The 72089-nt window shown below is 38.7% G+C and overlaps 1 pseudogene across 1 annotated transcript; it reads right to left on the reverse strand.

The window, feature by feature from the left end:
• Positions 1-12652: 12652 nt before the first annotated feature.
• Positions 12653-49581, reverse strand: LOC149163565 (protein PIN-LIKES 6 pseudogene; annotated as a pseudogene). Its single transcript, XR_016260042.1, has 3 exons — positions 48468-49581; positions 47510-47589; positions 12653-12839 (listed from the first exon to the last, which is right to left on the reverse strand). The product of XR_016260042.1 is annotated as a protein PIN-LIKES 6 pseudogene (transcript).
• Between the last annotated feature and the right edge of the window lie 22508 nt (positions 49582-72089).

Raw genomic sequence — 72089 nt, forward strand, 5'->3', positions numbered from 1 at the left:
GAAAATTACTCCATAATTTAGTCCTTCCCCAAGGAAATTTCCTGTAAATTCCCAAAGGGAAATTCTTAGCGAATCTCCTCCTCCAAGCACCACAAATTAGCTTTTGCGTCCTTGCCAAGAGGTAAGAAATTTGACCCAAGTGATAGCCTCCAATCCAACCTGAAAATCCCTGTCTACACTCTAGTCTAACTATAAGAGAATTTCCTGCAAAAACCCAGAGCCTCTAATCCATGCTTGCTCCGAAATGTGCTCCACGGAGATACCTCTACACCCAAGAAATGTGTACTACTAAGTAACGCCTGCCACGATGCCCAAGAGGAAATCTGAATTGAGCTCCTCACATTTCCTCACTAGGGAAACAATCGAAGTTCTCTGAAATGAGGGTGGAATTCCGGCTTGGAAAGTCCTTTTGCGAAACAGCACGGTTGTCTTGGCTAAGCAGCTCAAGAGAACAATCACTAGATTGTTAAATGATCAAAGATGCCCAAAAGTGAGACCCCCAAGCTCTATTTATAATTTGTTGGTTCCTTCTTTCCCTGTGGTCCCCACTCTCTCTCTCTCTCTCTCTCTCTCTCTCTCTCTCTCCCCTAATTCGCACTTCCTTCTCTTTCCTCTCTCCTCCAAGAGTGTGAGTTCCCTCCTTGCGTCGAATTCTCTTTCTTGTGACCCCCACATTCCACTAGAGCAACAATTTTCCCTTTTCCTCCTAAGTCCCAATGTCAGAATCGTGTCCTCTCCCAAAACTCATCTCTAATGATGAAAATCAAAATTGGGGATATTACATTCTGCGACATATTTTTCGATTTCCTTATACCCTTCCAATAGAATGATTGTCGAATGTTGTAGTAAGTTTTGAAGAATCCGACATGCCCAGTGGCAGGAGAACTGTGAGATTCCTTTAGAATTTTCATTCTAAATTTGGATGATGGGATTAGGTAAATTCTACCTTTGTACCATAATATGTCGTTTTTCCATTCAAAATTGGCATATTGACTGATATTTTCAATCATAGAGCCACAATCCAAATCTTTGGCATACTCAGCTCGTATTTCGTCTAACCAGTCAGGAACAACCACCAAGGCGGCGCATGTTGTGTTGTCATCATCCTTCCATGAGAGTGCATCAGCTACGACATTTTCCTTTCCTTTTTTGTGTAGTATTTCTAGGTCGAATGCTGAAAGTTTCTCCATCCACTTTTGTTGTTTTGTTGACAATGTTTTTTGTTGAAGTAGGAATTGAAGACTATTGTGATCAGTTCGGATTGAGAACTTACTTCCAAGCAAGTACTATCGCCATTTAGTTAAAGCATGTATGATGGCAAGCATCTCCTTTTGGTAAGTTGATTTCAAGCTTTCCTGTTTGTTAAGTTTCCTGCTCTCGAAGGCTATAAGGTGGTTGTCTTGCATTAATATTGCTCCAATTCCGAACCCTGAAGCATCACATTCGACTATGGATGGTTTGGAGAAGTCTAGAGTTGCCAGTACCGGTGTGGTTGACATCACTTCTTTTAGATTCTCGAAGCATTCGTCTGCCTGGTTATTCCATTGAAAAGTGTTCTTTTTTAACAAGTTGGTCAGGGGCGCCGTCAAATGTGCATAGTTTTTTATGAACCTTCTGTAATACCCAATTAAACCTAGAAATCCTCTTAGTTTTGATAATTTCTTAGGTTGCGGTCCACTTTGACTCCTTCCCTAGATATAACATGTCCCAGGTATTCAACTTCCTTTTGCCCAAAGGTACATTTTGATAACTTGGCGTAAAATTGATTCTTCTCTAATACGAATAGTACTTCCTCTAGATGCTTGAGGTGCTCCTTCCATGTCTTACTGTAAACGAGAATATCGTCGAAAAAGACTAACACAAATTTTCGCAAGTATGGGTGGAAGAGTTCGTTCATGGTTGCCTAGAAGGTGGCTGGCACATTTGTTAAACCAAATGGCATTACCTTAAACTCATAGTGCCCTTCATGAGTTCTAAATGCAGTCTTTTCGACATCTTCTAATCTCACTCGAATTTGATAGTAACTTGATCTCAAATCTAATTTTGAGAAATATTTTGAGAAATCAATGAATGGAATCAGAAATTTGTGTTTAATAGTAATTTTGTTTAATCCTTTGTAATCTATACACAACCAGAAAGATCCATCTTTCTTCCTCACCAATACTACTGGTGCAGCATATGGACTTCTACTTTTCGTAATGACTCCATGCTTTAACAGATCTTGTATTAATCGTTCTATTTCTGTTTTATGATGATGGGGGTAGCGATTTGGCTTTAAATTTACTAGTGTTGAGTCTTGTTTCACTTCGATGATGTGTTCAATTTTCCTTTCAAGGGGCAATTTCATCGGTAAATCTTGAAAAACCTTCTCATATTTCTGGATGAAACTTCATAGTGTTGGTGAACCCCTTCCATCGATAATAACTCTACTGTTGACATTGTGCAACGAATACTGGGGTTCCCTTGCGAACAAGATTTTTCATTTGCTGAGCAGAAACAACTTGGGTAGGTGGGGCTTGGAACTCAAACAACTTATACTTCCTTCCATCCATTTTGAACTTAATGAACTGTTTTTGGTGATTTGTCAAATACGTCCCTAGTGTTTGCAACCATTGTACTCCTAAGACGATGTCTACTCCTCCTAAAGGGACCGTATAAAAATTGGACTCCATTTCATATTCATTCAGTTTCATTTTAACTTTATGGCACTTTCCTACTCCATCTATTTGTTTTCCATCTACCACCATAACTTTTAAATCTGCTACGAGGTAGGCAAAAATGTTCAGTCTTTTTGCGACATTGACATCTATAAAGTTGTGTGTACTTCCTGAATCTATTAAAACGATAACGTTTTGTTTCTTGATATGTCCTTTAAGCTTCAGTGTTTGTGGTTGAGCTATCCCCGTGATGGTTGCCAGAGAAATTTGTGGCATATTGAGTTATGAATATTTAATTTATAACAACTTCTCCTATTAATCATATATTTTGATGTTGCATAATCAAAAATCAATCAACCAAACACTTATCTCCCACCGAAGGAGCAATAAACGCATATACATCATCCTTTTCATACTTCAGCATATTTGTTTGCTTTTTACTAGCTTGGTCTTTTTGTTGTTCAATATACCACAAAGTCTTTCTTTGTTCTCCCTTAAATGTCCCACCTCACAACAACAATAACATATCAAATTTGTCAAACCATTCTCACCTACACTAATTTTTCCTCCCTCATGATGTTGCTTGCTTTGCCTTTGAACTTGATAGCAAAAGCGCTTTTAGACACTCCTCAATCCCTTCTAAACTATTTGTTCCACCTATCCTTTTGCAACAACTAGTTTCACATTCTATCAAATGTGGACTCAATATACAAAGTAATATTAAATCTCAACAAAATGGTCAAAAGAACGTGGCACATTTTTTAGTGTAATAACTACCATATCTTCTTCATCCACGTCTATGCCAACAACATGCAACTCATCACGAACATCATTCATCTTCAGTAAATGATATGAAATCAAATCCCCCTTCATCCAACTTCATGGAATAAATCTATTTTAGGTACCCCTACCTTTATCTACGGTTTCAGTGTAATAACTACCATATCTTCTTCATCCACGTCTATGCCAACAACATGCAACTCATCACGAACATCATTCATCTTCAATAAATGATTTGGAATCAAATCCCCCTTCATTCAACTTCATGGAATAAATCTATTTTAGGTAGCCCTACCTTTATCTACAGTTTCATGGTATACCATCAACATTCTCTACAAAATATACGCATTTATTACATCTTATATCTATGGAATCATTTATCAATAATGGAAAGTTTTAACTTTCTATTTTTGGAGTCTTATACCTCTTGTTGCTACACATCACCTGTACCTCACATTGTTTTGCCTACTACAGCTTCTGAACATTGTTTGAAATCAAAGATATGACTATCATACACTACTTCCTCACATTATAGTTGTCCATTAAATTTTGAGTCACAAAAATAGTAAAATCATTTGTTTATGTAAACTCACCATTTTGATCTCATCAACCAAGCACCAATATGATTTTCTTAACCATGAAAAGATTTTATTTAAGGCTTGTTACACACTGAAAAGTGGGTGACCCCTAAGAGAAATTTTTCTCCTATTCATTTCTTCCAGCCGAATCCAGTAGCCCCTAAGAGCCACCTTGTAGCCAGTGTGATGTGCCATTCATATCTCTACCATCCGCATTAGTCATATGTTTCCTTGCCCATTTTCCAAGAGCACGTGTTGGAAGGTGGGCTACTGATCAAAAGGTACTTTATTCATTGTGCAATCGAGTGCTTATGCTTGTTTGTACTTGGGCATTTTAACATGGATTATGGGGTGACTTGAAAGAAAGGGTCTTGGTCGTAGTCATGTTCCCTCACCTTAAATGGGGGGTTAATTTTCTATCCTAGTCCAACAGGACCATCCTTGATGGCCCATGGATTTAGGAAGGGGTACTACTTGGGAATCCTTGATTGAGATAGTGTGTACCATCTATCCCTTTCCATGCTTATTACTCTCCTCCGTACATTACGAGCCCCTATTCCACCTCCATTATTCGGGTCAACTGACCATTGGTTCATTGGGATTTGGCACCCATACATCCTCATACATTGGGTAGGGCCTAGAAATGCACCCTGGGAGGTTGATGCAACTAAAAGAAAGGAAAGAGCATATGATGGCCACAAGAAAAACAAAAGAAAAATCAAAATGCAAAAGATGGTCGGGACTTATAAATTAGCACATGGGAAAAAGCCAAGCATGAGCTCTACCTCTATCATATGGCCATCACCCGGTTCCTAGGCCAATGTTGCCCTATCTCATAGAATACAAGGAACCCTTGCATGTCCCAACCCCTGATGGGCAATGAACTGCCCCATCCTAAAGGGGGTAATAATTGTTATACATCATACAAAGAAAGCTCACATTCATTGAGCTACGAGTAGTAATACAAGGAAAAATCAAGAAAAAGCAAAAGGCAATATAAAGGGGTGAAAAACAAAAGACAAGGTAACTCATGCATCCACGACTGCTCCCTCCTCACATCCATACACCCAAGATGAGTTATCACATCATTGCTAGTTCCTTTGACCACGGCACTTGGCCTTGGAGTTCCCTTTTTCCCCACTCTTCGTTCCATCATTATTCACTTGACACATATTGATTGAAGGGGAACTGAGGACATGTCACTACCTTTGGAGGTTAAAAACACCTAATAGAGTTGTTTACTGACCACTCCTACCTAGGGAGGTAACACCATTACATGACTAAGGCCCCAATTTTGGAAGAGAAGCCACATATGAAGTATCATTATGCCCATTTCTTTCAAGCTTGGTCCACTTGGATGCACTAATGATTAACGTAACTGATCATGAAAGCGACAGCACTAGATATTGTGTGTGATTTCCAGTTGGTTCAATTTATAGGTTTGGGCACCTTAATTGGGGTCTAAGTCCTCTAGAGGGACATATTGATACCAACAGGTGATGCGTTGAGGACCATGGGACTCTGGAGCATTTTAGAGCATCATTCATAGCCATGGACATCCTCAGCACCCACAGCTTTTGCACATTACCCTATATTATTCATGCGATAATGCACCTAGACCAACATGCTCGCAACTAGCTTAGCACTTCATGAGGGTCAGGTAATCGATCCAAGGCCCAGATGAGGTTTGTTTCATACCTTGAGACATGGGAGGGCTAGTGTCATCTTCAATGCCATCAACGTTAGAGCAAACACAGAGATTTTGCCACTTGGAGACCCATGAGACCAATTTTGTGCCCCAAACCCAAAATTAGGATCCACGAGATGATTTACATGGAAGTCTAGGGGCCAACCCCTAAGGCTTTATTTTAGGAGCCCTCTGCACTCTAGCACATGAGGAGCTCAACGCATGCCTTAAAAAGGCCTGCGCATGCATGGCATCAGCGTTTCGGCACTCTTGTAGGTTAATTATTATGTTTGAACATTTGTTACTAGGTCAGCCTATGACCTAGAGTGTTTCTCTCACATTACTTTAGGGGATTTGGAGGGGCTTTTAGGCCATATTTGATTTAGTATGACTTGCATATTTTAGAGATCACTTCATTGAGGTCAATCATCATCAAATTTGTGAATTTTGGACCTCTTGAGAATTTGCACTTGCTTCTTGTGGGTGATTTTGGAGATACTTGGATACATTTTGATGTATGGAAGTTGATTTTGACGTTTTTTGGAGTTATTTCTTCGTCTAATGGAAGGATATATTGCATGTTATCTTGTAAGTGGAATCTATTGTTGAATATCTTTTTCTTGAATGTCTAATGCATGGAACTACTGATTCTAGGTTAAAATTTATGGCCTAATTTATTGAAGAATATCTAGATGAATGGTGCATGCATTACCCATTGTAACACGAAATGAGTGTTCCTAGTGGAGTACTTGTTATTCTCCATCAAAATCCATTATTCCATTAAGTAGGTAATTGTTGAAATTTTGATGGCTAGGGCATCAAATTTTGACCTCCTTGACTCCATATCCCATTGGACAAGGCACTAGTCCAATCACTTCGTGATCATCCCAAAATTTTGTCCATAAATCTCTCCTAAATTCGGTCCTTTCTAAAGCTAGAAAGAAGACCTAGGGCTTAGAGCGAAATTTTAGGGAGGAGGCTTCTTGGGGTTTTGAGAGCGTAAACATCGAGATATAGGTCTTGGCTGCATGACCTATCATTTTGGTGGGCATCTGCTAAAAATTCATCCATAAAATCTCTTGCCCTAAGTGTTTCCCTAAAAGGCAAACCCTAGTTTCTTCTTTCTCAACTTGCGGACTTTCTTGAAGGTTTCATGAGCCTTGGCCTTGTTGAAATCAATCATAAGAAACCTTTTCCCCTTTCCTTCACCTTTGGGAACTCCAACACTTGTTTAACCTATCAAACCTAGGTCTCGTGCATTTTTCTCAAGGCCTTCTTGAAGAAAGCGAATTGCTTCCTAGTGAAGCCTTGAGCCTAATATTGAGTCTTTCTTGAAAAGATCCTAGTTGATCACCTTGTTCTCCATCCTTTGATATCTTTCATAGGTGATTGTAGCCTACCTAGACTCCTCCCATTAGTGAAATTCCATAAAGAGTAGGGGGTTTTAGCTGTGGTGACAATGCGCTGCTACCCCGTTGTTAGCACTTGGTTTAGCTTTAGCTTTGTAGGGTTCCGTCTCCAAAGCCTGCTGAATTTCATGGTAACAAGGATTACTTCCAAACTCTTTTAATTTTTCTTACTTAGTCATGCCCTACTAGCCTAATGTTTTTCCACTGTAATTTGCTAATTGCTAACAACATAAAAACTTAGACATGAATGCATGGTGCATCTTTTTCACTAACTCTGGTGAGTAATCTTTGACGATTACTCCTAATAATTGTCAAGTTCTACCCAACCCTGCACATTAAAAAGGGTATTTTTGAGAAACATGTGTCCTCCTACACAATTATGTTTAAACCATACTACAAAAACACCCTATGCTTATATGCCACTAAAATGATACTCATTACTAATTCATCATTTCTACCTCCCATATGGCAATTATACCCATCTTTGCCCAAAAAAATTGTTGTCAATTCTACCTATCTCTGCTTGAACAATTTGTTGTCAATACACCATGTCATAAAGATTTGTTATGTTGTCAAAGCTATTCCCTCTTCGAAGCCTACATGTTGGATTCATGTTGTCGTGGTTTGTGATTGATTTAATTCTATTTGTTGACTCTAGACATTAAATTTAATATTGTGAAAGTCTCACTATGGTTGGTCCCACTATCTATGACACTAACTAGTGGTTGTTTCAAAACCAAGACGTTGTTGTGTTCCTTTTGGACATCTCATTAATTTCCTACTGCCAATCATTGAATTGCATCTATCAAAATTGTTATGCATTCCTTCCAAACCATTGACTTGTTGGAAATAGTGAAAGGGGGGGTGAATCAGTATTTCTTTTACAATTGTTATTTTACCAGTTTTTAGATCACTTATAACCAGAACACAAAATGAATAATATAGAATAATTTATTTTAATAATCAGAAATAACGAGGACTTCAATCCTCTTCTTTACAATGAATCCGGTACAATAATGCTTAGGGCTCCAACCCTAGATAAAGACACCAACCTCCAATCCACCAGGCTCCAACCTGTACTTTCCAAGCACCGACTTGGACTTCACGAGGCTTCAACCTAGAGGGCTCCAACCCTATCTTTCACAAGGCTCCAACCCTGTCTGTATGAGGCACCAACCTCTAAGGCTCCAACCCTCTCACTGGTACAGGCTCCAACCTGATCTTCTTGAGGACTCCTATCCTCTAGGGCTCCAACCCACTGCTTCAGATCTTCAATATGGATTCAACAGTTCTTCAAGGCTCTCAATATATTCTGCAACAAGCCCTGACAATATCTTCACCTTCAACAATGCCCTCACTCAAGCTCCAAAGCACTTGCCTCACTAATGAAAACTTTATCTTCTCATAACGTGTCCCCACAACTCTTCATGATAGCCAAACAAAATTCTCCAAGGTCACATTATGAGGGCTTCATCGTGATCTCCAAGAATCTTCAATAAGTTACTCAAGGTCTGCACCAAACAATTGCAGACCAAACAATTCTTCAAGTGCTTCACAATGTTTTCAACCAAGGAGGTCTACAATGGTTCTCCAAAGAATGTCTCCAATAGGCTTCTAGATGATTCTCCAAGGTATGCTCAAGAATATCCCCAAGACAACTCCAAAACCACTTCAAGATGTATATCAAATATGCTCCAAGATACTTCAAAGAGCTGCTCCAACATCCTGTCCAAGTTTAGTCTTCAAACAAGCCTCAAATTATACTTCTAGTCTTTAAGAACTGATCTTCAAAATGCCTTCTAATAAGCTGCTCAAGGAGTCTTCAACAAGTCTCTTAATGACTTATGTCTTTCAATTCCTTTAGAATCCCAAACAGTGCACATACCTGCCTTCAAAAGGAATTAAACTCCTTTTCACAATGTCTGCAACAATTAGCCCAAAACCAGTAATAAGTTGAGGTCTTGAGGTCTGCAACAAATCCAATTACCAGCCCAAGGTCTGCAACTCCGGTCTGAGCTAAGTCTGAACCTCCACTTTTTGACTGTCCACAGGTTTATGAATGGAAGGTCTAATCCGAATTGTAATGGTAACTGTAAATCCAGATCACAGGTTCGATGTCTTGCAAATCTCCACAAGACTGTAGGTTCAAGCCCTCTCAAGATACTAGCCTCAGATCTGAAGATCCATGCCTGAAATCATAGGTCAGTGCTACCAGTGTTGAGACCAAGCCACTTAGATCACTGTTCTCACTGGTCCGAGCATCTTATGTGAATGTTTCTACTTTCACAAGTGTGTCCAGACTCCAAGCCTTTAAACTTGTGACTGTTCTCTGTCCTGAAGTCTGCTCCAAGTCCAAGCCTTCTAGATCATAGATCCGAGCTTCCCACAGGATGCTTAGCCGAGCTTGTTCAGGTGACTGTCCTGAGCTTATAACCCAACACAGAATTTTCCAGAATTCAATCTTCTACGTCCTCCTCAGGTCCGAAGTTGTAAGTTATAACAGGTCTGAGGTATAGATATGAGCCTTCACAAGGCTGAAATCACTGGTCCGAAGTCTGCACCAAGCCTCACAGGTCTGCAATCTGTAACAGGTCCGAGTTCTGTGACAGGATATGTTCAGGTTCTGACAAGGAGGTCTAATCCGAGCTTGATTAGAACTGCATGAAGTTGATACAAATCTGGGCTGTAATGAAGGTGTATGTCTTCCACAGGTGGCTTTAGTTTAGACAGAAATATACCCAAAAACAATTGGAAGACTCCACCAAATTTCGTCCTATTTATCCCTTTTAGTTCACAAGTGTCATCTTCAGGTGCGAGGATAATGTGTTATCACATGTTTGAAAATGTATAGTCTTCTCGGGTCTGAAGTAGAAGCTTTCCACACGTGATCACAGAACAGAAGGACAAAGATATCGAATGACCTTTTTTTCCTCCAGTTTATACTCCTCGCTTATATTTCTGCTGCATGGTGATACCTCAAACGAATCCATGAAACAATATATATATATATAACAATATGTGACAGTTGGTTGTATGGGAAGCCGACTTGTAGTTGAATAGCTGCGTCTTTTGATGGGGAGCCGACATGAGGGAAAGGAACGTATATATTTTTAGTTTATATTTATTGATGGACAGCTGATAGGAGAGGTTATATTTAATTAATTATTTTTGTCAATAGGTAAGGTGCAATGGGTTTTTTTTATGAGTTTTATATCTAGGAATTAGGACTTTATGCTAGGGATTTCATGAGCAAAGGGCTTCTTCAACAATTCAACTATGATGTCATAATGACAACATTGCTAGGGGTTTGTTGTTATATTTCAATCTTCATGCTTAGGGTATCATGGAAATATGCACATAGGAATTTATCCTAGGGTTTGCATGAGGTTAGGGCAACATCACAAAAGGTTAGGACATTTTCCATTTACTGCAATGCCATATTAACATCAATGACAACTTTGACCAACACGACTTGTAGTCGTTGTCATCAAATACTATTACCGAGATACTATAACTGATAACATAATTACTTATCTGTAAATTTGATTATTTCAATTCTTCAGTACACTTATATTGATGTTCCTACAATGGTTAAATCATTCACCGTGACTCCCAAAAACTATGGTACCAATATCTAACTCTCCCACATACCAATGAACTTGGCTCTACTACCATATAATATTTGCACACAAAAAAGAGAGATACCTGATTACTATTCAATGTGTCAAAGAGATACAAAAATGATATACCACATGCGAGAGATGGACTTCAATGACAACCAACATTATGTAACTAAAAACACATGATTTAATTACTAAACCACTTTATTTGACCATTAATGAAAAAAATATTGTTATATAAAGTACATGATAATATCAACATGATCCTATGTATGTTCTCAAGGCTATGTTTGCGTAATTCATATTTTATGTTTTCAATATCTTAGGAGTATGCACTCAACAGTGAAATAAGTGTAAGACTTGGTATCCGATTAACTTCGGTCATTGGTAAGGGTATTATTGAGTATGGTAGCTTGCTTAAACCATGTTCAAAGGTCAATAATAGAAAAAAAATGTACATTGATGAATAAAATGTTCTCAAAAAAACCTTCTAAATGAGTCAATGCCGATGAATTTTCCATTTACCTATATAGGAGAAACTGATGTTTCCTTTTTTCAAAGTATGCCACAATAGATTTTTTGGGCTATCTTATAGCTTTCGAGGGTCTATATGCAAGAATATATTTGGCAGTTCTATGAAGATTTTGGCAATCAAAATCACACCAAAAGTTTTTAACGCTTGTAAACATACAAAGTGCAAAAGACTAGAAGAGTATAAAGAATGGGGGAGAGTCACACATTGCTGAGCAAATGGCTTGTAAGAAACAATGGGCTCTTTTTACAAGGTTTTGGTTATGTTGAATAAATCTTGCCATTCAAGGGAAAGACTGTCATCCATTTAGAGTTTTAAGCGCAATTATCCTGAGAGGAAAGGTTTTTAAACTGCATGTCACAATCTTTTATGTCACTATACCAATATCCTTGTAACTATTCATCAATTTACCTAAGAGTGTTAGCTTGAAGTTTGATTTCCTCATCTCAACATGTCAATAAAAGCCAAAATAATTCATCCCATTTCCTTTTGAGACATCAAAATGCCAAATTTATCAAAAAGGGAGCGAATGTTAATAAAGACCCATACATACTTCCTTCAAAAGCATGTTTGTTACATAGTTTTCAAGGGAAAGAATGTAAGCATTCAAGAGAAAGAATGTAACCTTCTTAGTGTTATTCAAGAGAAAGAATGTAACCTTCTTAGTGTTTTAAGGGAAATCATCCTATGAGGAAAGTTTTTTTTAACTACATTTCACAATCATGCATGTCACCATACGAACATCCTTTGAGCTATTCATCAATTTACCTCGTAAGTGTTGGCTTGGAGGCTTGATTGCCTCATCTCAAGCTACCACTAAATCCCAGAAGTATTCATACCATTTCCTTTTTAGATATCTACATGCCAAATTTATCAAAAATCAAAGAACTAATGATAAAAAAGACCCATACATACTCCTTCAAAAGCATGCTCTTTATATCCTCCCACCATTAATTATTGATTTAATATATCATATGAAACACTTGGTAGTCTAAAGAAAAGAAAAGAATGAAGATGGAAATCTTATTACAATTTGAAAAGCCCACTTGTAATAACCAATGATAAATGAATGGTAAAAGTAAATTTTAAAAATGAATTTTGAAATTAACCCTAACCACTTTTATTTCAGGAAAAAATACATAGACGTTATCAATCATTGAGAATTAAAAGCATGAATTGAAAATAGAAAACTATCCAAGTCTTCTAAAGAGTTCAAAAATTTTAGAACTGAGAGATTAATGACTAACAAAGGTAACATATAAATAGTGAATAACTCAAACTGGATCCAAAGTACAAAAATGCATACTCAATATTTATGGACCATTAGGAGTAAGGTAAAAGATATAATGGATGAACATGTTCATCTTTGACCTTAAAATTCTAAAGCCATCAAATAAAACAAACAAAAGTGGCGATGATAGAGATTTCAACATGAATATTAGCATACTTACCAATTCCAATTTGCACGATTGTGAATTTGAAGTAATCTTTTGGTGGTTGAACTAATAGTGCCACAATAAAGCCAATAAGTGAGCCTGCTACTGAGCTTAACACAATGTTCATAGGAATGAACCACCTACACATAAAATTAAAAAGTTAACATTTTATAATCAAATTCACCTTCAAAAATATATAAAAATGATGTACAACAAAAAGTGACTAAAGGAAATTATTTTGTGCTTAATTTTTCCCCATCCTGCCCAAGAAGGGCCCTTTTACGAGGCTATAAGTTGCATTTCCCACATAAGCTTGTGGTGTCACAATTTAAAAAGAAAGGTCAAAGGTATACTGGAACATGACAAGCAAAAAACAAGGTTGGATAAAGGAACATGACAAAATTGGCAATATTCAATACACCTCACTTTATTTTATATAAATGTGAAATATTATGCTTTTATAAGGGTCCTTTCAAGAGGTTATAAGTTGCATTTCCCACATAAGCTTGTGGTGTCACAAGATATCAATTTAAAAATAAAGGTCAATGGTAGAATAAAACATGACAAAATTGGCAATATTCAATACAGCCCACATTATTTTATATAGGTGTGAAATATTATGCTCTCCTATGACTGACTTGCCTAATTGGCCCCATTATATATTTATTTGGCCTTATTCCACAATTATTTAGTAGGAAAAATTGTTATGCCAATGCATAATATTACAAATAATAAATACAAAAAGATAGAAAGGGTATTCACAAACTTCAACTAGTTAAAAAAGTTATTATGCTAATACACAACAATGCCAATAAATAAGTCAGCAAATTTAATATTCCCACATTGTTATAATGATATTTTGTACTTTCTAGGCCCATTGACCTATTTTGGTTATTTGTGGAAATTAACATTATTACTTTCCTTCTTTCCTTTTGAATATTTAAATGTAGATCTTGTGGTTGCAGTATGTGAAGCTTAGTTGATCCCTAGTGGAATTAATGCAACCACAATAACAAGCTCAACTTACATACATGATCATTTCTCTTTGGCACAATGGCAAATGAAGCCAACTCCAACAAAAGGCTTAAATAAATTTATAAACCATTCATACACATCGACACAACCATATGGGAATAACTCAACTCTCTTTTTCATTAAATGAATACAATTTTACACCATGAAGCTTACAATACAGTTATTAATCCAACACTATCAACCAACTATTTATTTGCACAAACCCCTTCACAATATAAAATCAACATATAATAATATGACCAAGAAACACAAAGTGATATGTCTATTCGCATAATTACATGTGTACAAGCTTATAGAAGAGGATGAGTTGAAGAGTATAACACAATCCATAATGACTATCAAGATTCTATGTGTAACCATTTGCTAAGCTATCCATCCATGTTAGCACGCACACACCAAGCTTGCATATATTTGTGTTCAAAAGCATCCAACAAGGTAACATGGCTGAATTTTGAGATAGCACAATGAAGTGTTAATATTGCACTATTTTATTGGAATTCAATCATATTCATATTACAATGCCAAATTGCCATTTTGATGGATGACTACATTTGACCACTACAAAAGTACATCATACTCTAATGGTTCTACACAACTTACATCTCTGATACAATACTTAGATCTGCACAACCATAGTAGGACAAATCCTTGGGTGAAGCTCTCATGGAACAAGTCCTCCAATCATGAAATTAGTCAATTGTTAATTCCTTTTGGGATCAAACCTCCTTGCTTAAGAGTTGTTCGTTTGTTAGTCCCCAATAGTTACCTTACTAGTTAGGGGAACTCTAGTTGAATCTACTCCAAGGTGTGGCACTTTCAAGCTTGGAGCAATTATCCTTTCAACCTAACTCGATAAATCTTCAAGGTTCCCTACCTAGTTGCGCACTTCTTGTATTGTAGAATGGTGTTTTCTTCTAGCTTTGCACTAACATCAACAACTAACTCTTCAAGAATGAACACGACAACTTGTTCATCATCGCCCAACATCAATGGCTTATAGAGCTTCAAGTAATTTCCATTATAGACTACATGAAAACATATACAAGCTAGCAATTCTAGCATGATGTCCTTTCCAATCTACTTGATAATGATGTAAGGGCTAAATCTATTATTTGGGCAAATTTTATCTTCTTGTTTTTCTCATTAAATGCCCTTTCTAAAGATATTTGCAAATTTTGTCCCGTGCATGAAACAAATGATCTACACAATATTAAGCATGGCTCACCTTGTGCTTCTACTAACACTTGCGCAAAGATTCTCAAACTAGATCATGAACCATCCATTGTGGTAAATTAACCTTTTATAGCTTACCCATGTGCAATGACTTCCTTTGTTGTTATTTTTTCAAGAATAGGCAACAAAATAGCCAATGGATCCTTCAGCGAAAATCCAAGAAATGCTTCAAAAGGTGAAGTGCCCGTTGCATTGTGGACTACACTATTGTCATTTCGTTGCACATATGGTATGTTGGCAACCTGTGTGTTTGGATGTCTATGATTAATGACCTGCAGGAATTGAATTATTATGTGATTTACAACCACTATCTAACCATCTATCTGAGAATGGAAGGCAATACTCCTCTTCAATTTGGTGTCCATCAATCCCTACAACACTTACCAAAGTAGATAACAAACTTATCATTACAATTAGAGGTGATCAAAGATGACAAACCAAATTGCACAGAGAAATGTAAAGAACTATACAACCTGCAACATCAAAAAAAAAAAAAAATCATTGCAAGGTATCATTACTACCATTTTGTCGAAGTGGTCCATGAGAACCATTAGATATAGTCATTGTTCCTAGTAGTTGTCAATAAACCTCCAAGGAAATCCAATGGGACCAAATCCCATGGTATACCCGGCACTGAAAATGGAGTTTACGTTCCCAAATTTCAATTTGTTAATTTTGAAATGCCACATAAGGAACTTCTCATGAATTTTGCGACCATTTGCACCATTTTTGAGCAATAGAAATGTTGATTTTTGTGTAGCATCAAGAGGTATTCCTGCATGCCTAGAGGCCTCCTAATTTGGCCTAGAAAGATTATGGAAATTTAAAATACAACAACAAAGAAAATGACAAACAAACAAACAAAAAATTGGGGCATCATGTAGGCTCAAAATGGAGTCAACACCACCATGAATGGGTGTGACCCTTGGTCAAATTCACCCATTTGACTAGTACATATACACAATGAGAGTCATCCATTTGACCAACAACACAACAACAAACATATATTCTTAAGAAACCGCAGAAAGGAGTAGAAAGAGGACGAATTAACCAAGTTTCTTTGGAAGTTAGACTGACTTTCCTGAGGCTTGACCGCTTAAGTTGGACTTGACTACAATTCGGACTTTTACCGCACATATTTCACCACAGGTCGATGACCACAAGTCCTGTAATGTTCCAAGATAATTTTCCGAACCTTGTGTTCGGATTTCAGAGAAGTATTTCTTTAAATTGTTGGTTTACAATCTGTTGTGAGTAAAATTTCTTTGAGTATGTTCGGTGGTCACTATTTTTAATATTTCCATAGACACAATACTTCCCAAAATGCTCTTATAAACTTAATAATAAGCTACAAAATCACAATTCCATTGATAATAGACAGAGGTAATTATAGGAAAGGCATTTCTCATTTAAAAACCTAGAAATATACAGTGACAGATCTGATAGATGGCACCTGGTAACGGAGACAGTCAATAGTAACAATTACTAGTATGAACAGCAGTCCTTAGTATACGACTCCAGAATTGGCTTTGAAGTATGCTTCCCTAGGAACACATACAGGCTCTATTCTGCAACCACTCTTCTTTCACCAGCAGTCCCACGCTTTGTTCGTGTAGAAATTTCTCATTTCCCACCCCGGTTTTCAGTTTCTCCTTATTTCTCTCATATAGTTAAATGCCCTTTCCCATAACCATACATTTAACAAGCTGGAAAAAAATAAATTTGCTGAAAACACAAATTCTGGAAATTTTACCGAATGCTGGAAATTGCAAAAATAAAAATCAGCAGTAATAAACAGCGATTAAAACACATTTAAACACTGAGATTTTTGGTCAATGTGACCCTGGAAAAACCCCCTACAACTCTTGGGGAAAACCAGTTTGAGAGCTCTTCTTTATTTTTGGAAAATTCCTTTTTACAGTAAGAGAAATATTCAGCAAAAATCAGCAAGCAAACTTTTACAACTTATCTCAGCCTTGCTGAAACTCAGCCTTGCTGAAACTCCGCCTTGCTGAAACTCCGCCCTGCTGAAACTCCGTTGTACAGACTTGCTGAAACTCCGCCCTGCTGAAACTCCGCTGCTGAAACTCCGCTCTGCTGAAACTCCGCTCTGCTGAAACTCCGCTGCTGAAACTCCGCAGCTCACTGTCCAGAAATCTCCCTTGCTCTCTTGCTCTCCTTCTCTCAATCTGCTCATGAAAGAATTAATGACCTTTTCCTCATTTTCCTCCTTTAATCTAACCCCAAGTGACTTTTGGGTGATCCAAGTGACTTTTGGGTGATCCCTAAATCCAATGGCTGAAATAGATTGAGATCTAAGGCTGAGATTAAATGCTCATTTAAATCTCACTTTTTATTTTTTAATTCACCCCACTTTAATAAAGACCCACTTAGTCATTTATTTCCAAAGTCACTTTTCCTTTCTAATTTTTCATTGACTTTATAAAAGTCACTTTAAAATTAGACTTAGTAACTTTATCACTTAAAGTCACTTTTAAATTAGATTTAACTTTATAAAATTATAAAGTCACTTTAAGAGAAAAATTAAATTCTTTTGGACACTTTTCCCTAGGCCAAAGATCAAAGCCTAAGGGAACCACCTGTCCTCCGGTACCAAATTTCAACACTCCCTCTTACCGAGGAAGGTGTTCCTCACCACACGCATCTTGTCTCTGAAGTAAACATGCTTGCCCCGTGGTAAGGCTTTGGTAAGATTATCTACAACCTGCTCATCAGTGGAAATATACTCAAGCTTCACAGCTCCCTTCTGAACATAGTCTCTGATGAAATGATATCTGATCCCAATATGCTTTGACCTGTCATGAAATACTGGATTCTTCGTGAGTTTAATGCAACTCTGATTATCACAGTAAATCACTGAAGGTCTCAACGACTGACCAAATAAGCCAAACAACATCTTGCGAAGCCAGATAGCCTCACAACTAGCTAGACTGGCTACCATATACTCTGCTTCCGCTGAACTCAGTGCTACTGACTGCTGCTTCCGCTGAACCATGACACTATTGTTGAACCCAACCCAAAACAGCACCCTGAAGTGCTCTTCCTATCAGAAGCACAACCTGCCCAATCAGAATCAGTGTATCCTGCCAATCTCACTCCATCTCCCTGCCTGTAGTCCAGACCATAATCCACTGTCCCCTGCAAGTACCGCAAAATGTGTTTTGCAGCCACCCAGTGAACCTTCCTAGGCTCACACATAAACTGACTCATCGTGTTGACTGCAAAACAGATATTTGGTCTAGTGTTGACCAAATACATCAAGGAACCAATCAGCGGCCTGTACAATGTGGGATCCACCAACTCGGAATCCGAAGCATGAAGCTTCTTCCAGTTGGTGATCATCGGTGTCGACATGGGTCTACAATCCTCCATGTGGAATCTGCTAAGGATGTTCACAATATACTTCCCCTGCCCCAAGAAGAAATGCCCCTTCTCCTGCCACACCTCCAAGCCCAAAAAGTAATGCATCAAGCCGATGTCCTTCATCTCAAACTCAGTCGCAAGATCTCTCTTGCAGTGCTCTATGAGTCTCTCTGCACCTGTAATGACCAAGTCATCCACATACAGCACCAGAATGAGAGGCTCCTCACCAATTACAATAAAGTAAAGGTTCGGATCTGCCTCACTCTTTGTGAAACCCATCCCCTGCAAATATGTATCTATCCTGGAGTACCAAGCTCTGGGAGCTTGCTTCAGGCCATAAAGGGCCTTCTTCAGTCTGCACACATGGGACTCCTTCCCATGCACCTCAAAGCCCTGTGGCTGCTCAATGTACACCTCCCCCTGTATGAAGCCATTGAGAAATGCAGTCTTCACATCCATCTGGTGGATCTTCCAACCCATCTCTGCTGCTATCAATATAATGGAGCGGATCGAAGTATATCGAGCCACGGGAGCGAAGGTCTCCTCATAATCAACTCCCTCTACCTGGGAGAACCCTCTAGCCACAAACCTTGCTTTGAATTTCTCAATGCTGCCATCTGCAGCATGCTTTACCTTGTAAAGCCATCTGGAAGTAACCACGGATTTTCCCTCAGGCCTCGGCACCACCTCCCAAACATCATTCTTCATGATAGAAGAATACTCCTCCTGCATGGCCTCTCTTCAGACCGCTGGCTAGCTGCCTCCTCATAGCTAGAAGGCTCAGAGTCAAGGATGCTAGTAACCATCGCCATATAGCTACAAAACCTCTCAGGTGGTCTACTCTCTCTAACCGGCCTCTTCGGCTCAGCAACAGATGAGGCATCTCTCAAGGTGTCCTGAAGCCACTTGGGCTTCCTCTTCCTTGAGCGCACTTCTCCCACCGGAGAATGAAACTCCTTCTCCTCATCATCATCAGGAGCCTGAACTCCTGACTGTCTGTCTGTTGTCCTCCTGCCTGCCCCTGAACCTGTAGAAGCTAAGGTACCGTGTGAACTGTCCATCAGTGGACTCCCTAGTGAACTACTCTGTGAACTACTCTGCATGCTGCCCGGAGCACCACCCCTCCGGCTCGGTGAGCCACTGCTCACTGACGGACCTGACATCCCTATAGATGTACCTCCTGATCCTCCTGATCCCTGCCCACTGGATCCCTGCGACTGACTCAACTGCTGCTGAGGGTCTGACTGATCTAGATACTCTAACTCCCGTGACCTCCTAAAGGCCCTGTCCTCCTCGAACTTCACATCTCGTCTGACAACAACTCTCCTCTGTGCAGGAATGTAAATCCGAAAGGCCTTTGAGGTCTCACTGTAGCCCACAAAGATACCCTTCTCTACGGTGGGCTCTAGTTTGGTCCTCTTCTCCTTGGGTATATAGGAGTATGTAATGCATCCAAAGATATGAAGATGACCAATATCAGGCTTCTTCCCAGAGAAAGCCTCCTCCGGAGTCATGTGCCCCAAAGCACGATTCGGACTCCTATTCTGCAAGTAAACAGATGTGTTGCAGGCCTCTGCCCACAAGAATAATGGCAACCCCTGATCATGTAACATGGCTTTGGCAGCCCCTATGATGGATCTGTTCTTCCTCTCTGCAACCCCGTTCTGCTGGGGGTTGTAAGGAACAGTGAACTCCCTCCTAATGCCTGCCTCCGCACAATAGTCAACAAACTCTCCAAGGGTGTACTCTCCTCCATTGTCCGACCTCAGGGACTTGATCTTTCGACCTGTCTGTGTCTCCACAAGAGCTCTGAACTCCTGAAACCGCTTGAAAACCTCACTCTTGGTCTTCAAAAAATAAATCCAGGTCCTCCTGGAGTTATCATCAATGAATAAAACATAGTACTCATATCCACTCAAGGAAACATGAGACATCCGACCGCTCACATCGGAATGAATCAAATCAAGTATCCTAGTCGCTCTGCTGTCACTGCTAGGAAAAGGGGATTTGGCAAACTTGCCCATCGCACAACCTCTGCAAGTATCAAAGTGATCAGTACTGAAATCTGGCACACCTGTAGTTATCTCCCGCAATGTCCTCAAGGCTCCATGATACATATGTCCCATCCTGCGGTGCCAAATCTCACACAGCTCAGAACTGCTAGCTCTGCTGTCGGTACTACTGCTCAATGCCAAAAGGGGCTGGAATGCAAACTTGTACACCTTTGCATGGCGTACACCTATCACTCCAGCTGAATCAGTTGGAGTGCCTCTGGGATACATCAACACCTGTCCTCCCCTGAACAGTACCTCATATCCTCTGTCCTCCAAAGCTGAGACGGATATGAGGTTCTTCCTCATCCCTGGCACATAAAGAACATCTGAGACTTTCAAGGGAGGTTTGGACTCCCTCTGAAATGTCAGTGTCCCCACCCCGACTGCTCTAACAACTCTGTCATCACCGAGTACTACCTCTATATCAGTGCCACTCTCTGAAAGCTCTGAGAAATACTCACGGACTCCTGTCATGTGACGTGAAGCCCCACTGTCCACATACTAGAAACCTGAAAATGCTCTGCTAATCGAGGGAAAAGCATGCTCCCTCTGAACCTGTGTGGCAGGTGATCCTGCACTAGAGGACTCACATGTAGTGAACGCAAACTCCCGGTCGAAACGACCTTCAAAGTCCTCAATCTCTGCTGAAGCTGCCACGTCTTGGTTCTTCCCCTTCTTCTTCTTCTTCTCCGGACACACAACTGCATAGTGTCCCATCTTTTGACAATTCCAACACTTCACCTTGGAATAGTCCTTCTGTGTGTTCCCCTGTTTACCTTTACCTTTGCCTTTGCCCCCATCATTGCTTGTGGAAGCCTGCTTCTTCCCTTTGCCTTTCTTGCCTCCTGCCACCAGTGCTACATCCTCATCCTGCTCAACTGGCTTGGCTGCCCCAAGCTGACCTTTTCTGATCTCTGTCTGAATGCAATCATCCCAAAACCTCTCCCATGTGGGAAGGGTCTCACGTGCACAAACCCCATCAGCAAAGTTCAACCATGAACGGGGGAGGCCATTCACTGCAATCGGCACCAACTCAGTGGGTGGAATGGCCTCTCCAATAGCTGCCAACTCATCTCTCACATTAGTAATCTTTGTGAGATATCCAACTGCACTATCATTACCCATCTTAATGTTCTTCAGCTTCTCCTTCAGGACCATCTTCCGGTTCTCATTGGTACTCTGGTAGAGATTGGACAATGTTGTCCACATCTCATGGGCATTGCTCTTTCCTCTCACATGAGGAATGCAATGGTCTTTGATTCCGTCTAGAATCAGTCTCTTACCCTTGTTGTTCTTTTTATTATAAACTGTCAACTGAGTAGCATCAGTAGGCACAACAACAGGGTTCTGTGTGGTATGCACCATGATATCCCAGACTTCTGCCTCCTCAAAGATACTCTGCATTCTCTCCTTCCAAACGTTGTAATTTGTATGCCCATCCAGCCTATCCTCCACCCTCAATCCCAATGACATCCTGCTGTCCTAAAACTGAAAAATAGCACTGCTGTAGTAAAGATAAAACTGTTGTTTATGAAAAAAATCAGCTTGCTGGAATTTTCTGAGTGAAAAAACAGCAGCTGTAATTTTTCTTTTTGTTGTCCCAAACTGTCCTTCAGCACTCAAGCTCTGATACCATGTAGAAATTTCTCATTTCCCACCCCGGTTTTCAGTTTCTCCTTATTTCTCCCATATAGTTAAATGCCCTTTCCCATAACCATACATTTAACAAGCTGGAAAAAAATAAAATTGCTGAAAACACAAATTCTGGAAATTTTACAGAATGCTGGAAATTGCAGAAATAAAAATCAGCAGTAATAAACAGCTATTAAAACACATTTAAACACTGAGATTTTTGGTCAATGTGACCCTGGAAAAACCCCTACAACTCTGGGGGAAAACCAGTTTGAAAGCTCTTCTTTATTTCTGGAAAATGCCTTTTTACAGTAAGAGAAATATTCAGCAAAATCCATCAAGCAAACTTTTACAACTTATCTCAGCCTTGCTGAAACTCCGCCTTGCTGAAACTCCGCCCTGCTTAAACTCCGATGTACAGACTTGCTGAAACTCCGCCCTGCTGAAACTCCGCTGCTGAAACTCCGCTGTTGAAACTCCGCGCTGCTGAAACTCCGCTCTGCTGAAACTCCGCAGCTCACTGTCAAGAAATCTCCCTTGCTCTCTTGCTCTCCTTCTCTCAATCTGCTCATGAAAAAACTAATGACTTTTTCCTCCTTTTCCTCCTTTAATCTAACCCCAAGTGACTTTTGGGTGATCCAAGTGACTTTTGGGTGATCCCTAAATCCAATGGCTGAAATAGATTGAGAACTAAGGCTAAGATTAAATGCTCATTTAAATCTCACTTTTTATTTTTTAATTCACCCCACTTTAATAAAGACCCACTTAGTCATTTATTTCCAAAGTCACTTTTCCTTTCTAATTTTTCATTGACTTTATAAAAGTCACTTTAAAATTAGACTTAGTAACTTTATCACTTAAAGTCACTTTTAAATTAGATTTAACTTTATAAAATTATAAAGTCACTTTAGGAGAAAAATTAAATTCTTTTGGACACTTTTCCCTAGGCCAAAGATCAAAGCCTAAGGGAACCACCTGTCCTCCGGTACCAAATTTCAACAGTTTGTCATTCGAATAATGTTGTCCCACACTCTGTTTGTTATTGGAATAACACAGTCCCAAAGAGAAGTTTCCAGCAACACTGAATCACCAAGACTAAACCTCCTTACATATCTAAACACTTAGCAAAATGTATAGCGTTGGTCATATGGCATATCTCAGTCAACAGTACAATGTTTCATGGCCCCCACAATGTCAGAATAAACTCCACACAGTAGGGAAATTACAGTTGCATTCAACTTCAACAAGGTGGTACATCTACCCAACTTTCCAATTTATGTTCATCGGCTGCACCAAACTTGGTTAATTAGCTCCACGCACAATGAGTAGACCCCACATCCAATAGAATAATAGATAATAGGCCCTGCAGGTGGTACATTTAGCTCAGTTCCTAACGCAGTCCATAAATGAAGCAAACACGTACAGTAGTTGTAATAACTCGTGATTTTTGCCCAGGTGCTCGAGCTGCTCTTCCAAGAGGAGGATCGAACCCCTTCCTCTCACAGATCAATGACCTCGATGGGAATAATTCTCTCCAGATTTAGATTCGGTCTCTGTTTGCTTCTGAAGTTCGATTTTCCAGGGCCCAGACTGAGCTTGTTCTCTCATACTTTAATGAAGCTCCTTAACCTGCAATGATATAGAAAATATCCAATAAGATCTTTAAAATCAACCAATATCACATGAATATCTCAATAGTTCTCAAAAATTTTGTTCTCCATTGAAGCTCAGTAGGAAATCTGAGTGATCTCACTCTCAAACCCAAACTAAGGTGTCTAGTTTCAACACTGAAGTCTGCTATGGCGGGCTAGGGTTCCAAAACCTAAGCTTCTCCTTCAAACTCTCTCCGAGAGCTCTTTCTCCAAACTCACAAATTGCACGAATGAGGAGAGTCTCCTCATTTTGCTTCTTTAATGAGTTTAGGATTGTCTTTTCACCTTCACCTTCCCCTTTTTTTTTGTTCTTTATTAAGTTCACCTTTATAATGTCACTTTATGAAGTTAAAGTGACTTCTAACTTGCATAGTAAATATCACTCTTTCTCCTTTTTGAACTTTATAAAGTTTCCTTAGGAAATTTACGTCCCCTTATTAAATATTTCCCCGCTTTAGCCTATGGGAACCACTTTAGGCTAGCGGACTCCGTCCTAAGCTTCCTATGGGGACGGGGACATTACAATCCTCCCCGCCCAAGATTGCTGGTCCTCAAGCAATTTAAGTTCAGGATGTTTGAGCACCTGTTCACCCTCCCAAGTAGCATCTTCCACCAGCAAATCCTTCCATTTTACCACATACTCCTTGATCGTCCTGCTCGTATCTTCCTTTCTCTTGCATCTAGGATCTTCTCAAGAACTAAGACCAATTCTCCTTCCTCATCCAATGGTGGAAGCTTTGTGGAAACAGCGACGCGCTGCCCCAAGGGCTTTTTGAGGCACAATACATGAAAGACGTTTTGAATTTTGCATCCCTCTGAAAGCTCGAGTTCATAGGCCACTTCTACTCTTCTCAAGATCTTGAATGGCCCATAGAACCTAGGTTTTAATTTTTCTGCCCCTTTGGTTTTCAGTGAAGACTGTCTATGGGGTTGAAGACGAAGGTATACCATATCTCCCACTTCAAAGTTGCACTCCACCCTGTGTCTGTCTGCATACAATTTTTGTTGGTTCTGAGCCATATGTAGATTGTCCTTGAGGACTTTTAAAATGTCTTGGCTCTCCTAGATCCAATCTTTGGCCAGTGGTGCCCGACTGTCCCCAAATATCCTATCTGCAAAAATTGGGGCGTCATATCCATATAATGCTTTGAAGGGAGTCATGCCAATGGACATGTGGAAAGTGGTATTATAGCAATGTTCCCCCAAATGCAACCACTTCACCCATGTCTTTTGTTGGTCGGTCACGTAATTCCTGAGATAGCCTTCTAGCAACCTGTTAATTATCTTTGTCTGCTCGTCAATTTGTGGGCAGTAGCTAGTGCTCAGAGTTAGCTCAGTCCCCACAAGTCTGAAAAGCTCCTGCCAGAAGCCACCCATAAACTTGCTATATCTATCACTGACAATGTTTTTCAGCAACCCATGCAATCTGAAAATTTCTTTGAAGAATAGCTTGGCCCCCTGTGAAGCTGAAAATTTTGATGATATGGAAAAGAAATGAGCAAATTTTGTGAGCCAATCTACCACCACATATATACAATCTTTACCCTACATTGGTGGTAAGCCCATGATAAAATCCATGGAAACACTCTCCCACTTATGTTCCAGGATGGGGAGGGGTTGCAACAAACCTACTGGATAGGTATGCTCTACCTTATTTTGTTGGCAAGTGTTGCACTCCCTCACAAATCTCAGCACATCTGACTTGAGGCCTTTCCAGGTGAATCTCTCCCTAAACTTCCTATAGCTCTTTAGATATCCCGAATGTCTGGCCAAGTGTGAGTTCTGAGTTGCCTGCAAGATTCTCTCTTTGAGTTTTGATTCTAGTACAAGATAGATTCGATCTTTATAGTAGATAATGTCATTCATAACCTGATATCTTTCATCACAGATCAATCCATCTAAAATCTCACAAGCAAACTTATTCTTTGAATACTCCACAAACAGCAGCGACTTCCAATCTTTCGTCACCTCTATGAGAGAGAAAGTGGGTGGCATCCTCGATAGAGCATCAGCGACTACGGTGTTCTTTCCCTTGACATATTCTTTCTCAAAGTCGTAGTCCTACAACTTGCTTATCCACTTTTGCTGCCTCTCGCTCAGTTCTTTCTGCCCCATGATGAATTTTCTTAAATTTGCATCCTACCAAACACTGCCTAAATTTGACCAATGCATGCATTATGGCCAACATCTCCTTATCATATACCGAATAGTGCAACTCATAATCCCTAAGCTTGCGACTTTCAAATATTATGAGGGTGTTGATTCTGCATATGGACTGCTCATATTCTTGTCCTCGAAGCGTCACATTCCAGCACGAATGGCTACATGAAATCAAGTAGAGAAAGCACAAGGCAAGTGCTCATCACCTCCTCCATCCTTTCAAATGTTTCTTGTGCTTTCTCCAACCAGCTAAAGGCTCCCTTTTTGGTGAGATCTGTAAGAGGAGTTATTAACTATGAGAACCCCTTAACAAATTTCCTGTAATAAGTGCAAAGACCAAAGAAGCTCTTCAACTCTGTAACATTCTTTGGGGTGGGCCATTCATTGATTGCTTGGATTTTCTCCTGATGCACCTGTACCCCATCGTGACCAATAACATGCCCTAGATAGAGCATCTTCGTCATGCCAAACTCACACTTGGACTCTTTTGCATACAATTCCTTCTCCTCCAGAATCCCCAACACCTCATCCAAGTGCCTCAAGTGGTCTTCCCATGTCTTGCTATAGACCAATATGTCATCGAAGAAGACCAGTAAGTAATTTCGCAACTACTGGACTGGAAAGTCGCGGGAGGGTTGGTTAGCCCAAATGGCATGACCAAAAAATCATAGTGCCCCTAGTGGCACCTGGAAGTTGTCTTCGGGATGTCTTGCTCCCGAACCCGAACCTGATGGTAGCTAGAACGAAGATCAATCTTCGAAAAAAATTGGCCCCTTTCAACTCATCGATCCTGGGAATAGGATCTCGGTTCTTGATTGTCTTCTTATTGAGAGCCCGATAGTATATACCATAGTTTTAAAAACCGGCCACAAAAACCGGTAACCGGTCTAACCGGCCCGTTAGAGGCCTGGCCGGTCCGAACCGGCCTAAAAACCGGGTTAGATGCCTCATGTGACCGAAATCTGGCCCTAACCGGTCAAAACCGGCCGGTTTAGGGCGGAACCGGCCGGTTTGTAGCAAACCGGCCGGTTCCGTCCTAAACCGGCCGGTTTATGGACAGCCCACCGAATTATGACAAAAAGCACTGTGGTTTTGTGGTTTAGGGGTTTTGGGGGTGAGGGAAAGGTATTTTCCCTCCAAAAGCACCCTCACACTTGCTATAAGAGACCCCTCTCACTCTCATTTGTCTCACACAACTGATTTGGAGTGTTTGTGAGTTTGTTTGTGAGCTTGGAGAGTGTGGAGTTTTTGCTGAAGTAGTCATCTTGGAGTTGGAGTTGGAGCTATTTTGGAGATAGTGTGTAGCTGTCAGTGGAGTTGCCATCTTCAAGAGGAGGCTAAGGGAGCTAGTTTGCATTTCCAGGTAAGGATTTGCACTTGATAATTCCTCATTTGAGTCTGCTGTCCATGAATTTTTTTTTTGTGTTATAAACTTCTCACTTCTATGATCTACCATCCAGGGAGTCATCATGCCTCCAAAAGCCGAAGATACTGCATGGGCTCATTGTGATATGATTGATGGCAAAATGATCTGCAAATATTGCCAAAAATCCATTCAAGGAGGGGGTATTAACAGGTTCAAGCAACACTTGGCTGGGATAGGAGGCCATGTAAAGCCATGTGGAGCACCAAATGAAATAATAGGGCATATTAGGGCAGAATACCTTCAGAAGTTTGAGACTCAAGTCACTGAACCAATAGAGAAGTTTGTGGCTACACAGTTTGGGAGTCGAGACTCAACCAACTGAGTTTGATCATGATGACTGAGACTCATGAGAAGTTTCAACTTCAAGTGATAATGTTGATCACTATTATAGTATTACTATTATCATATATGTAGAGTCTAGACTGAAGTCTTGTAGTAGGCCACTGGCCCCATAGTTTGTAGGCTTTATTTTTGCACTCTAGTGGCCATTTAGAGCCTCATTGCTTATGTATTTTGTCGATGATATGTATTGCACTCGGTGCCATTTTGATATATTCACCTTTAAGGCTTTACATGGTATATCAATGAGCAAACTTTGCATATTTTGTCTCTATTGGCTTGGAATCATGGTTTTAAATCTTAAAAATAGTTTTTTTCATTAAAAAATAATTATTTAATGTATTTTTCTAAAACCGGTTCGTTTAGACCAAACCAGTCCCGGTTAGACCGGTTCCGGTCGGTAAACCGGTTCATTAGGTGGACCGGTCCGGTCACCGGTTCCGGTTTTAAAAACTATGGTATATACACATCCGCAAGGTGTCGTCCTCCTCCTTAGCCATCACTACCAAAGAGAAAATGAACTAGAGCTCGGGTGAATATGGTCTAATCTCAATATCTCCTTTATGGCCTTCTCTATTTCATCTTTATAAAATTTGGGATATCAATAAGGAGTGGTTATAACTACCTGCACACCCTCCTCAAGTTCTATGGCATGTTCAAACCCTCTATCTAGTGGTCTACCTAGAGGAATATCAGCAGAAACTTTATGATGTTTACGAAGTAATACCTGTATGTCCTCTAAGTGTTGTCGTGGTTGCTCCAGTTGCCTGTTGTCTATAATAAGGCACTCCACTGCCCACTCGATATCACCTCATCTCAATACAGCCTCCATGTGGTTGGATGATACAATCTTGGGTGGGTATTTATGCATGGCTCTTAAGACTACACTCTTGCCATCTATTGGATCGTTGAAATCCATCTCCATGTTTCGTTGGTCCACGGTGTACTTTTTGATGTAGTATAGCCACTGACACCCCAACACCACATTAGCATCTGGCACATCCACCACGAAGAAGTCATCTGTCACTATATAGTTCCCCATGGTGAGGTGTAGCTTAGGAATGTACCTGTTGCAGTCCATCTGATGTTTCCCTAGTATGACGACTATAAAACCATCGAACTCTGTTGTAGGAATTCTTCTCTGTTCCACCAACTCAACATCTATGAAGTTATGAGAAGCTCCTCCATCAACCAATATTGTCATCTTGTGCCCCGTTATAACCCCTCTAACTCTAAAAGTGTGATATCTAGGGAATCTCGACATAGAGGCTAGTATAGGAGCTTTGCCCTCTGCATGTAAGAACTCACCTCCAATAGTCTGGTGCATCAGCCCCTGTACCTGTTCTTGTATCTACTCCTCATCCCCATCATCATTGTCACTCTCTGAGTACACCTCAATGTAATGAGCTTTGCTTGTTTTGTCTTTGCCAACACACTTGTGCCCCGGTGCCCATGGCTCCTAACAGTTGAAACAAAGTTTCTTCTTTCTCAACTCTTTCCAGGTCTAGGTCTCCTCATCCAGCTTTGGTTTCACGATCTACTCCTTTTAAGGGGACTTGACCTCTTTACCTTTATGAGGGAAAGAAGGTTTAGAAGTGAATTTATTTTTGCAAGTGGCATACTGTAAGTCCTTGGTTTTATTGATTGTTGCACAAAGTGTGGCGGGTTCAAAACTCTTGACCCATCCACATAGAGGTTCTACCAACCCCTCTACAAATAACATCACCAATCTAAACTATGAAATATCTTTGACCATGACCACCAGTCTCTGAAACTCGGCAATATAAGCCTCCAGACTACCTATCTGTTTGAGTTGTGCCAACTCTCTAAAATGAATCTCCGGATCCTTCCTATCAAAGCGCTCAATAAGCCTCTAAGTGAACTTTGTGTATGAGGTGATGTGGTTATGGCCCAACATCACCAACCCATGTTACCACCACTCATGGGCCTCACCATCCAAGTGCAAGGTGGCCAATTTGATGGCCTCCTCCTATGTCATATGATGCAGCTGAAAGTAAGCATCCAATTTTTGCACCCATGATCAAGTTGAGCATTTGGACGACCCATCAAAGCAGGGAATCGTCACTTCCCCCAATTTTTTCTGCAACTCATGATTCTACCTTGGGAACCTCTGAGATGGTTTGGACCTGCTCTTCTGCTGAAGGTTGCAGAAATCCATAAAGCTCATAACAGCGTGGAAATCCCATCCTAGAGGTTGATACTGCTCCATATACTCTGCATAAGGGATTCCAAATTCAGCCTGCTCTGCTAAGTCCTCTGCAGTCTCTTCTACAAACTAACGCATTTTGGGTCTGGGCATCTTACTAGTAGTCGTGATTGGTTTTGCACCTGGATGTGGGCTTGACTTCCCTCAGCACTATTGGACCCTTCCCCATTTAATGGCTCCTTCCTAGTGGAATTTTTTGTGTTTGTTATACCTTTCATTAGATCTACCATTTCTTTTTGGCCCTTGGCCAACTCATTAATAGTCCTAAGCAAGCTATTAAAAGCATGTTCCTCCTTATCTCCCATGTCTAGTCATTCAAACTCAGGTGTTTTCTCTATTCCCTTACCTCTTTCTGGTCTGTCCTCACTCTCTATATCAAGGATATCTTCCTCTGTAAGTGGAGTTGGTTCTCTGTAAGTATGGTTTCTCATATATTTTATCCCTATATAGGAATTTTCCTCTGTCATGAAAGTACTATCCGGGAGCAACTAATTTTTCAAGTTGTTAACCCATAATTGAGCCAAGCCTAAGGCTCTGATACCACTGTAATGTTCCAAGATAATTTTTTGAATCTTTTGCTTAAATTTCAATGAAGTATTTCTTTAAATTGTTGACTTACAATCTAATGTAGGTAAAATTTCTTTGAGTCTGTTCGGGGGTCACTATTTTTAACATTTCCACAGATACAATAGTTCCCAAAATGCTCTTATAAATTTAATAATATACAACAAAATCACAATACCATTCATAATAGACAAAGGTAATTATAGGGAAGGCATTTCTCATTTAAAAAACTAGAAATATACCGCGACAAATCTAATAGATGGCACGTGGTAACGGAGACAGTCAATAGGAATAATTACAAGTGTTATGTTCCTATACCAATAGGTGTCATAACTTATGATTGACTTAGTTGTCTCTGAAATATGTACATACCTTTTCTTTTGCAAATGTTTTCCATATTTGTAAAAAATCAAAAAAATTAAAAAGTGTAAAGAGGGTATGTCCTAAAAGAAAGATCAAAGGACGAAAAAAAAACAAAGAAAGGGTCAAAAAAGATGAAAAATATGAACCCCAAAGAAAAAAAAACCATGAAAGTGTGCAAGTCCAAATGCCACTACTATTTTACTTTCTGTACAATAATGATTGTGTGCAAAGTGTTGTTATGCCACAATCCATGGTAACCAAACAATTTAATCTTGGTTATTCCATGTTTTCAATTTCATGCTTAGAGATAGAGAATAAAATCTGACCAAACTGTTTAATCTTAGCAGATAAGTAGATAGATAGAGTAAATAAAGGAGTTCAACAGTTTAATATGAGCCCTTGGATGTAATAAGGATAGACTTAGATAGATTTCCATTGTAAAAGAAAAAAAAATGTTTCATAAGGGTTTGCCAGTTTAAGTGCACCCTAATAAAGAGTAGAAAAAATGGTAGGATGTGTAGGTGGGTAAATAGATGGATGGTTGCAGAATGGTGTGTGACAAATGATTAGCTGAAGCTCATATCATTTACTTTCATCATCATATTACTTCGAAAATATGGATAACAGAGACATTTACAAAGTCAGGTTATTAATTTCCTCATTTTCTTTTACCCCTAATGTCACTAATTTCCCACAAATAACAATAAAAGCACCAAAAACCTTAAACCAAAGGGGCTCAAAGCATTTCTCTAACTTTTGGAGGGACCGAACCCTCGACCCAATGATTTATAGGTTCCAAGTGCTAACTCATAAACATTCACTCCTCCATAATTCATCCATTTCATCTAAAAAATCCGTTTTCCTAAGGTGAAACCATTATTTGCCTAGGAAAGTAATTAACCTTATATAAAACCCCTTTTTCCCACAAAAACTCACAACATTCATCTAAGCCTAAGTTATAAATGTTTAAATGCGGAAATGCAATATATTTCGAAACATTTTACTAACTGTATTCTCATTTCCACATCTATTTCATATTAACATAATTTACTATAGTTAGCTCCCGCAAAATACACCTCGTCCCCTATATATTACTAAAATCCCTTATTCTAATATCTCACCTTGGTTTGAAATATAAACCCTAAAATGAAATAATTGGATAGATTGATTAATCGATAGATTAATTAATCTATCTGCAATCAATCAAGACCTATAACCCTCCGCTGCATTAAAAATGAATTAATTAATCAACCTGTGATTAATTAAGAACCTTCCTCCAATCACATCTCCCATCTCCCTCGACGTCATTAATCTCCCTAATCCGCAGTTACTACCCCGTCGGGCCCCTCCATTAAATCTCGATCAAGTCCCTTCCCCGACCACCATATGATCTGACACCTTTAGATCTAACGGCTGACGCTCATATTGAGCGGCCTCCGATGCCGAACTTTACCCGCCCGATACGAGCGGTTTCACTATTCACCCCGCCGCTACGTGTCACCCGATGAATGGCATCAGGCGGACCTCTCCCAATACCACTACACCCTCATAAGCGGTGCGATAGAGTCCGCTTACCGCCCCCGCTTACCACCTTCGCTAAATGACAAAATGTCCCATCCGTTAACTGGTGCCAACTGTCATTTTCATTATACCCGCCAAAACATTGACTTTGCCAAATAAAAACAAAAATACTCATTATTTTGTTTTACCAAGAAAAGAACCTTTTGTTCTCCATGCACACTCAGAGTACGTTCGGGCCACCACCCTGCTTCCAACCATCAACCTTCAGAAGCCGCTGAACTCTAGATTGCCATTGCGGACCTGTGCGCTTCATGCAAATAGTGCACCAGAGCCATTAGTCCCTTTATCCGACCATAACCAGGTATTTACCTGTTTTACTGAGAAACCCTATTTTCGTATTCAACCTGGACTAAATTGCTGTGAAAATCAAGTAATTTAGTAATAGTAAGTTGTTCGACAGTCTAGAGACTCCCTGAAACGACCCAATTCTTCACAAATTCCCTGGAATTCCCTACCCTCGTCCTTGAATCCACAAGAACCAAGGATGGACGCTCCAGTTGCCTTGGATATCAGGCCAGTTACCACACCCCACAGAGATTTAGACCATCTTCCCCTAGCTGACAAAGACTTTCAAATAAAGGACCTCACCTTTGATGAAACCCCTTTGAAATTGCATTGCAGATACAAAGATAATTACTTAAACCATGCAGATAAGATAGGTCTCTGGGAATCAAACCTTCCCAAGTATCAATTACAAATTTGACTGCAGGAGGTTGACCAGGGGTAAAAATAGACATGTAGGCAAAGGTCATCTCATCAACATATTCATTGGTGGAAAACCTAAAATGCATGCTATCATTGTGACAATATCTTTGCCCAGTTCATTGCTGTGAAAATGCATGATCAGTTGATGAGACTGGAAAATGTAAGAGTCTTCAAATACTCATCAGTCCTGTATCACTTATTTCTTTACTACTAGACTGATAGGTTTCCTTTCTCTGTACAAAAACTTTATACCAGAGGGAATCCTAGATCTGTCATTTTCTGGACTTCTCTTTTCCACAGGTCTTATGATTCTCCCTATTCATATACAGATTTTATTGACCAGTTTATACATCCAGTGACTACAATGTTGATAGGAAGTCCCCCTCCCAGAATCAGTGCAGACATTAAGAGGGTTCTCCAGTTGTCCAAGCAATACAAAGTTGGGGATTGGTATTTATACCAAAACCATACCGAAATCAGGATTTATGGGTGTAAGCTACCTCCTTATAAGTTACCTAGATATCTCCCCATGCGATTATTTGCTCTGGAGTACTATAGGAAAATGAAAAATTCTAATGATATTCAATTTGTTAATACTAAGAAAAAAGCCCAGTTGAGAATAAAGGATCACCTAGGCCCATTCATTTGCAACAACAAGAAAGCAGGAAAGGTGGCAGATGAAATGCTTCAGAATCTGAGACTAAAAAAGAGTTTCATCTGGACCTATGACCCTCACAGCTTCATTTGTGACAGAAGGCAGAAACATAAGCTATCACCATATATCCACCATAGGATCCCAGAGATTGAACAATATGCCAACCAATCTGAGTGGGTGGAAGGCACTTTAATAGAGCAGGATAGCACACAAGTTGAAGTTGACAATGTATGGGTAGATTTAGAAAGAAGGTTTGATGAAGATTCCTTTGTACGTGTGCCAGGAGAGACTTCATCACAAAGGCAATCCCAGGAACCTAGTGCACAGCCAACAAAACATCAAGATACATCAAAACAAGCAGAAGATTTAGAGTAACCAAAGTCCTCAGAACAAGCTGAGCCATCAAGACAACAGGAGCATTCAGGACAACAAGAAGAATTTGAGCAGCTCGAAATCTCAGAAGAGCTAGCTCAACCTCAGCAAATCATGAGCAATCCTCCTGTGTTGCAAACCCCTCTCAATGAGGAAAGAAATCTCAAAAGAGATAGAGAAGAGGCCACTCCTTCCAGCAGGCCTATTGATCAAACTTTTGCTAAAAGGAAAAGGTTGAACCCCTATGCAGAGGAAGAATATACTGAGGAGACCACAGGCAATGCAATGGCAGAAAAGACAGATAGTATGCAGACTATCCCAGCAGGTGGTACACCGTCCACCTCCCATATACAAGCATTGGAAAGACAACAAAGCACAGAAGTGTCTTCTTTCAGAGCTTTCTCTGAACAGAGCTTAGACATTAAAGGGAAATATAAAGAAATCAAAGAAATGAAAAATTACAAGCTCAAACCTATGCTCATTACCTCAAAATGGCTCCAACTAATCAGACCAGGCTTATGTCAGCTTTTGACATAAAAGAAGGAAAAATGCAAATGAGCTTCCTAAAACCAACTGTACAGCAGCCGAAGTCAATGGCTGACTATTTGAAAACTGATTTTGAAGTTTTGGCCAAGGATATCCATCTGATCGACCAAATAGAACTGCACAAGCAGACTGGTGAAATGGTCTATTCCACGCTGACTAATAAGGCCATTACAGCACATCAATTACAAAATTCATTGCACAACACCACAGCATAGCTGCAATTGGAAAAGGCCTCCTCTCAGGCCAAAGACATCAAAATCAAAACTTTAGAAGATCTGGTGATAGAATTGGGACATGATCCCAAAGATGTCAAAGCAGCTGAACAACTGATTAAGAAGAAAAATGATGATATAGTTGCATTGAAGAAGCAGCTTAAGATCCCTCTTCTCCATCATCCTCAAACTGTAGAAGTCATAGAGAAACAAAAGGAAGAAGAACTTATGGACTTAGTCCTTAAGTTAAATACTCAATTAAAAGAAACTGAACAGGAATTAGAGAAAGCAATACAGTCTAAGCAGAGTGAGCTGGCCACCACTCCTCAGGCTGTCATACCCACAGTTTCTACAGCAGTACCCTCCACTCTGGCAGCTTCTTTGGCACCAGGACTTCCACCAGTAACAGCACTGCCAGTGGCAGAGGCTGTTCCAACTACAGGTACATCAACCAGTGTAGAGTCAACAACAGAAAGGACAGATGAAGTGATCAAAGCTATGGAACAGATGAGTATCCAGGCTACAGAATTAAAAAGGCTCAAAGAACAAATATCAAGTATGGAAACAAATTATGAACTGGCACAAATTCAGAACAAAGAAGAAGAAAGGAAGAACAAAAGAATGGAAGAGAGAATCAGAGTCCTAGAGAAGGACTTAACACTAGAAAAACCACTGGGAGATATGAGAAATATATTGTGGGCCAATATCATTGATTCCATCAATGATATTTGGCCTTCTATCCAGATAATTTTTGAACAGACTGAACTAGTCAAGATAGTTGTGGAAGCTATACAAAAGACCAAAGAAGAATTAGGAGATAAGCCTGAAGAGGCAAATCAGTTAATTGATTTCTTGAACAGTAGGAACATGTACCAACTGGATGCATTAGAGATTGAAGATAGAACAGCCACCATCATTGAAATTAAGAAAGTTCTTACTAAGAGGAACTTGACGCTCAACTTGGAGAAAAGGTGTCAAAGTATTCAAGCAAATATAGATGACTTCATGTTGAAGTATGACATCTCATCTTGAGAGAGAAAGGTATTTCAAGCCCACTGGTCATAAATGACAAGTTGATGACACATGATGACTACATTGAGAGACTAAACAAACAGGCCAGGAGCCAAGCCAGCTCTTCAGCAATAAAAGCACTACCAACAGTGTTATGAAACCAGCTTACAAAAAGATAGAAAAGATAGATCAACGCATTAGAATTCAGCCTCTTCGAGGAGGCAACCTCCTTTACATTACATAAATGAATGGTTCTTTGATGATTCAAATGACAAAACCTCCTTTTTATATATAGGAGTCTAAGGAGTCACAATATAACCCAACCGACCTAACAATAATAATATAAAGGCACAAAAATAACAATAGAGGGATTCTATGGGGCACAGTAATAACAATATGGGGACAATAGGGGCACAACAATATTAATAAGGGATACAACTACAATAGTAATGGGGTAATCACTAGTATTATAGGGACCTAACATGCCCCTCCTTCAAAAAAGTGTTGTCCTCAACGCTTGAGTAGTTCTAGATGCTTCTATATAAAATTCTCATCCTCCCATGTGGAATCTTCAGCGGATAAGTTCTTCCACTTAATGAGATACTCCGAAATTGATCGATTTCGTAGCTGTCGAGTTCTTGTTTCTGTGACTGCTTCCGGTTCCAATATAATTTTTGCTTCCTCGTCAAGTTCTAGCAATATTGTTTGAACTGGGAGCTTGTCGCCTATAACCTTCTTTAAACATGAAACATGGAAAACTAGGTGCACTCGAGAAGCTGCGGGAAGCTCCAATTTGTATGCCATAGTACCAATCTTTTGCAACACCTTGTACGGACCATAATACTTTGGTGATAATTTATTATCCTTCTTAACTTGCTTAAGGGACATTTGTTTATATGGTTGTAGCCGTAGGAATACCCAATCACCTACATCAAAACTTCTTGCGTTGCGATGTTGATCTGTCTGTTGTTTCATTCTATTCTGCACCAACACGAGGTTATCCTTTAAGAGTTGGAGGACTTGTTGATGCTCGATTTGATGTTCCACTGCTTGAACCTTAGAATTTTCTCTTAAATATGATGTGATGGATGGTGGCTAATATCCATAAAGTGCCATAAATGGGGTCATTTTTGTCGTTGTACGAAAGGAAGTGTTATACCACCATTCAGCCAGAGGCAACCATTTGACCCGTTGTGTCTGTTTATCAGATACAAAGCAACGAAGATATCCTTCCAAACATTTGTTTACTATCTCAGTTTTCCCATCAGATTGAGGATGATAGGATGAGCTATGAGCTCATTGAGTACCAAGACAAGAAAATAATTCTGTCCAGAAATTTCCAGTGAAGATGGGATCTCTGTCACTTACAATAATCTTTGGGTTTCCATGTAGTTTTTGAATTGTTTCCATAAATGCAGTAGAAACTGTACTGACTTTAAATGGATGTGATAATGCACAAAAGCGTGCATACTTGGTAAGTCTGTCAACTACCACCATGATGACACTCTTTCCCTCAGACTTGGGTAAACCTGTGATAAAATCCATTGGAACTGTTGGACACAGATTGTCATTGATGTCAATATGGCAATATTAGAGGAGCAGACCAAGCAAGAGGAGCAAACGGAGGAGCCATATATATATATAATATATATATATATATGCCAAAGAAGAGGAGCTATCAGAGGCAAAACTCATATATATATATATATATATATATATATATATATATATGCATGCATTTAAACACTATTAGGAGCGGCCTTAACACTATCGGTGGGCAAGCTATGCATCCCCGACAATACACTATCGGAGGCCAAAACTCACGTATATATGTCGTTACACTATCGCAGGCGGAGACCGGACTTGAAAATATATGCACGGGAGATTTGGGATCCTATCGGGTCCAGCACATCGCATCGACACTTCGGAAGCGGGCGTTACAGTGTGTCAAGCGACCCCTTTGCGATCGCTGATAGCGATTATTGCATCGAGAAATCGGAGCAGAGGTAATACAGTGTAAGGCCCTGACCATATGCGACTTGCGATCGCCGATAGCGATATCGCATCAGACCTGACCCTGTGCGACTTGCGATCGCTGATAGCGATATCGCATCAGAGCTCCGCCAAGGGCAAACCTCGATTGTGATGAACTGTTGCGCGGACCCGACGAGAATATGAACTGCTGTTTAATGCCATATCGCGTCCACAGGAGGATCGACCCATCGGCCATCGGCGATGTCATGGGGTCACTATATAAAGAACTCCGGGAAGCCGCGATTTCCAATTGTGATAATGTTATGGAGGAGCGGACTCGATGTCATTTAAATGCGGGTAAGTCCGCCCTTTCAGTGTTTTCGACTGTTTCGCACATATTTCTTGTGTAATCAAGTTTTTTGGGTTGCACGGGGTTTTTGGGCCGAAAGGCCTATGATAACTGTTCTGATGAATTAGAAGGCTGAGCGTCAGTTACATGGGTTGTATCAGGGGGATGGAGATTACGATTGGAGCATAACATGTTCGTTAAACGAAACAGTCTCAGTGGATGCCTGTTATCATTGAAAAAAACGGCCAAGAAGTTGAATGGAAAGCCAGCACAGAGGAAGCCACAGCAACCAAGGAGGGAAGCTGAAAGATCAAGCGAGTCAGAGGAAATGACAGCGACCGAGGAGGAAGCCGAAGAGGTTGTGGAAAGCGAAAACGAAGAGTCAGAGGCATCTAAAATACATAAAAACATAAAAACAAAGTGAGATGGTGATTAATGGATGTATAATCAGTAAGAAAGGAAGCCGAAGAACAGGAGGAAGGAGAGGCCAGAGAAGCAAGAGAACAGGAGAATAGCAGAAGCTCAGCAGGCTTGTGAGTAGAGAACAGCAGCAGAACAGTTCATACCAAGGTTGGGTTGGAGCCCAAGAGGTTGGAGCCTCAGAACTGAACAGGACTGAAGTCATTGGGGTGCAGAACCACTGAAAAACAGAGTTGGTGCTCTGGAGGTTGGAGCCTCACTGAAGTCCAAGTTGGAGCTTGGCAACTATTCACAATCAGATTTATACTTATATTGTATTTATTTCATTGCACTGTCTTGAGTTTTAATAAAAGCATTAATTCCAGCTGTTGATTTCTGTGTTCAGTGTATACATATACATATCCATACATGCTTTTGGCAATCACTAGAACAATTAAAAACCATAAGAAATATTGATTCACCCCCCCAGTATTTCCAACAATTGGTATCAAAGCAGGCTTCTTCATACTAGCCTAACAGCTTGAAGAAGGATCCGCAGCCATGATGAGAAATCACGAAGCATCAGGAAGACCTCCTTTGTTCGATGGCACTAACTTTGGTTTCTGGAAGAAAAGAATGACCTACTACTTAATGTCCCTTGGACCTGAAGTCTGGCATTTTGTTCAAAATGAATACAAAACTACTTCCACTCTTCCAACAGACCAAGACGAGAGGAAAGCCTACATCGCAAATGCAAAGGCCATGAACTCCATCACTAGTGGAATCACTGATTTCGAGTTTACAAAAATCATGCACTGTACCTCTGCCAAAGAAATGTGGGAGAAGCTAGTTGGCTTGTACGATGGAGACTCAAAAGTCAAAAAGGCAAAACTTCAAACTCACAGAAGACAATTTGAAAGTTTGAGGATGGAAGATGAAGAAGATATTGCAGCATACCTCCTCCGAGTAGCTGAAGTGGTAAATTCCCTGAAAGGATTGGACGAAAAAGTGGAAGAAAGTTCCATTGTTCAAAAGATATTAAGATCTCTTCCAGACAAATTTGACTCCACAATAAGCGCTATAGAAGAAGCAAAGGATCTAGATACCCTCAAAATGGATGAACTCCATGGAATTCTCACTGCCTATGAAATGAGGAAAGGTGGCCCAAGCTCCAAAGATGCAACATTCAAGGCCTCAAAGTCAAAGAAGGGGAAAGAAAGGAATGACTATAGTGATGAGTCAGATGTGGAATCCGAATTGGCTCAATTTGTACGAAAGCTGAAGAGAGGATCTAAGCTTAAAGGCAAGTATCCTCTTATATGCTTTAAACATGGTAAAATAGGTCATTATGCAGCAAAATGTCCTCATAGACATGACATTGATGATGAAGGAAATTCTAAAAGAATGGCACATAAAAAGAAAGGGTTCAATAAGAAAAACTTCTTCTCCAAGCAAAGATGAGTCTGATGAGGATGAATTTATGGTCATCAAAAAGAAATCAGATGAGGAAAGTGATCATGATGAAAGCCAAGAAGCATTATTCATGGCACTCGCTAATGATGATGACTCAGGGCTGGAGGGAAATGTAGATGAACTGTTAATAAGTGCCATTGAAGAAAATGAGAAACTACGGAACAAAATCATTTCTCTCAAAGTGGAAAACGAGGAAATAAGAAGGAGAGAAGATCTCTTGGAAGTAAAGCTTAAAGAAAAGGAAGAGACTTGTGAAGAACGCAAGGCTAAAATAGTGTCTCTGAGAAAGGAGTTGGAGCAAATTAAAAAGGGCTGTAAAAGCTCTCAAATACTTGAGACTATTCCGAAAAATCAAAAAACTCAACATGACAAGTCTGGAATAGGTTTCAAAGGACAATCCTCAAGCACTAAGAATAGTGTGAAAAGTTATGCCGATGCAATTTCCTGCAATCCAAAAGATGAAAAAGTATGTTATCAAAAGTGCATCCCAGATCCCAAGAATGAAGAGAGAATTACTCCAAAGAAGAATGTTGAATCGAATCATGGACACTACAGCAAATACAAACCTGTACTCCACCAAGGGCCCACCGGAAATCCAAAGAACGAGGGAGGAGTAAGTCCCAGGAAGGAAATCGACTCAAACCGTGGTTGCTTCAACAAGTACAAAACCATCTTTCTTGGACACTGCTTTCACTGTAAAAACTTCGGTCATCAAGCCAGACATTGTATGGTTCGCAGAAGTGAAAAGACAAAGCTAAAGGACCGAATAATCAACTCATATGCCCCCAAAAGGCAGGGACAAATCAAAACCTTCAATTCATTTGATCCCTTGACCAAATTTGATTTGATTTGCTCTTTCTGCTACAATAATGGACACTATGAACAAGACTGCCCACTCAAAGGAAGAAAGACGAGTAGCAAGAACTCCAGAATGGACAAATGCGGCCTGGCTCTATATGCTCAAAATAATGAAAACCAGTGGTTTGTAGATAGTGGGTGCTCCAGACACATGACAGGAGACAGAAGGAAGTTTGTCTCACTGAGTAAAAAGGAAGGGAATGTGTCCTTTGGAAGCGGATCAGGAAGAATTGCAGGAAAAGGAACAGTTACTTTGATCAATGGAAAAGGAAAAGCTCAAGATGCTCTACTGGTTGACGAACTCAAACACAACCTCCTAAGTGTCAACGAAATCTGTGATCAAGGACATAAGGTTGTCTTCAGCACCAAAGACTGTGAAATAAGGTACTCTGCCTCAAGGAAACTTGTGGAAAAAGGGGTGAGAACACCAGACAACATTTACCATTCTGAACAAAATTCAAGAAAATAAATGCTACTTAAGTCAGACAGATGAGAGTTGGTTGTGGCACAAGCGACTTGGACATACAAGCTTCGAAAATCTGATCAATATCAACAAGATCAAAGCTGTACAAGACATCCCAAGGTTGTTCAAACCAAATCAAGCAGTGTGTGGGCCATGTCAACATGGAAAGCAGACCAGAACCAGCCACAAGACAAAGGAACACTGTACATCGAAGCCCTTGGAGATCATCCATGCTGATGTGTGTGGGCCAACTAGAAATCAGGGACTCCAAGGAGAAAGGTACTTTGTGTTATTTGTTGATGATTATACTAGAATGATGTGGATCTATTTCATAAAGTATAAATCTGAAACTTTTGAGTGTTTTAAGAATCTAAAAGCCCTTGTAGAAAATGAAAAAGATTCAAAAATTAAGTGCCTCAAAACAGACAGAGGAGGAGAATTCACATCAAACGAGTTTAGTGAGTTCTGTAATATTCATGGAATTAAAAGGGAATTCTCAACTGCCAGAACACCTCAGCAAAATGGGGTAGTTGAAAGAAGAAACCGAACAATCCAAGAAATGTCAAGAACTATGCTATTAGCAGCAGACTTACAACCTCAATTCTGGAGAGAAGCAGTAGGAACGGCTATTTATACACTGAATCAAACTCAATTAAGACCAAATTGTGAAAAAAACTCCTTATGAGCTGTGGAAAGGAAGACCTGCTTCGGTGAAGTACTTCAAGATCTTTGGAAGCAAGTGCTTCATAAAAATAAATGATGGCTCACTCGGAAAGTTTGATTCTCGGGTTGATGAAGGGATATTTCTTGGATACTCTACACGGAGCAAGGCTTACAAGTGCTACAATTATCGACTGAAGAAAATAGTGGAAAGCATTGATGTAAAGGTTGATGAAGATCTTCCAGAAAGGGAAATTGAAGAACATGAAGATGACTCTCTCATTGAAGAAGAAGAACCTAAAGAGGAAGAAATAGAAGAGGAAGAAGAAGAAGAAGAAGAGGAAAGAGAACCACCTAATACCCCTTCAAAGATGAAGTATGTCCAAAGACATCATCCAGAAGAGCAGATCATTGGCGATAGAGATGAAGGTGTGCAGACCCGAAGAAGGATAACAATCACACCCAAGAGAAAAGTCATTGCCCTCCTATCTATGATAGAACCAGAAACATTTGCAGAAGCAAGTAAGGATCCTCATTGGGTAAAAGCCATGGAAGAAGAAATGTCCCAAATTGAGAAGAACAAGACATGGGAGCTAGTACCTCGTCCAAAGGACAAAAACATAATATGAACCAAATGGGTGTTCAAAAATAAAATGAACGAGGAAGGACAGGTTATCAAAAACAAGGCAAGACTTGTCTGCAAAGGCTATTCACAAATCGAAGGAGTTGACTTTGAAGAGACATTTGCACCAGTGGCCCGTATGGAAGCTATTAGGATGTTCTTGGCATTTGCTTGCTCAAGAGGATTCAAAATTTATCAAATGGACGTGAAATCAGCATTTCTAAATGGGGAACTCAAGGAGGAAGTCTACATGGAGCAGCCAGAAGGTTTTGATCTAACAGTAGGAAAGGACTTAGTTTGTAAGTTGAAAAGGGCTTTATATGGGTTGACACAAGTTCCTAGAGCTTGCTATGCAAGACTGGATCACTATTTACAACAACAAGGCTTCAAAAAGGGAGTGGCTAGAAGTAATCTATACATAAAGACAGATGAAGGTAAGTTACTAGTTGCTCTTGTTTATGTCGATGATCTGATTTTTGCTAGTAATAATGATGAAATGAGCCATGAATTTTCTCAAAGCATGTCAAAAGAGTTTGAGATGTCAATGATAGGAGAGCTGTCCCACTTCCTTGGACTTCAAATATCTCAAACCAGAGTAGGATTGTGTATATCTCAATCCAAATATCTAAAAGACATGCTCAAAAAATATGGAATGGAGGACTGTGCACCCATGAGCACACCTATGACCACAAACTGCAAACCAAGCAAAGATGATGACTCCCCTCTAGTAGATGCAACTCATTACAGGTCAATGATTGGAGCCCTTCTATACTTAACAGCTACACGATCAGACATAATGCAAGCAGTAAGAATGGTGGGAAGATTTCAATCTGCTCCCAAACAATCCCATTTATTAGTTGTAAAAAGAATTCTCAGATATTTGAAGGGAACTTCTAATTTCGGTCTTTGGTACCCAAAGAACTCAACAATGACTGTAACTGCATACACCGATGCTGATTGGGCTGGAAGTATAGATGATCGGAAAAGTACTAGTGGAAATGCATTCTTCCTAGGAGACTGTTTGGTATCCTGGCTCAGCAAAAAACAGTCATCCATATCATTATCCACAGTCGAAGCCGAGTATATTGCTACAGCGGACTGTTGTTCTCAGATACTATGGATGAAGGAAGCTTTAAAAGATCTCGACATATGTACAGATCAACCAATTATTGTTTATTGTGACAAGACAAGTGCTATCAGTCTCAGCAAAAATCTAGTGATGCACTCAAGAACCAAACACATACCGATCAAATATCATTTCCTCCGTGAGCAAGTAGCTGAACAAAACATCGTCCTGGAATATATCAGTACTAAGGAGCAGACAGTTGATATTTTCACAAAACCTCTTCCTCGAGAAGCATTCGAACATCTGTGTCAAAAGATGGGGGTTATTTCTTTATCATCACAAAGTTCATTCATAAAGATGCAGCGGGACAGGGGGAGCATTTTGACAGGGGGAGTCCGTATGCATTCCTTTGCCATTGATGTCAAAGGGGGAGAGCAGAAGAATATTGCCATCAATAGCAAAGGGGGAGATTGTTGGAGACAGATTGTCATTGATGTCAATATGGCAATATTAGAGGAGCAAACAGAGCCAAGAGGAGCAGACCAAGAAAGAGGAGCAAACAGAGGAGCCATATATTGCTCACTTGATCATCCATTCTTGTATGAATATGCATCATATCCTATTCTAAATCTCACTTATTCTTCAAAGAGTGTTAAAATTGGAAACTAGGGCCAAACTCCATGTGGATCATCTTATTTATGGCAGCTAATATTTTTCTTGGATCCCTCTCATTGAGAGGTGTAGGATTGATCTAAAAGGAGGTGAAATAACCCCTCATGTGCTCAATGTTTTAGTATAAAAGGAGATGACTTGATAGTCATTTCTAAACACACTTCACTCTTGATTTCTCTCCACTTGTTCTAGGTTTTTGTGGAAAGATAAAACTAGAGGTTGAAGCCCTAGATGTAGGGGGATGCCCTAGTCGTAGTCCTAAGGAGGATGCCCTAGCCGCAGTCCTAAGGAGGATGATCTAGCCACAATTCAAAGGAGGAGACCCCTGCTTCTATACGTTGCCCAACCTACCCTCTACGCTGCCTAGAGGGGAGATATAGCAAGCCTATTCATGCTGCCCAAATACGCAGGTGCCCTAGCCACAGTTAGGAAGACAGGCCAGCAAGTTTGAAGGGACGTTTTCAGGTAACAGAGTGCTGGAAGGAGGGCCAAAGTACCATGCTGGAGGGCCAAAATAGTAAGGGACTAATCTGGGCTAGTAGACGCAAGGATTCCTCCTAAAACATGCCAAGTAAGGGACTGTTTTATTGTGATTAGGACGCAGGCCTGTAGGTGTTGTTTTGAGAGTCAAACATAGAGCTGTAGGTGCCTCCTCAAGTAGCGAGGTCACATAACTTGAACGGAAAGGAAGCCGCATAATTTAAGGTGTGTTTTGGGCATGACTATTGGATTGTTTTAAGTTACAGTGGGAGCCCTAACCAATGACCAAAACACTACCCATAAACAGAAGTGCAGAAGTATGGTAACTTGTGCTTTGCCTTGTTTGATTGGAAAGGTCTCTTCATTGATGAAGAGATTCTATATACTGCCACATGGGAGCATAAATGACTAACAATGGGACAAAAGTGCTAGTAGTGTGACAACATGGTGCAGCAATGTCACAAAGCATAGCAATGCCACATGACAATAGCAATGGCATGGTACAACAAGACATCATGACAAGCATGTTGTTGCAAGCACATTAGGACAGCATGACAAGCATGATGCTGCAAGCACATTGGGACAACATGGCAAGCATGGTGCTGCAAGCACATGGGATAACAGTATGGCAACATGGTGCAGCAATGGCACATAGGACAACAATGGTACATGATGCAATACAATGATAGGTGCAGCGTGATGATGAGGAGCAACACAATGATAGATGTAGCATGGTGATGGAGTCACCTGGGAGAATCAGTTGATGCAGCATGTCTTCAACTGATTTCAGCTACCTCATGTATCATCTACTTAGAGATGATCTATGCTCTTATTTAGATAAGTCAAAGTGTTGACTTCTGTTGTATATGTACTATATCTCTCTCGCTCCCTCTCTCTCTCTCTCTCTCTCTACTGAACTATTGAAGAAAACATAAGAAAATTTGATCAAGGGTTTCCCCACATTGGGGTTTATCCCTGGCTAGCACCACAACTTGGGTCCTCTTGTACTGGCTTGTCTTCTACGATTTATGTTTATGTTCTATCTGCAATTTACTATTAATGTTGATATGATTGCTAATTTGGGAAAGATATTGAGCTAACCGTGAAAATTGAAATAAATTGCTCTAAGCATAGAACATACCTAAAACTAACAAAGAGTCCTAAGTAGCTCATACTAACTTCTATGTTATGCAAGATGGAGTTCCACAATCATACTATATACACAACTTGAGAATACAATGTTATTTTGTATTGTTATGATCTCTACCTCACTTCCTTCCCAACTTGGCCTCAACAAAAGATTGTAGAGCTTGATGTGCAATTGCTTGGTTGGTCAAGTGGTGTATTGCCTACAATCACATAGAGAAGTTATAATATACATTTTGTCATGATCTCTACCTCACTTTTGTACCAACTTTGTCTATGTTTATGGTCTTATATCTTGTGACTATTGCTTGGTTGATTAAGTGGTGCATTGCAAAGACTACAATCACATAGATAAGTTATAATGTACATTCTCTCATTGTCTTAAATATTTTCATGTGAGCTGTATTGTGTTATGTTCAAGCTCCTCACCTCAACAGTGACATGAGTCCACGCTACACTACTAAATCTTTCTTTAGTAATCCTCTAACACTATTTATTTGCAATGGTTTTGCTATAGCATAATCTTCAGCTTGCAAGTCCATAATACAATGGATTGGATCACGACATCCTTGACTAGAGATTGGATCCTAATCATAAGGGTTCACGCAATTTGACAATTGGGAGTTCAAGAAACCCACCATTCCTAAGTAACAATCATAAAGAATATGCATCTACTTCTAGCATTCCCAAGTAACAATCATAAAGAATATTTCTAGCATTCTTATTAGATCATTGTACTCAAACTACCTTATCCGTTTTGCTAGATTATAAGTTTATGTCTTTTTGCTAAGCACTTAATTCTTTATTATTTTACTTTTGGTACTGAAATAGGGATTGCTTTTGCACTCCCACATTGTCCTTACAGTAGTTGTGCCCTTTAGTCCCATTGACCTACTTTTGGGGTCATTTGTTGGATATCAAAAAAAAACTGTTGTCAATAGGGACACCCATGCACAAAGAAGACTGCAGTGCCAATGAAATAAACATAACAGTATGTGGTTATGCTGTTGTAACATTGTTTAAATCTCCATCTCTTGAACATAACTATATCTTGCACAATAGGGCCTCTGTTTGAGAGAGTTGTTGATTCCTTGTTCATCATTTTAAAGCAGCAGTTATAATCTCTTCACTTCAATAGGTATATGTGCCTTGCTTGACAAAGGCCTCGATGATTCATAGCTATAAGATTCAAAGATAAAAAGAACACCTATTGAGCTTTGAAGCTTGGCAATATACTTTCATGTTTTAAACAAATCCTAAACCTGTGTATTCGGACATGAAATTGGTTCCACTTGATAGCATGCTCGATTCAATAAATTCAGTAAGTTAACAATAGGAATCTAACTCAAGGTCAATACTGCAAATAATGTGCCACGTTAGTTCTTTGAAAAGAAAAGCCATAGACAACAGCCAAATATCCCAACAAATACAAATTGTTAATGAAATATCCTGAAGCATATTAGAACACGTAAGGAAATTTATAAGAGTGTTTTTTACCATTCAAGCATCTTTTGCAAAGTCACAGCTCTCCCCAATTGTGTGAAGATTAGACATGGAAGAAAGAGAGTAAATACAAGCTGCAAGAAACAACAGATAACAGGAATAAATCAGTATCAAAACAATATTTCAGACCTCAATATTTTGCAGAACTGCCTGCTTATTTAACCAAAAAGATAGACGACAATGTACACACTAAAGTATGGCACTGGGGATAACAACAAAGAGAGACCAGCATATGGGAAGGTGGGTACAAGTTTTCTCAAATTGCAGTCTTCCTGTTATCAGTTAATAATTAAATAATATCAATGTGGTAATAATAGTTGGTTGCTTATAAATGTAAATTCGCCTTCACCCAAAACCAACTGAATGCTAACAAAGTAGCATACAATGACTGTGTAGAAGGGCTTCCAACACCTATCAAACTCAATACATTTCTACCAGGGTGGGGGAATAGGAAATTTTACATGGTACATCTAAGCTACAGGTAAATTTTCGCTCTCTATAAATACAGAATAGTAAAAATTGTGAGGATCCATCTTTTATTCAGCTAACATTGCATGCCACACAGAACAGGAACAACAGCAATAATCCATCCTACTTAACTGGTACTGCTTGCCCGGGAAGACAATAAAGAATTACAGAAAAGACCAGAAAACACAGGTCAAAGTAAAATATAACGAAAATGTCAAAATTGCATAAAAATTAAGTTAGATTGGATCCTATAGCTGCGTATCTTATTGTCAATCGTGGCCTTGAATAAAACCCTACTTCGCTAAATATTAAGAATTATACGGGAGTTACCGTGAAAGAAAGAAGATGAAGTCAATATAGTATATAATTAATTACTATTATGAACATAGTTAGCAACCACTGAACAAATGCAATCCACATTCAGAGCCATCATATAAAGAAAATTATGGATCAGCTTGTCAATAAAATAAAGAAAAATGAATACCCCGTTCAAAAGCTTCCGTCCAGCAGGCGTAAGAATGTTGACATACTTGGACGCCATGAGACAGCCAAGAGAGCACATCAAAAACACCTTTACGATTGGTAGAGCAGAAAACTTTAACATCGCAAGGATCGATTCGTTCTGCTCCGCAATCGCCATTGCTTTTGCCTGTCAAAGTCCCTACTAGCTTTCTGATCCTTGTATATTTATATAAAGTTAAATTATTAAACCAACATCAAAAGGAAGCCTCAAATATTTCAGAACCTTTCCTGATTCAGTCCGGCCTGCCAGAACCAGGGAAAGTCCACCAACTTTGAGCAACGAGGGGATTTGTTAAAGCCGTTTTAAACGAGAGAAAGAACCGACTCTATCATTGTAGCATGGATAAAAATAGGAACCAGCCGAGGCGGACGCCCGACACAATTTCCCAAACTTTTAGCGGAAAAGAACTAGATTAGTGAATCACGACAGTTCTTCTTGGTAAACTTAACTGCTTACGGGAAATAACCAAACCGATCTAGGTCCAATCCCCCAAAAAGCTACGCTCTGGATTCCCCTAAATTGGCACAAAAACTAATTGGAAATCGGTAATTCAAAATCTTCGTCTACAGTAAACACAAAGCATCAAAATAGGAGGGTAGATCTTGAAGCAAGAAAATCACAAAATGCTTAAACGGGTCAATATAAACATACAAAGCATATCCGGCCCCTAACAAACCCTCCCTTCAATTTAAAGCATAATCCCCCATTTACTCAAATAGGCTTATACAGAACGCCGTTGTTCAGGGTTCAAAAAGCAGAGTAAATCTACATAAATGTTTCAATTTACAAACGAAGAAGAGGAATCCACAGCACATAAGGCAATTAAGCAAAAGAGGCCAAAATTAGGCTCAAAAGAGCGTGGAACAGCAAAAGCCAGTGCGGGACTTGAGAAAGAAATAACAGAAGAATTAAAGACGTTCAGTCACACTGTCAAAACTCAGAGGAATGACGCACCGATAGCGCCGTGACAAAGTTTTTATGCCTTTATATTGTGGGTAAACGTACGAGTCCCTACGGCAAGTGTGGACGCAAGTCAAAACAGAAAAATACAAAACAATTTCAGATCTGCGGCGAAATTCCCCAGAAGAAACGAAACGGCGGTGCCGGCAAACTTCTCAACGGCCGCGTTATCGTCCCGTCGTGTCGGTCTCGGCCTGAATCCCTGTATTCCGCGCTGTGGGACCTGGTATGGTAGAGTCTCCTTCACGTGTCAACGAGTAGCAGAATCACACTTTATTACAATGAATTAATACAGAGGAGACGTGCTAGCTACACACCGCTAGACGTGAACATTCCAGTCGCCTCACAAACTATTCCACGCAATGCACAGTCCAAGATTTCGCACATTCGTCTTCCACCGATTCATTCCGATTTCCGCGTAACGTCAAAGTTGCCGTCACGACTCGCCAATGTCGGTTGATTGAAGATTGGAATCCGACAATCCGCAATTGCCAGACCACTCTATCTAAGGTTCCCCACAAATTATATATACATTTTCAAATTCTTACGTAAAAGGCCATATCTTATCTGAAATTCTCTATAGTTTTTTAATCTATAGTTTTTTAATCTTACATAAATGCCAGATCATATAGTTTTTTAATCTTACATAAATGCCAGATCATAGCTGAATGGAGTGCCTTCCGGAACAAACAAATTAATTATCCATTCATAAATTAAAAATTCGATAACATGAACCATCTCATGTGACTTCCGGATTTTCAGGTGGAACCCATTCCATATGATTATGATCATTCCAGAGGGATCCATTTGCTTCTTTGGCTTATTCTCTTTTTTAAATATCTTTTTTGTACTATGGGTTCTTAGCTAATGGTTGCGAGGGTTTGGGCTTAATCATGCTCCAACTTTTCAAGTTTGATTAACTTTTTATGAAATTAAACATGAATGATTTTGTCTTTCATTAATTTATAGTTTTGAGGTCTATGTGAGTTTTTGATAATTACCAAGTTTGAGTTTGATTGTTTTTGTCTTAGTTGATTAGGGTGAGTCTTAATTTGAATGGAAAAATGATTTAGAAGGATTTACTTTATTGAGATGATGTCGTCGTGATTTTGTCAAATTTGATATAGTTTATTTATCAAATTTATTTTTTTTAAAGGTGATTTTATTCTTCCCCATAAAAGTTTAAACATGAGATTTAATGTGAACTAAATCTCACAAATTAATTGGTTTTCAACTCATGGGTTTGAGATTACTTATTTTCATTTCCATTAATGAGTGGTAAGTGAGATCTAAATCTAGAGGTGGTGAAATACATATACAATATATTGGCATCCTGGAATGAGTATATATGTTATAAAAGCACAGTGACACTAACCTTGATTTGCTAATTCTTGGTCCACCCAACTCATGCAAGCAAGGTAACAACTAACATTTTTTATTATCCACACTAATGAACCCTCAAATGCAAGTTAAAGGGGGTCATTAAGATAAGTTTGTGATTCTTTACTGGAGTTGATTTTATATGTGTTTCTTAGGCTTGAGGAACAAATAGGAACCTTATTCAAAAATTCATGAACTACTTAGTTTACTTACTATAGTCATGGGAGGCAAGGAAAGAATAGTTACAAGGAGTAAATAATACCTAAAGAGTTACTATGTTATTCAATTCAAATCTTTTTCAATTTGTATTGACCTATTTCATGATCTTTAAATATTTTTAATTGACTTCAAGTTTTCTATTTTTTCCCCGAAACTCTTCCCATAGCTCAATTTTCCATACCAAATTCCTCGTCATGGCCCTAAAACATAAGTGCAAAAGGACTTAAAAACAAAGTTAATTCCTTATACAAAGATTTTAATAATAAAAAGTCTTGAGTACAAAGGGACTCATGTGTGTGTGTGTGTGTATAATAAAAAAATGATGTATGTATTAGGTTTTGTTTCAATAAAGAAGAGTGTGTGTGTGTGTCTCTGTGTGTGTGTGTGTATACGATAAAAAAATGATGTATGTATTAGGTTTTGTTTCAATAAAGGAGAATATGATAGGCCCGGAGTATGTCATAAAACTAATTTTGCTTGGCTAAGAGCTCGTCTTCCTCGGGCGTAAGGAAACGGGTTAATGGCCCAAGACCCAGAGGCATCTTGCAGGAGTGAAAGTTTGCCCCCTTACAACCACCAACAGTTAATTCTATAGCATGTGGTTTTCCTTGAATAACATTAATGAGTCAACCTACATTTATGGATAACAACCAGTGATGGTTATCCTCATTGTTGATTTGATAACTAAGTTATGATAGGTCTCCCATTGATCTGTAGCTGAATGTTAGTTTTGTTGTGCTAATTTCATTTACAGATTTAAAAACACATGCTTGTCAATTACTTCATGTGCATGGTTCCCTTATGATGTTTGTCATTGGAAACTAGTAAATTTATGTCAAGTTTTATGTTAGAATCGTGAGCAGAATGGCATGAAATACAAGTGTTGAACAATAGTAAGCAAATGAACAGCAAACCATCGAGAAAAAAAACACTTAACACAATTTTTCGATAAAGGAGTTCACCCCTCCTGGGCTACATCTCCTTGGTCCAACTTCCATGGCTTGGGCCTCTGTATTTGCTCAAAAAAAAAACAACAACAACAACAACAATTTACAATGCTCTACATCTCCTTAAATATCCTTCAATGGACTCAGAGCATCCCAAAACCCCTAAGATGACTCTCCAAACTCTGCAAATGGACTACAGTTGTTCTGGGCTTGACCTCCTCCCTGGTGGCCCTAAGCTTCCTTAAACTTCAATGTGGAAAAATCACATACATAAGTGCCTCATCGCTCCTGAAACCTATTCAATTGTGTTCATAATGTCGAAATCATCTAAGAACACCTTTTTTGATCCTCATTTGGTCGAAAAATGCTCCAGTTATGAGAGAAACTGACTTTCCCTACAAATCCTCCTCCAAATCTAGAAGAACTCTAGTTAGGGCCACTAAATTTGGTGGAAGGGCTGAAATTGGTGGACTGCCGAATTTACCGCCAAAATAACTGCGGGTTAATTGTTGGTTTAATTAACATTACGCTGCGTTAATTAGCACTAATTGTGCTTAACGAAATTACCGCGCAGTTTTTCATAACCGTTGTCATTAACTTTTGCCGGTCTCCTGAACGTGGTCACATGGACGTGGTTAGCGCAAAACCCATGCAATTAGGGCTAACCATTAGCCAAACCGATGGCAATCTCTGCGGAGGGTTCACATGTTGTGGTTAGTGGCACGGTTTCGTAGCGTTGGTCGCCGCTTTAACTAACCTCCACCATAACCGTGACCTGTTCACATGTTTAACCGTCGCATTAAAGTTTGTGGAGCCACCAGATGACATAATTGCTTGTTGTAACGGTGGGTGTGTTCACATATGCACTAATCGTTGCAGTGAAGGTTTGTGGAGCTGTTGTGTTAACCCTTTGCGGTAACCGCGAGCGCGTTCACATGGGATCTACTTAACCGTCGAGGTTATGGTCTACGCTGGAGCCACCTGCCTAACCGTTTGCAGTAACTGTGGCCTGTTCACATGTGGAGGGTTGGCCCTCCTAACCGCCCATTCCATAAACATTACACTTCAAATATTTTTTCTGCGCTATAACAGTTAAGTCATGAACATAGCGGAGTTGGTATGTGTTGTGGACTGTGTGTTGGAGGTCACGGGGTCGAAACCCAGTGCCTCCATAACATTTTGTTGAACTATGCCAAAGCCCTATGCTATTGGGAGATGCCACGTGGCGACCTCTGAGCTTGCCATGTGGCATACTTTCATTGGTCGAAAACTAACCAATAGAACTACACCAACGCACCTACCACATCACCAACTGTAACCAATCACACTGTGACACTTGTCGAGACATGATTGAATGTTGACCAAGTTGACTTTGTCTAGTCACTTACCATGTCAATAGTACGAACTGCTGACTATGCAGTGATTGGGCATTTTTTTTTTGTAAATTTCGCCTGTTTAACAAAGTGAATAGAACTCAATAGCCTCCTCGTACGAACTAGATCTTCAGTGGAACAAGTTACGTTAGGATCGTTTTGACGAGACAGACGCAATTGTTCAGGTTTCGCACGATTCTGAGCACTTTGATTTTTGAGCTAATTTTTGCCCCTATTCCATATTTCGATCACTCCTTCCCACCGACGGCCTTTTGGACCCACAAAAGTTGGTTATTTGATGAGAGCTAAATACTCTTCTCCTTCCTAAGTTCTATCAATTAATTATACTTGAAAAGTCTCCATGGCAACCACTTGGGTACACTGACATGCCTTGCATTGCAAATGGCTATGTCCCTCAACCATTGTTCTCCTTTTGCTGTTGACCCAATCCAACACTTGTTGGACACTTTCTGGCTGCAAAATACTTTTGTTGTACCACATCGATCCCTCGGTGCTTGGAAAACTGATACAAACTGATAGCCTTCCCATTGAGAATCTTGGCATCAACACACACAACAGTCTACAACGACTGCAAATTTTTGGCATCTTGTCCACTTTCACTTCTTGTCTCTATCATCCTCTAGTTCAACATGCTACCCATGTCATACTTTGAGAATTAAGGCTAAGCATGAGAATCTTGCTCAAGATTGGACCTTCCAAAATCCTGCAACATCTTGTCACAAGAAACACCATTAAATGGAAAAACACATTATGCAAGAAAAGAAAATCGAAGACCTCTTCTTTTGCTCCTTCAAAGAAATAATTGTCACATCATGTAACATCACCATGTACTCTTGCATCTTGGTGTACAAACCATCTTGGTGTGTTAGTTAATGGTTTACTAAACAAGTCGACAAAACATCATCTTCAAGCAACTGACTTGACTTAAAAGCAAAACATAAGCATGTACAGCAACTTAATGATTCTTTGCATAAACAACAAGAATTTCACATCTCATGCAATAATACATCAACATCTCCCTTTCATCTTTGGAGATAAAATCAACTCTTCCAAGTCGATATGACATACATGTAACAACAATCGACACAAGTCGACACTCATGCATGTATCCAAACACAATGAAACTAGCAACAATTCCATTGTTCACACACACACAAACTCTCATGCATGTGTACAATTATTCAACTCTCCCTCAAGTAAAAACACAAGTACGATAAGCCCAAAAAACATTTATGGGTACATAAAGAGCTGAATTGACAAATTTGTTGCAAATGAAGTGAGTAACATACCCCACTTTCACACACCTTCATGGTGAAAATATGCAACAACAAGAATGCTTTCAAAAGAAATGCATTCACATACAAACTTGTAACCACAAATTGTCTTCTTTGTTGCATTAAAGTGAGTCAAACAGAACTCCACTTTCAACATCTTGCATCATACAAGTTGCAGCATACTTTCAACAAAAAAGTAATGCATTCATAAGGCAAAGAAATTCATTTTTAAGGCAAAGAATTGCATCTATCAACAAAAGAAATGCAAGCCTTATTTGGATAAGAAATCAATCCACCTCTTACCAAACCATTTCAATGGTGATTCTTGCAGCTGCACATCATCTTGACCCACATCAATTATGGAATCCTCTTTTTCATTCTTGCCAAAGTCCCTCTCCACCTTCTTCAAATTTCGTGGAGGAGTTGTTGGATACAAAGTCCAACATTTGTTTATGAGATGACCTTGCTTATGGCAATGAGTGTAAAACAATTGCATCTTATTTGCAACATGGTTTCCATTATCCAATGGACCTTTGGTTTTCTGTCACTTTTGTTTTGGAAGTTTCCTATATGTGGCCATTTTCTTCCAACATCTTGAAACATTATGGTTATTCAAACCACAAAAAGTACATATAAATTCTCTCTAATTCTTATGTGAAGATTTACCATGTTTATCATAATCAAAAGAAACTTGATTAAAGGCAGATTTATACCTTGCACATTCACCTTTGTCGCCTTCTTGAGGAGGTGAATTTGATGAGGTAGTGGTTCTATTCGAAATACCAACAATGGTTTCAATCTCCTTAGAGCTTTCAACATCCTCTTGTCTGCCCTTTCCCCTAATTGCATGCTTATGAGCACCTTCTTGCAAAGTGGGTATAAAACTTTTGCATTCTTCATGAACACAAACTTCACAAGCTTGAGGGTATGAACATGTAATGCAATTCCCTCTTGAAACACCTTCATGTGTCTCTTGGCTTTGGATCATTCTCCATCATGTTGTCCATAACCAAGACCCAAATACCTAGGCCTTTCCTCAACAACAATTGGCTCAACTATGCCTTGTGCATGTGTGCCTAACTCTTTACCTTCATAGCCCATTTTCATCAACAATTTGGACCCTATTCCTCTAGTGTGTCTTTCAAAAGCACCAAAACATTCATTTTGAGAGGAAATTGAAGGTAAACTGAATTACATACCTCATGTTCATGCACATACTTGGCTAGGGTGTCCTTGGCATCATGGAGTAAAATCTCCATCTAATGCATCTTTTCAAGAAGCTCTTGCTTCTCCTCCTTCATGACCATCAACTCCTCTTGAAGTTTAGTGTTCTCCTTCCTATCTTCAATCATCTCTTGCACCATATCTCTCATGATGAAAAACTCCTGCAACATCTCTTCATCAAAGAATCTTGCTAAGGAAGAAAGATTAAAGACATCACTTGTTGAACCTGCCATCACATAAACTTGCACATTGCTAATTCTCCTTGCACAAATCTCAAGCAATCAAGCAAATAAACCGTTGCTATGATACCAACTTGATCCATAGCTGAATGTTAGTTTTATTGTGCTAATTTCATTGATAAATTTAAAAACACATGCTTGTCAATTGCTTCATGTGCATGGTTCTCTTATGATGTTTGTCATTGGAAATAGGTAAATTTATGTTAGAATCATGAGCAGAATGGCATGAAATACAAGTTTTGAACAACAGTAAGCAAATGAATAGCAAACCATCAAGAAAAAAAGCACTTAACACAATGTTTTGATAAAGGAGTTCACCCCTCGTGGGCTACATCTCCTTGGTCCAGCTTCCATGGCTTGGGCCTCTGTATTTGCTCAAAATGGAAAAAAGTACAGTTTACAATGCTCTACAACTCATGAAATATGCTTCAATGGACTCAAAGCATCCCAAAACCCCTAAGATGACTCTCTAAACTCTGCGAATGGACTACATTTTTCTGGGCTTGACCTCCTCCCTGGTGGCCCTACGCTTCCTTAAACTTCAATGTGGAAAAATTACATATAGAAGTGCCCCATTGCTCCTGAAACTTGTTCCATTGTGTTCAGAATGTCGAAATCTTCTAAGAACACCTTTTTTTATCCTCATTTGGTCGAAAAATGCTCTAGTTATGAGAGAAATTGACTTTCCCTACAAATCCTCCTCCAAATTTGTTAGAACTCCAGCTAGGGCCGCTAAATTTGGTGGAAGGGCCGAAATTGGTGGACCCCCGAATTTACCGCCAAAATCACTGCGGGTTGACTGTTGGTTTAATTAACATTACGCTGAGTTAATTAGCACTAATCATGCTTAACGAAATTACCGCGCAGTTTTTCATAATCGTTGTCATTAACTGCTGGTGGTTTCCTGAACGTGGTCACATGGACGTGGTTAGCGCAAAACCCGCACAGTTAGGGCTAACCATTAGCCAAACCACTGGTGGTCTCTATGGAGGGTTCACATGCTGTGGTTAGTGGCACGATTTCGTAGCGTTGGCCACCACGTTAACTAACCTCCACTGTAATTGTGACCTGTTTACATGTTTAACCGTCACATTAAAGTTTGTGGAACTGCCAGATGACATAATCGTTTGGTGTAATAGTGGGTGTGTTCACATATGCACTAACTGTTGCGGTGAAGGTTTGTGGAGATGTTGTGTTAACCCTTTGTGGTAGCCGTGAGCGCGTTCACATGGGATCTGCTTAACCGTCGAGGTTATGGTCTATGCTGGAGCTGCCTGCCTAACCGTTTGCTGTAATTGTGGCTTGTTCACATGTGGAGGGTTGGCCTGCAAGCTAGCCCTCCTAACCACCTATTCCATAAACGTTACACTTCAAATATTTTTTTTGCGGTATAATGGTTAAGTCATGAACATAGTGGAGTTAGTATCTGCTGTGGATTGTGTGTTGAAGGTCGCGGGGTCGAACCCTGACACCTCCCAAACATTTTGTTAAACTATGCCGAAGCCCTAGGCTGTTGGGAGGTGCCCCTTTCATTGGTCCAAAACTAACCAATACAATTGCGCCAACGCACCTGCCACATCGCCAACCGCAACCAATCACATTTGATACTTGTTGAGACATGATTGAATGTTGACCAAGTTGACCTGCCTAGTCACTTGCCACGTTAGCAATACAGATTGCTGACTATGCAGTGATTGGACATTTTTTTTGTTGCAAATTTCGCCTATTTAGAAAAGCGAACAGAACTCAATAACTTCCTCATACGAACTCGATTTTCAGTGAAACGAGTTGCGTTAGGATCGTTTGACGAGACGGACACGGTCATTTAGGTTTCGCACGATTCCGAGCACTTTGATTTTTGAGCTAATTTTTGCCCCTAATCCATATTCTAATCACCCATTGTACGAAAAGAAAAATAAAATAAAGATGAATATGATTACCTATAGCATTAAGGTGTCAAGGTAGAAGTAGTTGACTCCCTTTATTTGTATAGTAAATTCCAATTAACCAAAATATTTAAACCTTTTCAATGACATTGAAAGGGTTTAATGCTACAAATATATGCAAATCAAGGTCATTAAAAAATTAAAAATTAAACATGCATATTAGTTGGTTGAACTTTTATGTATAGATTAAAGTCTAGTACATCATCTTATCAAATGAAATAGTGATATATAAGCTTAACTTCTATGTATAAATTAAAGTCTGGTATCTCATCCTATTAAATTATAATAATGATATGCGATGCAATAAACAATAGTGAGTATTGAATATTTATTTGAACTTATGATATTACATTTGGTCATCCTTTACATTTGCTTCAGTAATGGGGTTGAGTATGTAACATTGTTAGCAAACATTTGTTAACATAGTATGTTCAAGATCGAGTAGAACATAGATTGTCTCCCTACATTGAGACCAAAATGTGTAGAACATATCACAGAGTAGAATAACTTGTAATATAATAGTTAATTTATGTAACTACACGTGTTTACCATGCATTATTGTCACACTTTAGGCTATAATTTTAATTTTAATTGAGTTTATAGAAACTTGAATCATGCACACAGGGGATATCGATTGATGTGTATAGGTAATTTCAAAAAGACGGTCAAGTTTTAAGAATGGAGATTTTTGGAGTGACCATGTGTAATTGCATTGTCTAAACATTAAATTACCAAATAACACTAACTACTAGTTATTTCATGTGGATGCAACATCTATGCATATGCAATAATATTGCATGTTCATATTTATTTATTTTTGTAAATGGATATATTAAACCTACAATATCAACCACAACATACAAATTTCTTGTTGAAGCTTGTCGGCCCATTCCTTTGATCACTCTCTCTATTTATTACACCATTTTTCTTCTGCTTCTCCTCGACCTTTGTCCTAACGATGGGTCTTGGTGTAGACTCAAAACGTCGACAATCAAGAACGACTACTGTGGAGCAATTTTCACATCTCAGCTTCAAGTTATAAGAATGTTAAACACCCATATCAAACTCCTTTAAATATCAATATTATAACTATTTTTTTTGTAAGCAAATATATTCACATTATATTAACATGCGAGAAGTTACAAAAACTACACTCAAGAGAGCATTCTTTGACACTGAGGGAGGAAACCAGAGATGAGGAGTGGAAGGACTCTACCTCAAGTAGGAGAAACTAGAGCCTTGTAGTTTTGTAGATTGCATAACAAGATAATTGTTGACCAAAATCATGCTTATGAGAATAGAAAATACATAATTGTTGCATGAAATGACAAAAATGATGCATAATGAGCCAAAAAGTGGTGCATAACGAGCCAAAGAGTTTTGGGGCGTTGTGTTTTCCACCTTAAAAAGGATAGAACAAGAGTGAGAGGCCAGATTGTAGAGGAATGAGCGACCTGGGAGTCTCCATGTCGAAAAGAGCTAAATTTTTCCGCATTGAAACTGCATCATTGCCATGCTAGAACCACATTGCGCCTGGGCAGTGCCATGAGCCTGCAAGCTCCTTGTGTCCGTGAATGCTCCTCCAGAATATAACAGCCATAAGGGATGGGGTGAGGAGGAGACAAGGGTGCGTTAACCACTGAGGGAATGGGAGCTTAGGAGAGAGGGGGATGGGCCACAGGGGCACAAGGAAAGGGCGGGGAGGAGGAGCCAACCGACGAAGAATGGGAGGGGGAAGGAATCGGGGAAGAGGAGGAGGTCCCTGAGTGCCCAAAGCATCAGGCGACCCTTGTGTATTTCAACTTCCTCCATAACCAGGACCTCCCAGCAAATGGAGTTAGGAATTTCGTTGTCAAACATAATTGCAATGGTGGCATCGTCAAAGGTGGGCGCCACCTTCCTCTCCCTCTGTTGGGGCGCTGACCTCTCCCCCTGTCACAATTTATAGTTAGGAGGTGGCAATATAAAATTGCAGAAACGAAGCTGGGAATAACGTCGAGGAGAAAGACAAAAGGAGAGTGCAAGCTAGAGGAAGGAATGAACATGGAGGAATGTGATTTTAATTTTGAGGCTTGGGAGTAGAGGAGTCATGTACGATGGCAACTAGTGCGCAAGAGGGGGAGTGAATGCTGGGAGTGTCGCTTGGTGCAGAGGGTAAGCCATGTGGCAGCTGCAATCTGAGACCTTTGAGATAGGAACCTGAAGCCACTAGATCTAGGTTTGAAACGCATCGACCCTTTGTTCTCTATGTGATTTATCCAGAAAATCTAAACATTATATCATGAATCACGTAAACATAAAATCTGAGATATTACAAACTTATTTAAATATTAATATTATAATTATGATATTACAAACTAATTAAAATATTAATATAATGTAAATTTTATAATAAATTTATTTTATTAAAAGCCCAGAGGGATAGCTCAAATGGTCGAGTTCCCGTTGATAGTACTCTCCCGGTTTGGGAGGTCACGGGGTCAAATCTCCTCGACGCCCTCGGGGTTAGGCCTGATGGCCGTGCTTCTCTACGTGGACGTAGCGGCCCACCTCCGGTGCCCCGTGAACCACATCGAAAAAAAATAAAATTATTTTATTAAAAAATAATATAATAAAATTATTTTAAATTATTATTAAATACATAATAACTATTATAGTTTTAAAAAAAATCTTACCTATAAAAATCTAACTTCATTATAAAAAAATGTTTGATTTTTTATTAAAAAAATTATAAAATCTAAATCTTATTATCAAATATGGCATATAATGATTATAATATTGTATTTTAATCTTTCATTATTAAAAATTATCATATAAATAATGACTATTATAATCAACATTCCAATTAAAATTTAAAATATAGGTTCCAAACAACGTATTGTTCACCTCACTTTTTAAATTTGATTTTTTATTAATTTTTTTATAAAAACTAAATCTTCTTATCCACTATAATTATAATATTATATTTTAATCTTTCATTAATAAAAATAAAAAATATATAATAAAAAATTAAAGATATCATATAAATAATGACTATTCAATCTCCTCTGTAATATATACTTAACATTCCAATTAAAATATAGGTTCCATATAACGTATTGTTCACGTGACCTTTTCCTTCGCATGTAAAGAGTTTTCGGAAAATCCTTTTTCTAATATTTAGTCAATTTAATGTTATATTTATACACTTTTCTCTCCACCGTCAAACTCTTTCCATATCATATTGGTATATAATCCGGATAACTTTTCGTCCGTCATTATTTTCCAGAGTCATCGATGATGCTTGATTTAGAAACTATACTTTAATCGTTTTTTAAGTATTTAATAGCATAGTATGATATTAGGCTGATTTTATTAGAATAGTTATTCCCAATCAATATTTATGATTGAGAATTGGTTTATTATTGTTATTAGTAAAAATAATTTATAATGGTTTACACGTAGTTTTTTAAGGGTTTTTTAGATTTTTAGTTAGGATTTGGAAAAAAAAATTGTGGTTAAATTTTGATTTGTGTTGTTCGAGGATTCTGAATAACATTGATATATGTGATGTGTCCATTGTTTCCGATGGTGTTTCTATCCTTTATGAGGAACCACAAAGAGCTTTATGAGTAAATGAATGTTGGAAAGCCTTTTTATAGGATTTTTTTTTGAATATTGGATTAATGGTTAGAAATTTTAATTTAAATAATAATATTTGACCTATTATCTTTTTTGAAACCATGGTATTTGACCACTCAATTTTACCAAATTAATAAAGATTGGGTAATTCTCATAACATTTTTTGAAATTAGTGAGATTAGAAATAAAATTATTCAATTGTTAATATAAAAATTACTTTAAAATTAAAAGAGAAAATCTTTTAAATTATAAATATTAAAATAAATTAAATAATTTTGTTATTAGAAAAAGATTGGATCAAAAGATGCAGGGGAATTATTAAGGCCAAGTAGATTTAATAATTTTAACTAGAATTTTCTTGTTATAAAGTCAAAGGTCCAATGATATGGTGAGGAAATTAGAGAGGCTAATAATTAAAGGAGATAAGGATTAAGAGGTTAAGAAGTAGATTTAATAATTTCAACTAGAATTTTCTTGTTATAAAGTCAAAGGTCCAATGATATGGTGAGGAAATTAGAGAGGCTAATAATTAAAGGAGATAAGGATTAAGAGGTTAAGAAGTAGATTTAATAATTTCAACTAGAATTTTCTTGTTATAAAGTCAAAGGTCCAATGATATGGTGAGGAAATTAGAGAGACTAATAATTAAAGGAGATAAGGATTAAGAGGTTAAGAATTAAAGTAGGGTACAAAATAAAGGAGATAAGGATTAAACTGGAGTGATGAGTAGTAAATGTAAAAAAAGCTAAGAAAAAGATTAATATCAAATAGGATGCAAGAATTAAAGTGCCAAACAAAATAATACAAATACAAGGAGGTAAGGATTAATATAAAATAAGATTATAAAGATTGTTTAACCCACAAATAAGATGACAAGGAATAAATGTAAAATAGAGAGGTTAATAATTAAATATCAAGTAAGATGCTAGGAGTTAAAGTGTCAAGTAAAATAAAATAAAACAAGAAGGAAGGGATAAAATATGTGTTTACTATAATAGTTAAATACTCTCTAAGATGACAAAAAATTATAAGAAAAGTGGGGGTAACTGGTTTAAATTGTTTTTTTCACTATATATATGGATTCAACACCCTTAAAAACCCTGGGGCACTTTGATTGTGAAGAGTTCACATGTCAAACTTGTGATTTCAATGAATCTCTATCGGATTCTAGACAAACTTTCCAAAATGTCGCACTCTGACAAACTTTCCAAAAAAGCTCACTTAAAGACTACTCGTTATGCAAATATGCTCACATCTAGCTCTTGGGATAATCTATTTAGCGAGGGCTTTGTCGAGAAGCTGGGAGCATTTATTGCGAGGCTTCACAGAAAAAGGGTCAAATTCATCAAGCAAATGAAGAAGCAATATGTCCCATAGACTATCTTTAGCCTCGTAGACGTTAAAATAATTTTCTTTTTTCCTTCCTTTCTTTCCTTCTATATATATAAACAGAATTGGTCATCAAAGTCATATATATATATATATATATATATATATATATATATATATATATATATATATATAGATATAAACAAAATTGGTCATCAAAATCATTCATCTCATATTCACAAAGCATGAAATTGATTTCATCCACTATCATTATAACCACTAGATACATCAACCTTACTCTTAATATGAATACAAATTAATCAAATAGTTTAATAAAATAATATAATATTTTACATAAAATATGTACTTCCTTTATAATAAAAAAACAAATCTAAAAACTATCTATAATTCTATATTTAATTATTGTTCATTTTTTTGTAAGTTTGGTAGGACTACATCTTCATCATGTCCAATTTCTCACTCCGATGAGAGATAGCACAAAATTTGAACCCAAAAAACTTCCATTTAGTAAGATTTTTTTTTTCCTTTGATAGGTAAGCACCCACGGGGGATTGAGCCAGTGACCTATCACAATGAGTGCCTTAACAGTGCACCATTCGTCAATCCAAAGCTTCGTGGCCCATTTAGTAAGACTTCATTCCCATGTTTATTACCAATTAACCTTTCGAGAAAAAACATTATTGTTTATTTATTAAAAAACTAAAAATAGAAATAAAAATTCCATCATCGTAAATCTAATTATCTATGTAAAATACAAATAATTTTGAATCCGAATTAATTTACTCAATTTAAAAATTTTATGCCATATTTTGTAGAATACTTTATTATTTTTGTTTTGCTAAAGATAGTTGGTTGTAAAATCAAAGTAATTTAACTTTGATTTTAGTTGGTTTATTTTGAGTTATGTTTAAAAAAAAAACAATTTTATTAATTTAGTTTGTGATTAGCTTAAATAAATTGATGGAAATTAATTACTATTGATATTGGTTGTAGAATAAAAGTAATTTAATTTTTTACTAGTTTATTTATTTTGATGATGATGGTTAACGTCCACTGAGACCAAACTTTGGTCTATCGGACCTAAAGAAACAAATTATTTAGTTTGATTTAAGATTTTATTCCTATGCTCAAAAAGCTTGGAGAGAAGCCTCCCAAGCTCACTATAATTTTGACATCGTAAAAGGCTAGGAAGGTCAGTATTGTGACAGAGATTATGACATTGAGATCTAATGTGGTTGTACGCAGGGCACTCTAAGAGGAAGTGGTTTTCATCCTCGATGTTCCTATTCTCACAGAGATGGCAGATCCTTTCCATTCATGGTGTTTTAGGAACTGTACAACGACCTGTTTCACTATGGAGCTCATGCGAGTTCGTTCTAATCTTCGCTAGATTAATTTTCTTCTTTGAGCTAGTTAAAACAGAGAGATACTTTTGATCTTCTAGGGTGGGGTTGATGACCTTCTTATAATAACTTAATTTTCTTTTAGCTGCTAAATCTTTCTCACACCACATTTTTTCTTTGAACTTAGAAGTAACAATATTTTTAATGTTATTAATGTTTTGCAATGCATCATTCTCGTTGATCTCCCAATGGTTTAACCAGGCCCTTGTGTCTTTATACCACCCCCGCTTGAGCCTTAGGTGGTTTTGGCTGGAATTTAAAGCTAGCTTAGGAAGTCTATGATCTCCTATGTTATTGAGTTTGTGCTTGTACACCAGAAGTCTAGTCATAGCTAGGCTCTCGATAGGGGAAAGACCTACTTCTATAAGGAGAATAGGATAAGGTGTATTGCTTTTAATTTTCAGGTTATACGTTATAAAACGCTTCTGGATTTGCTCAATATTTCTCCAGGATTCTCTAGAGACGGTGCAACCCCAAACCTCACATCCATATAAGATAACATGAGTGACTAAAGTTTCAAAGAGGAACTTATTTGAAGTATGTTTATGCAAAATAAAAATAAAATTATATATATATATATATATATGCAATTTTATTAATTTAATTTGTGATTGGCTTAAATAAATTCATAGAATTTAATTATCATATTTATTATATTAAATAATTTATAAAAAAAATTAATATTTGTAAAATTTAATAATTCAATACATAATTGATACATTGAATAAATTTTATATTTAATTTATGAGTATTAAAATTGTTATGGGAGTGAATTAATAATTTCATGAAGTTAATTTTTATGATGATTTTTTCTTGTAAGATAAATAACAGTGTTTTTTAACCTTTAGACTTGAAACAAAAAGTAAGAGTCAGTGACTATATATATATATAAGAGACAATATGAAGAAATATACAAAGTATACTCTTGTATTAATAATTATTGGAAGAATCCTCGATCGGGGTGAGGGCGGCGAGATGGAATCCTCGGGATCCATGTCATGGCTAGCATTCCAAGAAGAAAGGACGATGGGGAATTTTTTCTTGGCCCACACACACTCGCCAACCTTTGCAAGGTGGCTAGACGCATGCAAGGCATTAATGATGATTTGAGTGACTGGTGTGATACCTTCCACCTAGAATTTTATGTTGCGAATTGGTTTCGAGCCGGAGGCATTGTTAGCAGTTTGGTTACAGGTTCAGAGGAAATCTCTGGTGCACTCTTGAAGGTCCCTACCGAAGTCGGTTGACTGCGTACAACAACTCTCCTCCATTATACAGTGGCCAACGTCTGTGGGTATGTTTTATCAATGATTTTTCCCCTTCCGACCCCTTTGCTTAATTTCTCTATGAAAAATTGTGGGGAACGAGTCTCTCAGACAATGTTTCGGGTTAGAATTACTTCATTCCAAAATTTGTGGAAGGAAAGTGCTAGTTTTTCTGATGGGCAGCCTCAATTCAGTCGAATTGTCTCTGTTAGTTATGGTATCTTACTCTCCCGGATGGGTATGCACTTGGGGTTTGTGCTTTAGCATTCATTTTGTATTCTATGCATGGGGGTTTGGGTTTTATTTCATGTCTTCTTGTTTCTTCTGCTGGTTTGTAAGTGAGGAGATTATTTGAGAGAGTATTTGTTTGAATGGACTCTGTGTTTGGTTCTTCGAAGGCTCGGGGAGCCATGGATTGATGATGTCGGCCTTTATCAATATACCCATATCATATTCGGTGGAAAACATTTGTTTTATAGGTTTGTTGCTCATAGTTATGTGGATTTATTTTGTGATATACCTTCAGGTGTCAATCCCAGGTGCATGTACCATGCTCGTCAACTCATCACTTGCACTGTGCTAGGTTTTGCGAGTTCTTATCTCAATACACTGCTTCATTTTCATGGACAATGAAGTCATAGTATGGTGTGCCCTTCCTCTGGAAGAGGTTTCATGCCGGGAGAGGCTTGGGGATGGAGTCGATGTGTGGGGCTTCGGCGTGGTGGCAGTCAGCCCCAGCCTTGTCCTATTTGAGGCCGCGACAGTAGAATGATCTTTGGGCTTATCCATGAAGAGACTCAGACGTGCCACACAGGGACTCAGCCACAAATCCGCCAGCTTATATCTGGGTGGGAAGCACACCTGTACCGATAGGTAACACAAGATAATTTGGATGTTGAGGAATGGTTGGAGTTGGTACCAGACCTTGGTCATACCAAAGGTGTAGAAAATCCTGTAGATTCACAAACTCATGTAATCTACTAAAAAAAGAGACAAGAATATACTTCTACTCTTTACAGCAGAAGCCCATAAAGATCGATGAAAACAATAATTGACAAGAGGAAGAACATCAATGGCACATAACACAATAAATATCCAGGGAAAGCCACAACGCAAAACCCCACTATTTGTATTACATTAATTAGAAATCCAAGATGATAATACAATGCATGTTCTCACAAGAACAATCCGAGCACTCATTAAAATCAATCTCCAGCTCACAAGCAAGCTCAAGCCAAATCCAGGCTTCTTCTCTGCTCTCCAAGCCTCCTATTTCCTTATGCCCTTGGTCAAATAATTTGGATGAACACAATATGCTTTGCTCAACCTTGAGCTTAACCTGCACAAGTATTTCCTGTCCTCCACCTGATGACTTCCTTTGGACAATACTTAGCCAAATTTCCAAGCCTCCAAGCGTCAAATTCTGTACACAATTCCTGAGAGAATTAGCCTGTATTTAAAAGGAAATTCCTCATCCATAATTGTGTAATCCAAAATTAGGTCCAATTCCTGATTGCATGCACCATATGTACAACTTGGAAAATTATACAACAAATAGTACATTGTCCCTGCACTCTAGTTTCAACTGGGTCTTTCTCATAATCAACATGCATGAGTTTTCGATGAGGGAATCTTCAGTTAACTAGAGTATCACTGGTTGAGTGCACTAATGCATCAACCGACTGTTAACTCACTATTCATTTCTCAAACACTTTGGAACTAATTTAACTGGACTTAACTCAATAAACCGAGTTAAATAATTACAACTCATACTTAACTCATCCTGGATCCCTATAATATAGGGAGAACATATACATGACTTCATAAAGACTTCCAACTCAAAATTCCTAAGTTAACTAAGTCAACTCACTCTAGTTAACTATTACAATTTGTTATGAGAATAAAATTCTATTTTAATTCTCAATTTAATTCAAGGACAAATTAAACTATAATTTTTGGATTCTATTTTAATCGTTTCTTGTTGTTATTTTCAACACTCCCTCTCAACAAGAAAGGAATTCAACTTGATCTCAATCCTAAACCTTTGGAATTTTCTGCATGCAACACTTCTCTCTAGTCTCTAGCAACTCCAAAAGCAAAAAAAAAATCCAACCTGAATCAGAATGATGCCTTTGTCGTCGAAGTCTCTGACTGTTATTGCCTTTGTCGACTGAAAACTTTGCGCTTCTGTTGATTCTGCCTTTCTGCACTGTTGTCAATCCTGCTCTACACTTCTTCAGTATCTGACTGCTCTAGCCTCTGTCACTTTGATCCCTGAATACATCAATCCCACCGATTCCTCCCACTACTATGTACTTTGGGCTCCCGTAGTAAGGTATGATCCATGAGATAAAACCACTTAATGGACCCTGCCCAATTTCATCCCTCGTGGGACTATCACTTCAAATCGCCCCACCTCACACCTGGAGGTATAACTGCATGTGATCCCTCTACCCACTTGGTTCGAAATTTCCCCCTACTGGAGGTCTATGCATGACTAGTTGCCTCCACTCGGTCTCTTGTCAACTTCTCTAGTGTTGGATGCTCTACAACTTCCTGAAGCTACTTCTGAGACTGCCCCTTCTGGGGCTGCATGTTGAGAGGTAATTTATTCTTCCTCTCAACCACCAAGTATCTGACCTTTTCCTTGTTCCTCAAGGCTTTGCATGCATCTTGAACCTCAAGAGCATACAGGTTCTTGGCTAGCACACCAATCTGTTTCATTTGTCCCGCCGTCACGAAATTTTCTGGAAAGCCTCATTCAAACTCTGATTCGCCGATTTTTTTTTTTTAATTTTGGTATTTTTTCGCAAAGAATATAACTATGCTATTTTTTTTTTGAAAAATTTGCACAAAAAATTTCAGATATGCTTTGCAAACTCGCGGCCCAAAACTCAAAACTTCGAAATCTCCTCTAGTATATTGTTCTCAACTCTGATACCATGTAGAAAATCCTGTAGATTCAAAAGATCATGTAATCTACTAAAACAAGAGATAAGAATATACTTCTACTCTTTACAATGGAAGCCCATAAAGATCTATGAAAACAATAATCGACAAGAGGAAGAACATCAATGTCACATAACACAATAAATATCTGGGGAAAGCTGCAACACAAAACCCCACTATCTGTATTGCATTAATCAGAAATCCAAGATAATAATACAATGCATGTTCTCATAAGAACAATCCCAACACTTAGTAAAATCAATTTCCAGCTCACAAGCAATCTCAAGCCAAATCCAGGCTTCTTCTCTGCTCTCCAAGCCTCCTATTTCTTTGCGCCTTTGGTCAAATAATTTGGATGAATACAATATGCTCTACTCAAACTTGAGCTTAACCTGCATAAGTATTTCCTATCCTCCACCTGATGACTTCCTTTGGCCAATACTTAGCCAAGTTTCCAATCCTCCAAGCTTCTAATTCTTTACACAATTCCCGAGATAATTAACCCATATTTAAAGGGAAATTCCTCAGCCATAACTGCGCAATCCAAAATTAGGTCCAGTTCTTGATTGCATACACCATCTGTACAACTCAAAAAATTATACAACAAAATACACTGTCCCTTCACTCTAGTCTCAACTGGGTCTTTCTCAGAATCGAAATGCATGAGTTTCTGATGAGGGAATCTTCGGTTAACTGGAGTAGCACTGGTTGAGTGCACTACTGCATCAATTGACTGTTAACTCACTATTAATTCCTCAAACAATTTGTAACTAATTTAACTGGACTTAACTCAATAAACCAAGTTAACTAATTACAACTCATACTTAACTCATCTTGGATCCCTATAATATAGAGAGAACATATACATGACTTCAGAAAGACTTCCATCTCGAAATTCCTAAGTTAACTAAGTCAATTCACTCTAGTTAACTATTACAAGTTGCTATGAGAATAAAATTCGATTTTAATTCTCAGTTTAATTCAACTACAAATTAAACTAGAATTTCTGGATTTTATTTTTATCATTTCTTGTTACTATTTTCAACAAAAGGTCGATCCTCTCAGTATAAACAAACCTCTACATGTATTTGCTCATGAAAAACATTGTAGCAAGAGCCCTGTCCACCCCTGCAGCTACTCTGACCAAGATCGATCTTGTTCTTCCAGAAATTCATAAAGAATTCCAGCTTATCCAATTTAGCCTCAACAATAGAATTCCCGCCTCAACCGTATAGAAAAGCATATTTTGTATCTCCCTCAAATGAAATTACTTGGCTCGAGTGCAAAAGATCCAGCACCTGTGGACTCTTCTGATGATTAGTAGTATGTCAAGTCTAATATGGTTTTCATTTTTTTTTAAGTAAAAATGCATGATATGAAAAATTTGATACTATGTTTTAGATATTTAGATATTAGATGAGGTAAGGAGACTCGAACATATATAGCTATAAAAGACAGTCTTAAAATATTTTACTTTTGGATGGCTTACAATGTGGTACGATGGCCAACAGATCTGGTTTCCCATTGGGTAGATTGAGGCCACCTTACCATATGATCATGGATGTAATTTGCCTTCTCCGATGAATGAATGAAGAAGGTCATGTCAAGCTTACAAAAAAAAAATATTGGAAGAAAGAAAGCAAATTATCACATGCCTCTTAAGGTGGGGCTAAATTTCATTGAGCATAGTTTCCAATACAGCAATACTCGACAAAACATTTCATAGCCTCTTAACTCTTTAAATAGATTATCAATAGCAAAACCCTATATACTTGTGGTCCCCTCATTAAAGAGCACCAACTAACTAGTGGGCCTTATTCAATAAAGTGGATCCTTTTAGATTAAATAACTACTCTATATTATCATGTTACCCATCCATATGCATGGGTAACCCTAGGAGAAACTTTTTCTCCTATGGTGCAACATGCCAACTAGCAACCCCTATTAATGTAAAAATTTGACAGCTTAGGGAGAAATTCCCTCCATTGGAAAGCCTTCCTCATCTGGGGAAGACCCTACTAGCCTTTGGAAGAATATAATTTGCACGAGGAAAAATTTTACTTTTAATGTGAAACCCACATTTGCACAAAAGTACAAGTCGACATGGGCAAGGAAAAACCACGTCATCAACCCCATATAAATACATCACTTGGAGGAATTCATTCACACACACATTGTTGGTTATGTTTGGGATGACCCAGGTTCGATCTATACTGTGCACCAAGAAAACCCTTAATCACTTTCCCTTTCAGCAACGACCTGCAAGTAGATCGCAATCTCACCCGAAGTGACCATGGGAGGATGTTGAGCCAGGTTTCTGCATGATTAAGGGATGTGGAGATGTGGTATTTTATATTTCTTATTCCTAACATTCATAAATTACTTCGCCACATCCATTTAACCACTTAAACATATCATATGAAGCCATAAATCATCATTGTTTTAAAATAAAGTGCAACTGCTACGCTACAACATATAATAAACAAATATACACATGAAGACATCAACTTATCGTGGTTCACCCCAATGTGGGGCTACGTCCACAAGAACTGTTGCTAATATAATGATTCTTTGTACAACAAATAGCTCTTGACCGACACACTAAGATGCAGGCCGTCTGGCACTCAACTGCACACTCAGGCCTTTGCGCAATCAGCTGCAGAGCCTTGCCTTGTTTTCCCAACAACAGATCACAAAATTTCAACCATAACACAGTTTTGGATCACAACTGATGATTTTCTTATTATTATTTGTCCCTATATATACTATTACATCAAAGGGTACATCATTACAATACCATGGACTCCTGATGTAGCGGCTATAACCACCCTCCAAAATTTTTCCTTAGCCCATTTTGGAGCTTCCCTACCAACCTTTCACAACACTTTGTCTTTCTTCGTCGAGTATACCAGCTTCAGTGTTTTTCATGCACAAATGCAGCCTGTCGAGCACAGCTTGATGCATTCCCCTCACAGGCTGTTCACCCGGAATTGGTCCAGTTGCAAGCTGAGCAGCTTCCCCAAGAAAATTGTGCATTTTTGGAGGGAAGCCAACCTTCCCTCCAGAAATTGCGCAATTGTGTCTGGCAACCTACTGGGCTCCAGAATTGCGCAATTCTGCCATCCAACACTCCCAACAGAAATTGTGCAAATTTCCCTAACAGGGATTCTCATCCCAGAATTTGCACAAATCTGGGCAATAGTTAGCTGCTTTGCCCAGAAATTTCGTAAACCTCCTGGGCAGTTAGCCCAGCTCCTAGTCAGAAATGATAATTTTTCTCAAGCAGTTGAGTAGCTGCATGTATGAGTAGTTCGGTTGACCAGTTCCACCCGGGACCAAGGAAACTTTACTTGCATGCATGCATGACTTGTTCTTCCCAGAATAGAAAAAGGCAACAAGCAAAAGTCATCCC

Source organism: Pinus tabuliformis, chromosome 5_1, assembly GCF_031772625.1.
Source record: "Pinus tabuliformis cultivar Carrire ecotype Pingquan chromosome 5_1, CPIR1, whole genome shotgun sequence".
NCBI lineage: Eukaryota > Viridiplantae > Streptophyta > Pinopsida > Pinales > Pinaceae > Pinus > Pinus tabuliformis.